Below are 72089 nucleotides of genomic sequence, written 5' to 3'. Positions count from 1 at the left end.
TACTTTCTGAAAAAATTCATATATGTAAATACATATACATATATACATTCGTGTTATATATATAACACATATACATATTATACATACATACATGTGTGTGTGTGTGTGTGGGAGTGTGTGTGGAGAGAGAGAGATTGAGAAAGAGAGAGAATGAGAATACTATGGAAAACAAATATATGACACTCAAAATCAATTAGAAGATATGCTATGGAAGGCATACATATGACAGTTTATCTTACAGCTGGTACTTTTGAGAATAAACACATCGATTCTTCATTTCAAGGAAGTCTTACTGAGTCTAGAGGTAAGATCTAAATGCTATGTGCTGTGTTGAGTGTCAAATAATATTCCAAGCATAATGCATGTCATAAACCAACAATTGCCACAATGTTTTGGAAAGTGGTCAACAAATAACATTACATTTCAGCTTCAGTGCAAGTGAAATCCCTGGGCTCTTGACACTCTCTCACTCTATAGTTTGTCACAAGTCATTAACAAATCATAATCAAACAGAGACCTTAATCATAACTTGGAGCCATAACAATATATTTGTCATAATACCTTGTTATCACACTTACAAAAAAGAAATAGAGAAGTACAGTGTGAGGATAGAGAATGGATGAACAAAGAAGTCTTTTCAAAGGAATTTTATTTTTATTTCTATTTTTTTTAAAGATTTTATTTATTTATTTGACAGAAAAAGACACAGCAAGACAGGGGAGCAGGAGAGGAAGAAACATGTTTCCTGTGAGCGGGGAGCCTGATGCTGGGCTTGATCCTAGGACCCTGGGATCATGACCTGGGCTGAAGGCAGATGCTTAGCGATTGAGCCACCCATTTCTATGTTTAATAATGTTCTCATAAGTTTACTATCTTTTATGGTGGAAAGCAAAGTAGTCTAACTATTTTGAAAACAAAAATAGTAAGACTCCCTGAAAAGGAAAAGAAAATAAAATCTGAGCCCTTTGTACAAATCCAGTCTTCTCTAAATTTTTCTTTCATATATAATTTATTCTCAGATAAAAAACACTCCACAAGTTATTTTATATCATAAATGTAGATAACTTCTGGATGAAAATATTTTGTTTAGGTGAGATAAGAGGACATGAGACTATTTTGAAATTACTGTGTTGAAAGTTAGGCTATTTTTTAGATTTAAGTATCAGATGGCTCAGTGTCGTCTAACTATGCAGGAGAAATCCAAGAATTAAGTTTCTATTTACAAAGTTATTAAAATCTGTTTCAGGTAATCATCATCCTCATTGTCTCATGGTTATCAGTTTATTGTAATTGAATTTCTTATACTTTGTTAGAATGCCACACATCTTGTTTTTGCTGGTATCCATTGTTCTAATTTAACATATTGAAAATGGCCAAAGATGCAGCTGAGTTAGGGAAGGCTACCCTTCTTAAAAGTGTTGTAGGTTGTTTGTATGTAAATTTGTTGCTTTAATTTGGCTGACTTTGAAAACAATTACTATCTTGCCCAATTTCTCATCTGAACATTCCTTTACTCTTTAGGATGTTAAGGAAAATTCTCTGTGCTTTATGAAATTTAGGAAAATCGACCGTAAGTTCAGGATGAGCTTACTGCTCTCCATCTTCCCTGGGCCTGTGACAGAACCTTTCAATTTTTTGAGGAGTCTCGTCCCGTTCCAGAGCCACATACTCTAGTCACGTTGTACCAGAGGTCTTACAGTAACCACACTTCTTCCATTTCTTCCTAACACTCAAAACCATCAGTAAACTCTGGCCATTTAGTCAGCTTTCATGTTGTATGTATCATATTTCTTAACATCAACAAATGGAAGTTTTACTGTCAGAGAAACAGGATACAATGAGATCTATCTTTCTGTCCAAACTTGGCACTGGCTGGAGAAGGCATTATTTAACCTGAATTACTTTTAATCTTAGGAGAAAAAATGTTAGGTTTTCTCCTCAGTGATACAAGGCAAGATTTCTCAATCTGAGAACATAGTACTCCTTCCCTATAGAAAAGAAAATGTTTTCATTTAAAAAGAAAAAACCAAAATTTTAAAGGATGGGTTATAGAAGTGTCGTAAGCATGCTATGAGGCCTACATATGAGCTGTGTCTTTCCACAATGTCAGCTTTATTCAATTGTAAAGCAAAGTTAAATTATAATTATAAAGCAGATTCAGGTCTACAAATTCGATTTTTTTTTTTTAAAGATTTTCATTTATTTATTTGACAGAGATCACAAGTAGGCAGAGAGGCAGAGAGAAGGAAGAAGCAGGCTCCCTGCTGAGCAGAGAACCCGATGCAGGACTCAATCCCAGGGTGCTGGGATCACGATCTGAGCCGAAAGCAGAGGCTTTAACCCACGGAGCCACACAGGCGCCCCGCAAACTCGGTGTTTTACCATGTGATTGAACTTGGCTTCTTACACAGTACACAAAGCAGGACAGCGGAAAAACCCCACAACAAACAAGATAACCGAAGAGTGTAGGAAGTTAATGAACCAAACACAAAGTCAGTCTGTAGGAGAGGAGTTGCGATAAGGCCTCAGGCTGATCCACGTCAGCTCTGGGCACTTACTGCTTCTGATGTTCACGCGGGGAAGGATCTGGGTTCTGTTCAGAGATCGATTAGGCAGAGCCTTCAGCAGCAGTTGCCTTTTTCAAGTGGTCAGACATAGAGGGGTCAGGTCTGAAAAGTCTGACAGTTTGCTGCCAAAATCCTCCCATTTTTAAAGGGATTTAACCAGTTTTGGGTCTCTGCAGAGCTCGTCTGGGTCTGCTTGTTAATGGGTTCTGGGGAGTCAGCTGATATTGGTGCCAGTGATATCTGCTAGCTACAGTCCCTCAACTGCTTGTGTCATTGCTTGACCCAGGCCTCTGCTGGACATGAGAGACCCCATTTTGCTCTCTACAAGAAGTTAAGCAAGTGTCCTTGTTTCAAGGATCTTAGAGTTACTGTTGTTACTGTAACAACAGTCTACTCACTGTACTGAACTCTTCCGGAAGTCCAAGCTTACCCCAGGCTCCAGTGCCCAGAGTTAGTGTTAAAGACAGCTGTCTCGGGGCGCCTGGGTGGCTCAGTGGGTTAGGGCCTCTGCCTTTGGCTGGGGTCATGATCCGAGGGTCCTGGGATCCAGCCCCGCATTGGGCTCTCTGCTCAGCAGGGACCTGCTTCTTCCTTCTCTCTCTGCCTGCCTCTCTGCCTACTTGTGATCTCTGTCAAATAAATAAAAATCGTTAAAAAAAAAAAAAAAAAAAAAAGGACAGCTGTCCCTACCCTGAAAGAGTGCCATACCGACTCAACCATGTTACCTAAGAGGAAAAGTTTCAAAGAAAATCTAAGAGCGTACATAAGCTCTAACTTCTCTCTTCTTACTAGAAAGTTTGTAAAGATTCCTAGAAAGTGTTTACCAATCCTGACTGTGAAAAGCTAATGCAGGGGCGCCTGGGTGTCTCAGTGGGTTAAGCCTCTGCCTTCGGCTCAGGTCATGATCTCAGGGTCCTGGGATGGAGCCCCACATTGGGCTCTCTGCTCAGCAGGGAGCCTGCTTCCCCCTCTCTCTTTCTCTGCCTACTTGTGATCTCTCTTTGTCATATAAATAAATAAAATCTTTAAAAACAACAACAACAACAACAACAAACTATTTTTCCAGTCCAAAAACACATAGCACTGGCAGCTCTAAGAACCAACACCTGAAAATGCCTCCCTCTTACTCTCTGTCTCTGTCAAGAGGCAGAAAAATGTGATTAACTCTGCTGCTTGGTTCTACATTTCATGTGGCCCAAACTAACTTGATGAAATTTTGCATTAGGAGTTCAGAAAACAATCTGGTTAACAAGAATTTGTTTTGTTTTTTCTCCCTCCTGCAAATATCCCTCTGAAAGTCTTCATGAGTAAAATTGTTTTGACTGAGGGCAGATTTAAAGTATCATGGGTACTACTAGCCGAAATCACCTTAATGTTATTTGAAATCACACTTTAAATACATCTCTTCTTCAATATTCTTTAATATATGGCATTTCTAAACTTGCTTACTCATATAGTTGGGTTTTTTTTTCTTTTTTATTTGAACATATGGAACATATCATTTGGTAGGTTTCAAATGTTAGCTTCACTACTTATTAGCTAAGTGGTCTTCATTTATTTTTTAAACCTCTTTGAACCTCAATTTCCTAGAATATAAATAGAATTATTAATACCTACCTCCTAGTGTTATTCAAGCAATTCTGAAACAATATATATAAAGTCATTAAGATAGTACATGGCACATCAGAAATCCTAGATAGATCACAATCACTAAAAAATTGTCCCCCATAATTTCCTTGCTATGCAGCACCAGATCTGTAGCACCCCTCTGCTTAATATCACCCACTGTGTTCCAGTCACCTTTAGAATAAGATTCCAAACTCCTGAAAGCCACATATGATGGTACTTGCTTTTTCATAACTGCTCTTATTTCATGCCATTTTTCACTTTCTGTATCTCTCTGGTTTCATCAGCCTTTTATCTTTTCCTTTACATACCGAGCTTGCTCTACTTACTTGAACTTGCTCTGCTTATTTCCTAGAATTCTCATCCCTAAAATTTTTATTTGGTTGAATCCTTCCTGTGACTCATATCTCAGTCCAAATACCACCTTTCCTGAACATAATAAATATAACGTTGTTTCATTCATTTTAGTGATATTCCCCCTAGTTGAAATTCTCTCATTTTTGTTGTTGTTGTTGTTCACTTCTTTTTACTTATCTTCACCATTAGAATGGTGTAGGGTGTAGAGACTTTCTCTACTGTGTTCAACACCATAGTCAAAATATTTAAAATCATGCTTAAAACAAGATAAATGCTTAATAAAATGTTTGCTTGATAAAATAAATGGAGTAGGCTGTGTCCATGTCCATTGCAAGTGATTCTGCTCTGGGTTTGGCCAGTACCATCAGTTGTGATATTTTGGTATCTGGCCCCAGAGGGAGATGTCTGGGGGATAGCTGAGAGAGTGAGGTATTTAGACAGCAATCTCAGCCCTCCATTCTATCATTCTTACCTTTCATATTCCACATTATGGTTAAGAAAAAGAAGAGGACACCACTGGGATATACACTTGATACACCAATATATATTCATGACTGCCAGTGTCAGGAGATCATAAAGCCGCCATCACACTCTTGCAGATGATCATCTTGTGTTTGCTCAGAGCTGGAAACACCCATCAGAGGGACACTTTGGGGACTTAATCAAAGATAGATGTGGAAAAATGATCCCAAGAGTTTCTGTCTGTAGGATAGATTTTGATATTAAAAATACCCCAGGGTACCTAGCTCTCAGTTCTTGATTTATAATATTATTCATCAATAAAAGAAAAGAGGGTTACTTGGAGAAAAGAGTGAGTCTAGGGGTAGGATAAAGAATATACAAGATGACCTGGAGTATCTCGGTTTCCAAAAAGTAAAAAATGCTCAAATGACCCACCCCCACAAAAAAAAAAAAAAAAAAAGAAAGAAAGAAAGAAAGAAAGAAAGAAAGAAAGAAAGAAAGAGAAGAAAAAGAAAAAAGAAAAATAAAGAAAACAACAACAACAGGAAACATAAACCTCTCACCTCACAATGCTGGGCATATATCGAAGTCACACAGATGGCAAATGAAAGAGTTCTCAATGGCCAGAGAATAATTCAAGCAACAAAATAAATACAGTAGTACTGAATTATAGCCCAAAGTACAAAATAAATATCTGTGAATCTACTAATGCAAAGAAATAATTGAATAAATAAATAAATGGGGGGAAAGAGACAAATCTCCCTTGAAGGAGAATTCCAAATGATTTATGTAGCTACTTGGGTCTCAGGGAGGTAAAGCCTTAATGACTACCTCTGAAGTATGGGATGCTCTTAGTGACTTGCTTTTAATGAGAACAGTATGGAAATGAGAAGAAAAGAATAACTTCACGTAGAAAAAGAAAATGAAAACTGGCAGCTACTACTTGTGTCCATGATGAAGATTAACACAAATGGTGATAAACTGTATTATGACATGTAACCTAACTATGATGTAATGAAAATGTCTTTGTGGTCTTCCACCCCAAAACCTATGAGACCCCAGTCTCATCATGAGAAGAAAACATCAGACAAATCCCCACTGGTGAACATTTTACAAGTTACCCAACTGATGTTTCCTAAACACATCAAAGTGAAGTGTAAGGAAACTGGTGACCAAAGTGTGTTCTGGATGAGATCTTTGAACAGAACAAGGACACTAGGTAAAAACTGAATAAATATAAATAAAAATGAACTTAGTGGTTACAAATTTTGATTTATTCATCGTTTTAAATATACCATACTAATGCAAATTGTTAACAATAAGGGAAGCTGGATATTCAGTACGTGAGAACTGTCTGTGTTACTTTTGCAACTTTTCTGTCAATCTAAAATGATTCTAAAGCAAAAAATGAATTAAAAAAAATCCAGGATAACCATCCATGCTTGAGTTTACAGAAACAAATGATAAGTTTACTGACCGGGACATTACCTATTTTATTACAAAAATTACTCTTTAAATATTTTATGATTTTGAGAGAAAAAACAAATGAAAAAAATTCAGACTTATTAGGTTTAAATTGAGCAAAGAAACAAGTCCTTAGGTAATAATTTTATTTTAACTAAATTTAAAACAAAATAATAACAGCATACTTCTCTGTGACCATTCCTACCATACAAATAAAGAGCTTTTTAAAGACATTATCTCATTCATTCAAACGTCATTGCATAGATGAAGGTTTTTAAAAAATCAAGCAAACCATATATATATATATATACACACACACACATGTATGTGTGTGTATATATGCATATATATGTATATATGTAAATATATATGTATGTAAGGACAATTTTTAGAAATTGAGGTTGTGGAAAACATTGTTTAATTTAGTCATTTCTAAGCCTGAACTGACCAACTTCCTTTGAGAAGCATAACTATTTTTAGTGTAGGGCAGATATTTATATAAAATTCCCTGAGGAAAGCATTTAGTCTTGTCTCTATTTTCAGAATTCTGATTAGAAAAAGAAATGAAAATAAGACTAAAAAGCAGGAACTTCTCTCATATAAGGTTTACCATATTTAAATAAAGACACTTTTTTTTCAGAAGTGACAAAACTTCAAAAAATTACAATGGTATATTGCTAAGATAGAATGAAATTGATATTCTCCTACATCACTGGTGAAAATGGTGATTGATTTCTTTTTGGAAAACAACTGGAAAGTCTTTCTCATTCCACTTGGAGCAAGTTATCTTGTGTCTTAAAAAGTATCATAAGCAAAGAATATAAAATATTAAACGAGAGAAGAAAAATTCAATGCCTGAAAATGAGATTTACTATAATCTACATTTTAGAATAAAAAAAAAAAAAGTTGTCAACTAAAATGCACTATAGTAAGGAACTCGGTAAGAAAATAATATTAGATTATTGGAGAAATTTATGTGGTCATTAAAATACCTGCAAAGAATATAAAACAATTTAATGCCTTAATTAAAAAGCCAGTACAAAAAATGGATACTCTTAAGAACATTAGCTGATTACATATTAATTTTGACAACCATTTCTCAAAGTTGAATCAATCTCCATCTTATATAAAGTAGATCATTAGTCTTATTTATACACATCATATTGTAACTAGTTCAATTTGGTGGAAGTACAAAAGGCATGTTGCTCAAATCGACTATTCTTGAAAGCATCAATGAGGCATTTCTAGGGTTGAATTGGTTAACTAGTAATATGACATTAAAATTTTTTTAGGCCCAAAACATCTGTCATGCACCATTGAGTAAAATTTAAAGAATTCAAGTGATTCATTCATATGTTGAGTTGTTGAATTGGACCAAAAAAACAGAAAAAAGAAGAAGAAGAAGAAGAAGAAAAAGTCTTGGTAAAGAAACACCGCTTTGCTTTTAGGTATTCTGTTAGTTGCAGAAATGTGAGACCAAATTAAGTTTCTGATTTTCCATGAAGGTTGACAATTCTCTTACCTATTTGGTTCCTGAAACGTAGGCTCTATCATTAAGCCAACAATATAAAAGTATGCTGGGAAGGATTTTGATCCCTATGATCTTCATCTCCTGGTGTTATATCTGTGAATATGTTACCTAAATGACAAAAAGGACTTTGCATATGGAAGGAATTAAGTTTGCTGATCAGTTGACTTTACGAAGATTATCCTAGGCTACCTGTTGGGCCCAATGTAATCAGATGTGCCTTTAAGTAATTACATCGATTACTTTTTTTCCTTACAGCAGTCATTTGAAGGGGATAGACAGATAGTATTGTATGCTAGTTATCTTCCATTTTCTCCTCCAGACTCATCTTCCACCCTTTCACCCACCTTCCACCCTGTGGGGGGAAAAGGGTGAAACAGGAAAGCAGAAGAGTCAATGAGAGAGATGTGACAGAAGAGGCAGGAGAATAGAAGCATGAGAAGGACTTTACCCACCATTGAAGTCTTTGAAGACAAAGATCACCAAGAACCAAGGAACATGTGGCAGACTCTAGAAGAAAAAAACAAGCCACACTGACATGCAGTCCTACAACTGTATGGAACTGGGTTTTGCCAACAACCTCTGGAAGCTAGGAAATTGATTTTCATCTACAGCCTCCAGAAGGTAACACAATCCTACTGTCACCTAGATTTTGGCTTGTGAGACTAAACAGGAATTAGCCAAGCCCACTTGACTTCTGAGGCTGAAACACTCATGCCCATAGAAACCTATGACCCTCATATCAGGGAGATCATATGATAGTTGTCTTTCTCTGATATGAGAGAGTGGTGATGCAACATGAGGGCTTAAGTGGGTAGAAGAAGAATCAATGAAGCAAGATGGAATTGGGAGGGAGACAAACCATAAGTGACTCTTAATCTCACAAAACAAACTGAGGGTTGCTGGGGGGAGGGGGGTTGGGAGAAGGGGGTGGGATTATGGACATTGGGTAGGGTATGTGCTTTGGTGAGTGCTGTGAAGTGTGTAAACCTGGTGATTCACAGACCTGTACTCCTGGGGATAAAAATATATGTTTATAAAAAAGTAAAAAATTAAAAAAATAATAATAATAAAATAAAAAATAAAAAGGATAAAAAAAAAAAAAGAAACCTATGACCCATAGAAACCATAAGATGATGGATCTGGACTGTTTTAAGGCACTAAGCCTACTGTCAAAGGCCAAACAAATGAATAGTCTTTTATTAATGAGTCAAAAAGATATAAAGCACATATTCTCTCCTAGAAGCTTAGAACCGAATTGGATTAAGTCTGACAAAATTATGTTGGTTCTGTTTAGATTCATCATCTTTCTCTTAGTTGGATTTTAACACTGCTTTTTTGTTTTATAAACTTACTTTGGAAGAACTGCCATGTGAACACTATTACTATATTCATTTTTAAAATTTTGAAAAATTTACTCTGTGCCTCTCTATATTGAGTTTCCATTTAATCAATCACTTATGATGATTCATCATTACATGATGAGTCACTATGTGATGGGGTAAAAAAAACCTTTTATTCCTGAAAACTAGTATTTTCTTCTATATATTGAAAATTTCAATAATCACTGCTGATTCTCTATTCTTATTTTTCCTTCCTTCCTTCTTTTCTTCTTTCCTTCCCCCCTTCCATGTTTTCTCTCTTTCTCTTTCTTTCTTCCAACGCCAGAAATCAGAGAGCCAATTTAACATTCCAATATGAATGTATAGTGCTTATGATCATAAATAAGACCAAACATATGTATTGTCAGTATATTATTTCCCCCATTTATTATTATTTATATTCAAATATCCCATGTTCTGGGTTTTGATTTTCTTTATTTATGCTTATTGTATGACTTTATTTTTATAAGTCCTTTCAAATTCTTGGAAGATTAAGATAGAAATATATAAGGAACAAATACAGTTTCTTTCTGATTATTTATCCATGCACGTTTTATTTCTGAGATTTCTTTTTTAAAGACAGAAAAACTTTATTTTTTTAACATCTTAATTTACTTTTTTTTTCAGTGTTCCAAGATTCATGTTTATGCACCATACCCAGTGCTCCATGCAATACGTGCCCTCCTTAATACCCTGCACTGGGCTCACCCATCCCTTCACCCCCCTACCTTCCAAAACCCTCAGTTAGTTTTTCAGAGTCCATAGTCTTTCATGCTTCATCTCCCTCTCCAATTTCCCCTAATTCACTTTTACTTTCCTTCTCCTAATGTCCTCCATGTTATTCCTTTTGCTCCACAAATAAGCAAAACCATATGATAATTGACTTGCTCTGCCTGACTTCTTTCACTCAGCATGATCTCTTCCAGTCCCATCCATATTGATACAAAAGTTGGGTATTCATCCTTTCTGATGGAGGCATAATATTCCATTGTATACATGGATATATTCTTCACCCACTTGTCTGTTGAAGGGGTTGAAGGGGATCTTTACTCTTTCCACAGTTTGAAAACTGTGGACATTGCTGTTCTGAACATTGAGGTACATATAGATCTTCTTTTCACTACCTCTATATCTTTGGGGTATATACCCAGTAATGCAATTGCAGGTCATAGGGTAGCTTTATTTTTAATTTTTTGAGGAATCTCCACACTGTTTTCCAAAGGGGCTACACCAACTTGCATTCCCACCAGAAGTGTTAGAGGGTTCCCCTTTCTCCACATCCTCTCCAACACTTGCTGTTTCCTGTCCTATTGATTTTGGCCATTCTAACTGGTATAAAGTGGTATCACAATATGGTTTTGATTTGAATTTCCCTAATGGCTAATGATGATGAACATTTTTTCATGTGTCCATTAGCTATTTGTATGTCTTCTTTGGAGAAGAGTCTTTTCATGTCTTCTGACTATTTTTCGACATGATTATTTATTTTTTGGGAGAAATCAGTTACTTTTTTATACACTATCAATGAAAATATAGAAAAGTAAATTAGAGAATAGATTCCATTTACTAAAGCACCAAGAACCATAAGATACCTTGGAATAAACCTAACCAAAGAGGTAAAGGATCTGTACTCACGGGACTACAGAACACTCCTGAAAGAAATTGAAGAAGACAAAAAGATGGAAAAACTTTCCATCCTCATGGATCAAAAGAAAAAACATTGTTAAAATGTCTACTGCACAGGACAATATATTTCTGAGATTTTTAAGATTTTATCCATTTATACTCTATCAGTGGCTAAGAAGAGCATCTAAGTTTTGGGGTCTTGCTTTCCCTGTTCTACCTACTTTTTTTCTCCTTGAACTTGTATATGAAGTAAGTCCAAAGTGCATTTTTATGTCAGGTTCTATTAATGTAGCTACTGGTGTTTGAGATTTGAGAACAGTTTGAGGAGAAAATAAAAACATAACTAGTAAGACAGTATTTAGAAAAAAAATAGATCTATGAATATCAGTTCACAGAATATTTTGCCATCTCTGTTTTGTGTTGGATTGTGTTTTTCTCCTCATCTCCCACCCCCAAGAGAAAATATATGTAGAAGTCCTAACCCCCAGTATCTGTGAATGGGATCTCATTTAGAAATAAGGTCTTTGCATATATAAGTTGAGGATCTCAAGATGGCATCATCCTTGATTTAGAGGGGATATTAGTCCAATGCCTGGTGCTCTCATAAGAAAAAAGACACAGTAACAAACACACAGTAACATCGATACATGAAGGACATGCAGAGATGGAGATAGTTATTAGAGTTATGCTTCTATCAGCCAAGGAATGCTTGGAACCATAAGAAGCTAGAAAAGGTTATACTGATTCTATGGTCTCTCTCATATCCATTTATCCATTGGTATTCAAAAAGAACGAGGAAAAGTAGGAGCAGGTACAGAAAAAGGATAAAGGAGAACTATAGGAGGAGGAGTAAGGGAAGAAAGGAAGAAGAAAAGGAATCAGCAATGTATAAAAAAGGGAATGAAAAGGAGCTCATAGATAGTTTTAAGACATTGCTTAACTACGGAGTCAAGATTTTTGACCTGAGTTGTTAAGTCCAGGTGATAGGAATTATTTCTTCTCTATTTATAAAATTAAAGCTTTCTAAAGCACATGTTGACCAGAACACATTTTCACTTTACCGTCTCAATATTGTTTCACTAGAATGAGCAGAAAAGACCACTCTCTTCAAATTAACAGGTATGAGATTGTACCTGTGGTACAATTGTCTTAGATAACAGGATCATGGTTTTATAGTGGAGGAAAACTCTAGTATCAACTACCTAGAATCTAGTATCACATCATTTGCTATCACTTAAACCAAAGGGCCTATTATTCTGCTCCTAGACTCTACTAGAAGCAGAGTTATTCTTTCTTCTCTTCTTCTCCTTAGAATTAGCTTCATTATTAAGGTAACTCTAGACCTGCAAAGCAGTAGCTAAGAGTAGACTCCCCAGCCCCAACTCTGAAAATCCTGAATTGAATTTAAGCATATTTTCCTATATTAAAAACTAACAATCCATCCTGGGATTGGTTCAGGAGCCAGTTAGTTCCTATTAATGAATTTTCATTCTAAGAGAAAATTCCCTTAAAAACTCCCCTGGTATAGCTTTTTTTGGAGTTGCCCCAAGGAAGGAAATTACCTAGAATGATATTGTTTTTGCACAAGGGAAATGTTTAAATGTAACTGTTGATTCTACTCCCAATTAACAGAGATCAAAGTTATAAAAAAAAAAAACAAAAACAAAAACAAAAACAAAAACAAAAACACAAAACTGTTCTGGGGCTTCCAGGTGGTTCAGTGGGTTAAACAGCTGCCTTCAGCTCGGGTCATGATTCCAGGGTCTTGGGATCGAGCCCTACATCAGGCTCCCTGCTCAGCAGAGAGCCTGCTTCTCTCTCTCCCTCTCTCCCCGACACTCTGCTTACTTGTACTCTCTCTCTAACTCTCTGTCAAATGAATAAGATATTAAAAAAAAACAACTGTTGTAAGAGTCTTAATATAACAGTCCACTTTTCTTTTCTTTTTTTTTTTTAAAGATTTTATTTATTTATTTGACAGACTGAGATCCAAGTAGGCAGAGAGGCAGGCAGAGAGAGAGGAGGAAGCAGGCTCCCCACTGAGCAGAGAACCCGATGCAGGGCTCGATCCCAGGACCCTGAGATCACGACCCGAGCTGAAGGCAGAGGCATTAACCCACTGAGCCACTCAGGCGCCCCATAGTCCACTTTTCTATACTGGATGCTATAAATACTACCATATTCTGAGAGTCTATTCCAATGTTCTCCATCCTCAGTCTCAACCCTCTACATTTCCTCTAAGTATACATGATTCTTTCAGTTGTACTCCAAAGGCTCCTTTCCTCCAACAATCAGCCTACAGAGAATAGCATGTGTCCCAACATGGAAAGAAAAATAAGTGTGTGAATATAGCACAGAATAGATTCAAATACATGTTCAGAGGAAGACAAGAAAAATAATCCTCATGGACATTCACTCGAGCACCAAACTGTCCTTGCTGCTTTCTAAGAAGACTCTCTAACTACCAGGTGCTAACTCTGAGAATCTTACACTGAAGGTAGGCTAGCAAAGCTTCTAGCACTCTCCCAATCCAACCAGTCTCAAGAAGAGAATTTATTCACCTGAATAATGGTTCAGTTCACTAATGAGCACCCAAAACATGTTGTGATGACTTGGGTGAAACTAAAAAAGGTGGATAGATAACATCAACATCCATTTGCTCTCTGATATTGGAGAGGTGAAATGGATGTTCCATTATGCTTTCTGAATTTCTGCTTCATGCTATTCTTTATGGTTCATCTTTAAATCATTTTCAGAAAATAAATAAATAATTAAATAATTAAATAAATAACTTAAGGAAATACACACACACAGAAAGAACTCCTCCTCCATGAGTTTTATATGAAATATTAAAGTTTTTTATAATACTATCACTTTTCCTTGCTACTACTGACATTTTACCTCTTTATTTCTCTTCCATCAATGCTTTGAAGTTATATATTGAAAAATCACCTAATGTTTCCTAAGGCATACAGTGAACTAATCATTTTTATTTTTTTGTGTATGGAGAAGATGAAGAGAATTCAAGTGTCAATTGGGTAAACCAATATGTTTTCAAATTTGAGAGTCTCTTTAATCCTGACAATAACATGAACTTTTTCATGTGCTGCCAACAATGTAATCCTTTGCATCTTTAATCACCTTTATTTACATTTCATTATTAGCATTCTTTGGTTTTGCAATGTCATAATAATTTATAGAACTGTACGTTTGGAAGATGTGCAGGGCATTTATTTCTCCTCTATCTGATGAGGAAAAGGAGGAAGGACCACCCAGATAATTATTTGTTCAGTCATAACAGGATGGAAATTAACCAGACCAAAGTGATGAACATCAGCACTACATAGATTCTGTAATTCAATAATTCTAATGTGGATTTATCTTTTACCAAAAATAGCAATTATCTTTTTTATATTGTAAGCATGGGGGCGCCTAAGCGGCACAGTCAGTTAAGCGTCCGACTTTTGGTTTCAGCTTAGGTCATGATCTCAGGGCCCTGAGATTGCTCTATGTGGAGATCCATGCTGGGCATAGAACCTGCTTAAGATTCTCTTTCTCTCTCCCTTTTCCTCCCCCTTACCCTTCTTGTGTTCTCTTGTTCTCTCTCTCTTAAAAAAAGGAAACGAAGAAAAAGGATATAAACATAAATAGCCTTCACTTTATAGTGAAATACAATGACACCACGGAATTGTAGAGAGGCTGAAGATGTTCTCTGTGTTCTATCTTCATCAACATGAGAGGGTCCTTGCCTTAATATTCAGGAGGAAGGGCAAGAGTTAGTCAAATTTCTTCCCCCCGCTTCCTAGATTTACAGCTACAGCTACAAGTTGTAGCTTCCCCTCTCTCCCTTTAGGATATAAGTAGTTAAGTCTCTGTTTGAAATATAGTACAGACAAGAAATAGAAAACTTTAAAATAAGAAATGTAGAAGAGAATAGTGATGGTGAAAAAGAAAAACTGTATCTTTTCTGCGAATCTTGGTTACCCTATTAAGATGCTTATTGATTACACTGAAAGACTTCTCAGCATGAACAGATTTGAAAAGAGCAATAATAAATGTGCAGGTCACCCCATCTATCAGTATTTGACATCTGTATAAGAAACCATTCATTGATATTTGACAGTTATTTATAACTTTCAAGTGAAGCACTGTTGTTTATTTGGATTTTGATTTATAATTTGAAATAATCTTCCCAGGAGAATATTAAATATTGTGCTTGACACATTAGATGAAGTTAGTCATCATCTATTACTAAAATATACCAGTATGAAATATTAGGAGCTTTTCTATCAACCTGAAATATTTCTAACAGTGAATTTTAAATAGATCATTAATGTTCACACTTCTGGTGCATGATGAAAGCTTCAGTAGATGATTGTAGGGCCTTTTCAATGTTCAGAGCTGTTGAGTTTTACAGACCATAGAATCATATAGCTGGAGGAATCCTAGCTACTATTTAGGTTTAGAAGGCTGAAAGTTCAAAGAGGTTAATTGATTGTTAATAACCTACAATGCTAAATGCATATTAGGTAGGATCTCTCTTTATTTACGAAAACTAAACAACAATTGAATATATCCAAGAAATATGCAGAAAACATTTCTAGCCTTGTGAATGGTATCTTGTCTGATACTTCCTAACGAATCAGTGCTCTTGATATTGAAGTTATTAAATTATGTTCCATCAGAAGGCCAGAACATGGTGCAACTGGATGGTTGAGACCCTTTTAAATAGAATTCCTAGAACAGTTTAGTACTATTTGAACAACTAATTTTCTGTTCTGTCAATAGTGAAAGGTTAGTGAAATGTTCTAATAAAATAGTGGGACTTTGATAAATATTCTTCATCCAGTTTAACAAAGTTTCATACAAAAAGTAAGCATATTAATATATTCTATTATGCTGATTGAAACTGTGTAAATGGAAAAAGCTCAAACTACACAATTGGGAGTCCATTTGCCTTCCAGTAATTTATTTTCACTTCCTGGCTGCCAAATTAATAGTTACTAAAATATGCCTGGAAACAAGGCCTGATTATTACATTTCCCCATTTCCAGACTATGCAAACTAATAAATGATAATTAACATTGGGGACACTTTAAACAGTATCCATCTACCACTATTTCTATAAAATATGCATGCAGCTACAAATTTATGCCCATGAACACCTAGTCAAATACTTTTTTTTTTTCAGATAAACACATTATTTCAATAGTAAATACTTATAAGACAGGAGGATTCTGAGTTTTAACCTATATAAACATACTTTCTTCTTTTATTCACATTTGTTTAATTTGATAGGCATTCTATTTTCAATGCAACATATAATTTCACATTTACTTATCCATAATATCATTTAGTTGAACAGAAGTTACATTTTATAATTGTTTTGTCACTAACTTAAGGAGGTGATGCATACTCCTAAACTGAATAAATTGTTATATTTTCACTTTTAAAAGATAAGGGATATTCAGGGTGCCTGAGTGGTTTAGCAGGTTTAGTGCCCAACTCTCGGTTTTGGCTCAAGGCATGATCTCATGGTCTTGGAACTGAGCACCATGTTGTGCCCCAGGCTCAGTGGGGAGTCTGCTTGGGATTCTCTCTCTCTCCTGTCCCTCTATCCTACCCTAACTTGCATGTGTTCTCTCTCTCTCTCTCCCTTCGTCACTCTCTCTTTCTCTCTCAAATAAATAAATAAATCTGAAAAAAAAAGATAAGGCATGTTCATTTGAAATACCTATTAGAGAATAAGCTTCAATGTTAGTAAATGCCTCCTTAACAATGCTAGCTACATTTCACTAATTACTGCAGATAATACAAACAGACTTAACCATACTGGTTCCAACAAGGCTAAGAACTCAAATTAATTAAGACAACTCTATTATTAAAAACCTACCTTGAAGAATATGAAAACATGATTTTCAACCTCAGATGGGTATTAAAAAGGTCAATTCAGCATGTGTATTTGTTATCTCTAGTTCAGTATGATATATTTAATAGACAACCTATGATTTGATAAAGGTCACTGGAGTCAGAAATGCCAAATCTCATTAGTCTTACTCAGCTGATATTAAAGTTACCTATCTATATGCTTAATGAAAGGTTGCTTAATTTAATCATTAAATGATTATTTTCAGATTGCACATTTCTTGAAACATGTTTTGTTCCAGGAAATGCACTTTTAAAATACAGTTTCATTGTATGTTAATTTAAAGTTAAAAAGATTTCTGTTCTTCCACTTAGTGTCTAATCCGAATTGCTTTAATCCATATATTTGACTGTAACTAGAAGGTTAAATTTAGGCCAAAGAAATGTATGTACAGACCACAAAATTTCTCAAATTTTTATAAGGAATTAGCTATTTAATTCATTTTTTTTTAAACAGAAAGCTGAACACTTGTGCATATGGTCATACTGTAGTGTAATTGTAGGGTAATTGAAACCAGCTGTTACACTTTGTAGTTTCTGGAAGCCTGTGTATTGCCTTCTAGCTACAGTGACTTTGTGCAGGCCTTAATAAAAGAAATTAAAGAATGTACAAGCTTGAATGACTTTCACATTCTTCTTTAGAAGAGCTTTAATTCAGACCAGGCAGAAGAGGCATAGCATTTCTATTGCCACTTGTCCATAGCGCACATGCAGATGAAATAATGATTTTTATTGCTATGATTTAGTGATTTGTAAACTTCAGCCACTCTTCTTGCTTTATTTAAATATATCTATTTATCACAAAGCAACTTGTCAGGTTATATTCAAGGATTTTTAAAGATACACTGACACACACTGACGCACACACACACACACACACATGCTCACTCACTCCAACACTATCTAGCATCTTATTCTTCTTATTCCTATTTAACATACTACCTGGCATAATATACAATCAAATAAAGTAACTTATATTTAGCCAGGTAAAATTTTTGCTTAAGGGAGGTATGATGGAATTATTCCAAATTCATCATCTTTCAAAATCTTAGGCTTATGGCAGTATTTAGTTGTGGTGAAAAAAAAAAAAAAAAAAAATATATATATATATATATATATATATATATGTGATAGTTCAGGGGAGGATTTGGGAAAGATGGTAGCAGAATTCTTTTTAATCTCACTGGCCAACCACCATGGTATCCAGAATAATAATGGCTCTTTCAATCAAAGATATCCAAATCCCCAGAACCTGTGAAAATGTTGCCTTATATGGCACAAGGGATTTTGTGTATGTGATTAAATTAAGAGTGCTAAAATGGGAGATTATCCCAGATTATCCAGTGGGTCCAATGTAATCACAAACATAGATAGGTGTGTCAGAGCTAGAGATATGAAACATGAAGATGCTAAGTGCTGGCTTTGAAAATGAAGAAAGGACCAGGTCTCAAGGAGTGCAGGCAGCCTCTGGCAGTTGGAAAAGGAAAGGAAATTGAACCCTAGAGCCTCACAGGGGACAGAGCCTTGCTGGTACCTCCTTTTTAGTCCAGGGAAACTGATTTTGGACTTCTGACCCCCTCAAAATTGAAGCTAATAAATTTATGCTGTTTGAACCCACCATGTTTGCTGTAATTTGTTACAGCAACAATAGGAAACTAATAAAATGTTATAAAGGAGAAAAAACTACTAAAGAGCAAAATCTAAATCACATAGGAAACATTAACAACAAAATTAGGTGGCAAGAAATTCCCATGATCACTAAAACCTTAGATGAGTGAAAACCTACATAGTGTCAGAATCTCTATGAAAAGAAAAGAAGGAAAAGAAGGAAATGATGTGGTAGCATCCCATACACCAGAAAACAGGAGAACATCAGCTTAGTAGACAACTAGCAGGGCTGAAATGAGCATGAGTAAGGGCGTCCCTTTAGCAACAGGTGAGTGCAATTGGCTAATGGTGAAAAGGACCTATGAACCATAAATATGGACCTATCAGGACTTCCTTCTAAGTAAGAGAGATTCTGTGAGTGAAATCAAATGGAACAAGGCAGGAGTATCAGAAATGAAATAAAAAGATTTTGCCAATGTGTTGGGAGGGAGCAGAACCAAGATATTACAGAAAAAAAGCTACCATATATATGTATTTTTTAAGATTTTATTTATTTGACAGAGATCACAAGTAGGCAGAGAGGCAGGTAGAGAGAGAGAAGAAGAGAAGCAGGCTCCCCGCTGAGCGGTGAGCCTGATGTGGGGCTCGATCCCAGGACCCTAAGATCATGACCTGAGCCAAAGGCAGAGGCTTTAATCCACTGAGCCACCCAGGTGCCCCTATATTTTTCAATCACTACCAAAAAAGGTAGTGGGGAGTAGAAAGAAAAAAAAAAAAGAAGCTCTCTGAGGTAGAATTCTATCTAATTTTAAAAGTCCAGGAAATAAACTTCACATAAAAATGAATAACAAAAAATTATTGAATCTTATTCCATACAAAATCACAATAAGAAAAAAGATAATAGTAAGTTCTCTAAAGGCAATGAAAGAATACTTTCAAGATGGACTCTGAAAAACAGATCATAATATAAAAAAATCAAAAGATATTATGAGTGTGATAATAAAAGTTGTCCACATAAGGACAGGAGTCCCTGAGTATAATACTAAAACAAGAGAAGAGGCAATTGCTAAAATCATAAGTCAAGTAACTTTCCAGAAATAAAAATTTTTCTGAAATAAAAGATTTGAATTTACATGTTGACAGAGCATGCTGAGTGCCAACAATAAGATCTAATGAAATTGTTGGTCTTTCAGAAAAAGAAAAAAAGAAAATATCCTTTGGACCTCAAGAAACTCCCCAATTTTCCATCAAACTCTTTTAACGTAACGTTTTATGCCATAAGAAAGTGAGGACCATATTAAAGAAAACCAAGGAAAGAAGGGGTGAGCCAAAAATTTTATATCCAGCAAACCTATCTCATCTGAAGGACACAGAACTACTAATAGACAAGATGGGAAATTTAGTCGCTTATACACTTCCTCAGAAGTTGACTAGAAAATATATTTTAGATCACTAAAATGACTGGAGAAGCATCAACACAGGAACTGGTACTGAGCTGTAGAATGAAAAGCAAATGAAGCTTAAGAAGGAGTGCGTGTAGTATGCAGTGGTTATGTACTCTGATAATGTAGAGATAAATCATATTAGTGATACTATTACTATTATCATTCTGCTACTTCTGTAATATGTAATATGGGGATTAAACAAGCAAGCATTTATGCATATCTTTGAGAACAAGCATTCTTGATAAGGAAGGAAAGACATACAAAGGTCATTGGGAAGCGGCAAAATAAAGCCTCCTTAGTTTTGATTTTGAATTGGAAATATCAGTACAATCTCACAGAGTATTTAGTCTTTGCATATATACTTATATATATTTCTTTGCATATACATATTATATTATTATGTTTTATGTTATATTAAAATATATATGTGCATATACATATATATTTTTTTTTCCATGCTTGGTTCACTAAAAGACCTAGAAACAATGACCAATGATCAGTGTGATAACAATAAATATCTCTAGCATCCAGTTCAAAAGTCTAGAAGTGGCATTTCTCACAAAAATAAAGGTTTCCTTAAAAAATGGCTACTTCCAGTTCTGAGCCAGGACATGTTTGCTATGAGCCACATCTTAGCAAAGCTTACTAGTGCTATGCCAAAAGGACTCCGGGCTCAATCTCAAGAGGCTTCACTGACTGAAAATGAGACAATCTGAGCTTCTATGATGATAACTATTATAAAGGACTTAAGCCCACCAAATGTGTTTAAATCCATGTTTTCATAATTTTAGTTAAAGAATAGCTGGTCAACTTTAGAGGACGAAAGGAACTGATTCATGAAGTGAAAGAGTCAAATATTCATACTGCTTTTCCCATATGAACTATGTCCCTGGACTACCAAATAAATGATGCTGGCTTTAGGGTTTACCAAATAAATGTGTGTCTTTATAACAGCACCAGAGTAACAAACAGAAAAGGGAAGTGAAGGAATGAAAATACCATTATTTTGCAAAATTTCATAAAATAATAGATATGGGCATTAACATCAATGGGCAGTAACACCACAAAAATAGAGATAACTAGAATATATGTTTTCTATAGACTTTGCCAAACATCATGTAGGATCTTGCCAAAAGGATCCAAATTTCTGGACCTAGCAGTCATTTTGCAGAAAGCACAGAGAAAAAGGATCATGTTGAACTAGACCATGATCATGCAATCAACAAAATCCAGCTTCTTCAACATATAAACTATGACAAAAGGGAATGTTAGAGGTATTACCTAAAATATAACTTTACATATTTATAACCTGAGTGGCATTATTAAATTTAACTAATAAAAAATTAATTCCTGCTACATATCTGAGGCTAGCTTATTTTTAAGTTACTCTTTAATGTTCACAACAATCCTATGAGTTACCATGTTGGGGTTTTTTTTTTAACCAGTTAACAGAGAAGAAAAGATTTATAAAGTTAAATAATTTGTTTAAAGTAAAAAGCTTACAACTTTTAATTCTGAGATTCCAATCTATACAATTGGAAAAAAAGCCTACAATTTGAATTCTATGCTACATTTAGTGCTCTATTATATATTATATAATTACAATGAATTCATGTCTTTAAGAAATCAGAAACAGTGGACAGATTTGGAAATTTAAACAAAATACTACAATACAATCATTAAAATCTTTTTACACTCAAAGAAAAGTGACCTGTATTTCATAAATGTGTTACAGTTAAGAAGTTGAATCATTTTGTAAAAGCAAAATAATACTTTGCCAGTGAGATCATTTGATTTACAGATGAGATGAGTTTGTAAAACCTCAAGAACTAGAAATTTATTAGATGGTTGGGTATAGCTGGAAGTAAGAGAGGTCCAGGCAATCCACAGAGCATGTGTAAAGGCACAGAAGTATGGTATGATCTCAAAACATATTCATTTGGAGGAATAAGAATAAAGGTTGTTTCAGCAAGGGAGATGTAGTATATAAGAATGAAGTCTGATTATATAGAGTCTTGTAGTCCAGGAAGGCTGTTGATGTTTTAAACCAGAAGATGACTTACTCAGAATTGTAATGTAGTAAGTTAACTCGGGATACTATCTATAAGAAAGGAGTTCTTAATTGGCTGTGTGAATACTAAGAGCTCCTTAGACAGACCTTGACGGTTCTGGAAACTTGTAAAATTATATGTGAAATTTTGAATTGTATGTTTGTGCATCTCTTTTGGAAGGTGTTCTATAGCTTTCAACTGATTATCAAAGCATTCCATAAAGAATCCTGATATTAGAAGTTATGGATGCCACTTGGGAAATGTTATTAGATTCCTAGGGCTGCTGTAATAAAGTAACAAGAACAGAGTGGCTTAAAAGCACAGAATTGTATTCTTCTACATTCCTGGAGGCTAAGAGTCTGAAAGCAAGGTGTCAGGAGGACCATCCACCCTCTGAAAACCCTAGGGGAAAAGCTCTCCTTTCCTCTTCCAGCTTAAGGTGGCCCCAAACATTCCTTTGCTTATATATATAAAACTCTGAACTCTGCCTGTCTTACAGGGGACCTTCAGTGTGTCTCTGTGTCCTCTTCTCTTCTTCTTTTTTTTTTTTTTAATATTTTTTATTTATTTCACACACAGAGAGACATCAAAAGTAGTCAGAGAGGCAGACAGAGAGAGAGGTGGAAGCAGGCTCCCAGCTGAGAGAAAGCTGGATGTGGAACTCGATCCCCAGGACCCTGGGATCAATCCCAGGACCCTGGGATCATGACCTGAGCCAAAGGCAGAGGCTTTAACCCACTGAGCCACCCAGGCGTCCCTCCTCTTCTCTTCTTCACAAAGATACCAGTCCTTGAATTTAGGGCTTACCCTAAATCCAGGATGAGTTCATCTTGAGATCCTTAACCAATAACATCTGCAGATCCTATATCTGAATAAAATCATATTCTAACGTCCAGGTGGAAGTGAATTTTGGTTGCTGATATTCAGCTACAAAAAAAAAAAAAAAAAAAAAAAAGATTGTTTTAGTCCAAGAGAGCTATCATGCTGTAAAGGGAGTAGGAAACAAAAGGGCTAGTGTTTAGAATATAAAATTTTTGAGTATTATTGGATTTAATGATCAAGGGGAAGAAAAAATAAAAGATGAATCCCAGATCTCTAACTTAGTAGATGAAGAAATTATTATGTAATTAGCTGAGATAAGAAACAAGGATATAGGGTTTTGAGTGGGTATTTCTGGTGAGTTTGGTTTGTGATTTAGATATGCTCTCTAGAGAGAGATGTCTCAGAAGCTTTGAGAAATAAACCTTAAACTCAGCCTGAGTTGAAAGAAAAGTTTTGATAGCAAGACAAAATTGAAGAGGAGGGAATTCAGAAGGTGAAATTCTTACATGTGAAAATCTTTAAAAATAAAGCACCTCTGGATAATTTGTTTCACTTATGATTTCAGGAGAAAATCCATACTGCAGGGGAATCAAAATTCGGTGGGAAGAGAGGAAGGCATGACAGAAAATGTTGACAGATTTCCAGAAAAGTCTGGAAAGAAAATGTTTACAGACTTTCCAGAAAAGTCTGGAAAGTGAGCAGTAGAGACATGCAGAGGAGACTACAAGATGAAATTTGTTGAAGTAGAAGAAATACCATTATGTTCTAAAAGGAATAATCAGTGAAAAGGAAAGCAATGGAGAAAAAAATAGGGAGACATTTGATGGGCAAGTTATAAGATAATAGAAAGGAATGAAATCCATAGCACATAACCACATTAAATCTGTTCATAAACTATGAACAGAGAAAGCACTAAGTTGATTTTATGAAAAAACACCAAACACTAACTTGGTGACAGAGGCAGGAAATGGAATGAGGTCACCGTCAGTGTGGGAAGAAGTTGAGGATGTTGCTTGCTGAGGTGAGGTTGCTAATAATGGCTTGAAGAGTGTGGGGTTGGTTTAGAAGAGTCTGCAAAGTGAAGAACACCAGCAGAAAACAGGGGGTTGCTGCTGAGCCTCTCACTACACTTATTGATAACATAGTCAGGGAGAAATCTCCCAGAAGGATAAGCTTTCTTACCAGGTCCTGGAGTGGTGCTCAAAGATTCTTTGGGGTTATTTATCTCTGAGTTGGTAGGTGATGTTGACTTCAGTGCTTGTCTACAAGTACTGAAGAAAAGTCAGTTTTGTAGTTCATTATTTTCTAAAAGGCTGTTGGAAATTTATTCAGGATATCAGCTTTCACAGAGCCTACAGATTGTATTTATGGCCCACTGACATCAAGCAATTTATGAAGCTAAATAGATCAGTCTTGGAAACAGGGTCGTAATATCTCCCATAGCTATCACCTAAATAAAGTGAAATGTATTAAAGAACTCATTATAAAGAAACTTATCATACATCAGGGCCTGGAAATGAACTCCCAAAACTTGCCAACTACTTTTGAAATTCAAACAATTTCTTAGAGAGCACTTGGTCTTAAATTTACTATGTACCAAAAAGAGAAAGTAGAATCTAATTCATCATCCCACTTTCCAGAGTAAACCACTCGATCAAACAGTGGTTGGTGATTAAGAGAACGGGCACTGGAGCCAGAAGCCTAAGTTTGACTTTGCCCCCTATTACTTCTGTAACCTTAAAGTTACTTACCCTTTCTGTGTCTCAGTTGTGCCATACATAAAATGAAGATGAGAATAGAAACTACTTCATGTCTTGTTATGAAAATGAAATGAATTTGTATCTATAAACTCAAAGCTAACACCTAGAAAATAGCATTAACCTTTAAACCATCCCAGCTCCTTCAAAGACAAAGAAATTTCTTAGGATAAAAATAAGTTTATAGGGACACCTGGATAGCTCAGTTAAGCATCTGCCTTCGGCTCAAGTCATGATCTTGAAGTCCTGTGATCAAGTCCTGCTTGGGGCTCCCTGCTCAGCATTGTCTGCTTTTCCCTCTACTCTGTTCCCTGCTTGTGCACTCTCTCTCTGACTCATAAATAAATAAGTAAGTAAATAAATTGTTCACACATATGCACATGTATATATACACTTGCACACACACATACACACATTCACACATACTCTTGTTTTTTATTTTTGGGTAGTTAGGGAAGAACAATATTTCTTTAAGGTCATTAAGATGCAATTTAACCCTATTACAAAATAAGACAAATAGATTTCCAAATTATTTTTGGTAAATATATAAATGAGTCTCTGGACATTTATAAGAAATGCATTCTTACATCTTATGTCTTTTCTTCCTCCCAAAGGCATTTAACAAATAATTGATTATTAGTAAATATAATAGTTTAGGTTCACAGCTTGTGCTGCTTAAAATCTTTTAATTCCTTCTAAATTGGTTACATACATTATTTAATATATAAAATAATTTCAGATGAATATTATATATTATAAAACATCATAAGCCTTTTAAAGTCACTTATGAAACTGTGAATTTTGCATTTAAATATGCCCAGAATCTACTCTTTCTGTATAAATTATACTTGTATGTGTGCACAGAATTGCACAGAATTGCACAGAATATATATATATGTATATACATACATATACAGTATGTATATACAGTATGTATATGTATATACATACATATACAGTATACATATACATACTTATATATGTATAAGTACATATACATATATATGTACTTATATATGTGTAGTAAAAGCCTGTGTGCAATCTGAACAAGTCTCCAAGATTTTCATTGGCTTCATGACATTTTGCTTTGTTCAAATTGGGCATCTTTCACTTTACAGCTGATTTGTAGGATTTTCACACTGTATTTTAAGCAGTGTACAATAGCCTGCTGTCAGTGAGGTTAGATCCACAAATACGTTGAGAGCATTGGGAGGATTAATTTTAATCAAAAGGTAATTAATGAATATGTTTGTCGTATGGGCATTTATGCCTCATTTGTAGTCTCATAACTTTGGGGACCAAAATATAAACTCTTGCTATTTAAATCCATGTCAGGGTTGCTATGACTCCCCGAACTAAAAGCTGACCTTAAGAAGTACAACACTGCACAGAAGTATGTTCCCATTTAAGATAAAGAAGAGCACAACATATATCATTAATGCCTGATTTTAAAGGAACCCTACTTTTACTGAAACCCTCACTTGGTTTAATGGTTTATAATCTCATACTCTGCTCTTCATTTGGTTTGGCTGTTTTTCTTACTTTCAAACGTAAGAGATACTCTAAAAAATTCTCTGGAGTTCCTAACAAGAGATACTCCATGATACCCTAGCATGGACTGCTGCCTCATTCTCTCTTGTCTGCCTAGACACATTCTGCATATAGAGTAGAACTCAAATTCCCCATCATTCATTAGTGTCCATATTAATCTCTCCCTCTCCTGATTTCGGCAACACTCTATGTAGAGTAGTTTGAAAATATTTTTCAAATATTCATATCCTAACATGTGCTCTTATTTGGAAATGCCATGTATATATGATTTATTTCCCCAGTTCAACTGTAAGCACTTTGGCATGCTTCATGTTTCTCTTGGATGGGCTACAGAGCTCCCTTCAGTAATTTGCATATAGCGTGAAACAATAAACACTCGGGAAACCAAAATTAATACAACTTATGCATATGAATAATATGGCACTCGTGTCTCACTTTTCTTGTCTTCTATATTATCTAAAATAACTGAGAGACCATTGTACATTTCCCAGAAATAAGTGCATGGTGACTTTTATCTAAGTGATAGCCCCATAGAAAATCTGTCAAAACATTCAGCTGGCTTTAAAGAAATGTGGCAGAGCATAGGAAAAGCAAATTATTAACTTCAAAAACATGGTAAAATTCCCTTTAGTGATACATAGATGGTATGTATTTATGAGGAAAGGTATGCATTTATAGGAAAAGGCAGCTGTCATGTTGAAGAATAAACATGAAATTTAAAGTCTGATTGTAGTTTTATTCCTGGACCTGTTTTAATAGCTGTGTGATTTCAGACAAGTTTCTTTTCTTTTCTTTTCTTTTTTTTTTAAATGTTCTGCACTTCATTTCTTACGTAAGATAATGGAAATTGTTTCATAGAGTTTTGTTCTAAATAAAAATGTGAAAATAACAAAAGTGCTTTTAACTGTGTGAAGTTAAGACTTTTAGAATTACTTTGATATCTGTTATTTCAAGATAATTCATATTCTAGTTATTAAAAATTTAGTCACTGTCTTACCTAAATAACATAGAACCACATACAAATATTATTCACCAATAAAAATACATAAAGAATTGATAATAAAAGTAAATAAAAGTCATCTTGTGTTTCTAGAATATTTTCCTTTTTTAAATTTTTTAAAGATTTTATTTATTTATTTGGCACAGAGAAAGAGAGAGTGAGCGCACAAGTAGGCAGAGTAACAAGTAGAGGGAGAGAAAGTAGCAGACTCCCCACTGAACACAGAGCCCAGTGCAGGACTCCATCCCAGGACTCTGGGTTCGTGGCCTGAGCCAAAGGCAGACGCTCAACAGACTGAGCCACCAAGATGCCCCTAGACTATATTCTTTGTGACTATCTGTAATTCAGCTAGGATTTACTGAGTGCTTACTGACTACACGACACATGGTTATCTATAAAGAACAGGAAGACCTCAAGAAATGAAATACCAAGTCATCCTCATATGCTATCTTGCATTTTTATTAATACTTTTAAAATCAGCACCTGAAATGAAAATGAAGACACTGCAAAACATTTATTATATTCCTCATCCATCTCTCCAAGTCCAAGAACCATCAAAAGAAATGAAAAGTTTGATAAATTCTTAAGGAAATCAGATCCTAACCTATTTTCTGTTTTCCATTCATTTATGCATTCATATATTCATCCAGTAAATATTTACTGAATATTTATTTTTTGCCAGACATGATGATAAATTCTAGGTATATAGTTGTAAATTACACACACATGGACTCTCCCTTTATGAAGTTTATAGTGTATGTGTGTGTGTGAACAAAATATATATAGGTAAATAATTTAAATTTATATAAATTCAATTTGTGATAAATGAAAAAGGAAATAAAAACAGTTCAGCTTTTGAGATCAGCAACATAGAACCTACTTTAAAAAGAGGGGGAAAAAGTTTTCTCCAGTTAATTGATCTCTCTGTTCAGTGTTGAAGGATCAGAAGTCAGTATTAGGAAGAGCAGAGGAAGACCTTTCACAAAGCGCCTAAGGAAGGGAATGTCTTGGTTTATTTGAAGGTATGTCAAGAAGCTTGTGTGGTTGGAGCAGTGAGAGAGACAGAGATGGGAGTAAGAGATGACAGTGGAGAGGTAGTCAGGATTGGGATCAAGGAAGAGCTCCTTAGCTATGATAAGGAGTTTGTGTTTTAAGCAACATGCAAAAGATAGTGAAGATCTTGGAGGGTAAATAAACTGATTTATGCCCTTAAAAAATTGTACCTTATTTTAAATTGGAGAAGAGGAAATAGGGGAAGCAGAATAATAATAAGAAACCTACTATAGAAGACTGTGTTGCCTAGGTGACAGGTGATAGTGGCTTAGACTGGTACGGTAGCAAAAAGTAATAGCATCTGTCTTTGGCACATTTTATATTTAAAGTGGAACTGGCAGTAGAAGAAATTGAACTGGGGGTTCACTTAAAATTCTTGACTTATTTTGGGGAAAGGAGGGCACAGATTTTTATTAGCTTCACTTCTACTGGTACAAATATATTCATAGAAATCATATCTCTGGTCTGCCTGGTTCTAAAATACTTTATCTTGGAACATTCTATTACTTAAAGGAGTTATGGTCTACAGATTGTCAAACATTATTTTTTACACATATATTTAGCACTTTTTATATGCCAAATACAGTGATGGGTATTTTCTGTGTATATTTTCATCTAATTTCCATAATAACAATACTACCTCCATTTTTTGAACTAAAGAAAGAAAACAAAAACAAAAACAAAAAACTTCTCCAAGTTCATACCACTCACTACATCCACTCTAAATCTAAATTTGCCTCTACCTAACTTTGACCTCATGCTTTTTGTCCTAATTTAGCAGTTACTTTTCCCACTCCTTCCTCCATTTTCCTTCCTTCCTTCCTTCTTTCTATCCTTCCTTCCTTCCTCCTCTTCCTTCCTCCCTTTCTTTCTCTCTCTCCTTTCTTTCTTCTTTCTAAAGAAACTATTAACTTATTCACATTTCTATTTTTTGACATTGATTTATTTGTATTATTTATATGATTTATTTTCTGTATTCTACAAATAATTTCTTAATTTCTTCTTACCATTCTGAAACTATAAAACACAGAAAGAAGGTATTCACTGATAATTCATCCTGAAATAATTCTTTTTTGTTGTTGTTCAGTTTTTTTTTAATTTTTTATTTTTTATAAACATATATTTTTATCCCCAGGGGTACAGGTCTGTGAATCACCAGGTTTACACATTTCACAGCACTCACCAAAGCACATACCCTCCCCAATGTCCATAATCCCACCCTCTTCTCCCAAACCCCCTCCCCCCAGCAACCCTCAGTTTGTTTTGTGAGATTAAGAGTCACTTATGGTTTGTCTCCTTCCCAATCCCATCTTGTTTCATTGATTTTTCTCCTACCCACTTAAGCCCCATGTTACATCACCACTTCCTCATATCAGGGAGATCATATGATAGTTGTCTTTCTCCGCTTGACTTATTTCGTTAAGCATGAAGAAATGAACATTATTTACTGTTTAGTGTAGGAAAGAAGTTTGGTGACCTACTATTGATTCAATATAAAAAGGAAGGTTATGTCATATTCTGGAGCTAAAAAAAAGTTATTAAAGGTTGCAAGCAAGGATTCTGTTAAATACTTATAGAAATGGATAGATGAGTAAGTAGGTAAGAAAATTAGAACATTTGGGAGTCTATATTAAGGGTCAGCAAACTACAACCTGTAGGCAAAATCCAGCTCACTGCCTCATTTTTGTGAGTAGAGTTTTACTGGAACACAACCATACTCATTCATGGTACAATGGCAGAACTGGATAGCTATAATAGAGACCATGAGGCTCTAGGGTTTAAAAAAATTTCTACCTGCCCCTTTACCAAAAAAGTTAGCTCACTTGTATGGACTAAACTGCCCCCTATCCCCCAACCCCCACCAATTAATGTGTTAAAGACCTAATTTCCAATGTGGTTATAATTGGAGATAGGCTTCTAAGGAGGTAATTAAGGTTAAATGATTCATAAGGATAGAGACCTAATCTGATATACTTCCCTTATAAGAAGAGGAAGAGGGATGCCTGGGTGGCTCAGTTGGTTAAGTGGCTGCCTTTGGCTCAGGTCATGATCCCAGGGTTCTGGGATCCAGTCCCGCATCGGGCTCCTTGCTCGGCAGGGAGCCTGCTTCTCCCTCTGACTCTGCCTCTGCCTGCCACTCTGTCTGTGCTCACTCTCTCTGACAAATAAAGAAAGAAAATCTTTACAAAAAAAGAAGAAGAGGAAGAGACAACAGAGCTCTTGCTCTCTTTCTGTGCATGCACAGAAGAAGAGTCATGTGAGGACGTAGTGAAATAGTGGACATTTACAACCTAAAGAGAAAAGCCTGATCAGAAATCAACCTTGCTGTCACCTTGATCTTGGACTTCCAGTTCCCAGAACTGTGAGAAAATGTCCAATTCCTGTTGTTTAAGCTACTCAGTCTGTGGCTTTTTGTTATGGCAGCTCAAATAGACTTATACACTGTCCCTTGACCTAGATCATTTATTTACTCAGGAACATTACATACTTACAATGTGACAGGAATTTTATATAAGTTTAGAGTTACAAAGATGAGAAAATCATCTTTTCTACCCTATTAAACCTTATAGTCCAGAGAAGGAGACAGATGTATATTTGGCAGAATATTCTACATATACAGTTTTCAAATAGTTTTAAAGTTTAGAGTCACTTGACTCTTCTAACCTAGTATAGAAGAAAATGAAAGGCAAATATTTTTTCTCACCCACTGGGAGAGTTTGATGACTTGGTGTTCTTTTGCTTTAAAAAAGAGATAAATAATTTTTGTACAAATACTTTTGTGTCTCAATTTCATGAATTATCAAATGACGTCATTGGAAAATGAGATGATTTAAAGGAACAGGAAAGTGGTTTAAAGGTTACAGGAAGATGCTTACATTACACCAAAAAGAAATTGTCCAGGCTGAAGATCGGTTGGAGAAGATACATCTTGTTCTAGGACTTTATCTAGGTGATATTTCCTGGTGCTTTTCCCTTCACGTGACAAAACTCCAGGAAAAAATGGCTGCCTAGAAGGTTGGAGCATGCATTAATAATAAGAGTGATATTATTCTGAAAGAAGGTCAATTATTTGTTGAATGGCAAAACCAAAACCAAAACAAAACAAAAAAACCTTAGAAATTGTGATAATTTGTACCCTCCCAAAAGTTCACAACAGAATATAACCACTTAGCTGGATTAAAAAAAAAAACAGGAAATTATGATGAATAAGAAGGTGAGAAACTGGTCTACTGAGGTAAACCATTTCTAGGAATCCCTTTGAGACTGCTACTCTCTCTTTGATATTCAGATGCTAACTTTAGCAGAGAAGTAGCAAAAGAACCACACCTAAGAAAAATATGAACATGAGAAAAGAAAATTTCAGTGATAAAACAACAGGAGACTGAAGGATATGACCACAGCTTGGTACTACATGAGAGCCCTGTAGAACCTTGGCAACAGCCTTGGACAAAAGAATTCCTTTTGAGTGCCTGGGTGGCTCAGTTGGTTAAGCGTCTGCCCTCAGCTCAGCTCATGATCCCAAGGTCCTCGGATCGAGTTCCACATTGGGCTCCCCACTCAGTGGGGGGCCTGCTTCTTCCTCTCTCTCTCTGCTGCATTGCCTGCTTTTGCTCTATCACTCTCTCTGTCAAATAAATAAATAAAATCTGTAAAAATTTAAAAAATTTAAAAAAGAGTTCTAAGAATAATTGAAGTTGATTTCCTTACCACAGTGGAAGCCTCAAGTTGAAAACTTAGGAAACAGATGACTATGGATTTCTTGTACTGAATTTGTAGAATAAGATTTAGACCTGCTGTTATGGAAACAATAATGAGGAATGGAAGATTAATAGATAGAATCAGATTCTGGAAGAGACAGTGCTAAGAAGACAAAGGAATTATAAATTCTACTTAAGATAGGAAGTAGGGGGAGGGGTATAATATTATTAGAAAAAAATCTATAGATGAGATTCCAATTATGGGATGATGATAGCGCAGCCAAAAACAATGATAATTGAAGTAGAGAGGGCAGTAAAGATGTAAGAGAGAACTGGAAGGTATGATTGATGAGATTAAGCTACCCACTGAATCTTGAGGGAGAAGGGGTATGTGTAAAAGGTATTTAGGATACCTCCTAGAAAGAATGAGTGCGGAGAATTCAAGGTCATGGGAGAGAAAATGTTCCATCTCTTTAGGACAAATCCAAGTTTCCAAATGCTTTGTACAAAGCAATTCTGGTAAAAGCAAAGTTTATAAATTGATGTTCATTAGGCTAAAAGTGTTGGTCAATGCTTTGTTTACAGCAACATATGTATAATACTCTCTAAAATAAAAAATAAAAATTTGCCAACATTTGTAAAAGCTTACACATCTTCACAATAAATCAGATTTCTGAATCCTCAGGCCTGCATTCTCACCTAAGAACAACAAAAAACAACTGGAGCTGAATAGTGGGAACTTCCATCAGAGGGGGCACAGGTCTCCACGTCACCATTAAGTAGAATTTCTAATTCTGGCCCCAGAATATAAACTTTAAAGCAATCATTTGTTATTATTACAAGTTATAGACTCCAACATTTGCCTTCACCAAATAATTATATAATCTTTACCTCTTCACAAGTTTTATCTCTTCTTCCTACCTATCTTGCTACATCCATGCTTATTTGAAAGTTATTCTTTTGAGCTGACTTCCTCCAGTACTAGAAAGAAAAGTGCTAAAGAGCAAGTCCATTTTATCACAGGAAGTTCACTGTGATGACATTCTTCTCCGATCTCTGAAAGTATTAAACTGTTTTGCACCCAGTTTGACCCAACAGCTGTAGCTCTTTTACTCTCACTCCCTAATTTGTTTGCATTTGGCTTATATTCCTAGCTCTTTGGAGTGCTGATAATTATGCTTGTCTGGGAGGCTTAGAAGCTGTAAAAAATCTGGACCTCCTCACATTTCAGCACAAGTAGACAAGACTCAGGCTCCAATTTGGAACTGCACAAACTTAAATGGGGCATGTGAGCCCAGAGACATCCACAACAGCCTGCCAGCTTGAAGACGCTTCTCCAAAGCCACTCACCATATGTTTGGCTACAAATTGTGGACCAAGCTGGCCAAGATGTTACACAGGACTCAAATGGACCTCTGGTAACATATGTGGTTGGCATGGGACAGGTGAAGTGTTGATAGTTAAAACCTCATAATCTCAGTTACAATGTACCGGGGATATTTTCCTTCTCTTAGAAACACCTTCACAGCCTAATTAAAAAGCATCATAAAACATAATGATCATAGAGTGCTTTGAAGAGAAGGAAATGTAGGAATAATAAAATTTTACAATGGAGTTCATTTTTAAGAGATATGGACCAGAAACAATGTTAGATATATTTAAAGGACAGTGATCATATTAGTTTGAAAAATTGTTTAAGTTATAGAAAAAATTATTCAGGTATATCAGGAAAATTAATTTTTACTTATCACTTAACCAGTAGATAATAATAAATTCAGTACTATTACCAAGTACCCAGAGAAGTTTAAAACCTAGCTCTTCTTAGATTTATAATCTAAATTGAAAACCTGAACTGTGGTTTAAGTTCATGTTAAAATGTTAAAAATTTTAAGCTGGCAACCTATGGGTTCAGGGATTTGGAAATGTGTTATAAAACATTCAAACTTCGTTTCTTCTGTGTCACAATGACCTAGTCAACAAGGAATGAAAGATGACCTTAAGAGGGGACTTGCTTATCAGTATTAGGTTATTTCTGTTCAGTTTTTGGAGAAGAAGCAGTCATATTGCTGACAAACGCATCTTAAATTATTATACTTGTTGAAAGATAAACTAAAACCTTTTAAAAATCGCCAAGAATTTGAGACTTAAAAACACTTTCCTAAGTGGAGACTTCTACCTAGATTTGAAATTGACTGACTAGACAATTAGGAAAAAAAGAGATTACTTCTCCCTATTTTTCAATCCCTTCTGTGAACACAACTACTACCTTATACTTCAGAAATGTTAAAATGGCTTCAAAGAGCCATTACAGTTACTTTTTTAAAAGGGGATTTGTTGTTGTTGTTGTTGTTTTCCAAAGATTATAAAAATAACCCACCTAAGAGCTGTTAATTTTCATTCAACAGTGAACACAGACATTTTTAGAGTGTTTCTCAAAATCATGTCATGATTCCCAGGAATAAGGGGAATTAGAGTTACATCAAGCATGAAACATGTGTTTTGAACAGTGACTTGACTCACAGGACTAGAACTTCACATGGGAGTTTGAAAGACATTTTGTTTAGTTTTAGCACTTAATGAGATAAAGTTCACGGTTTTGAAATGTGGCTGCCTTGGAAAATAACATTTGGAGAATGTATGAATCTATAAAAGCAAACACACACTATAGAGAGCTTTTCAACATGGCTGGAACTGACGGAAATCCAGATGTTCTTTTTTTATGTTCTTGGATCACCACCAAAGAGCAAAAAATAGCATCAATCAGTGCTGACCTATAACACTTGAAGAGGAAGCACTAGCTGTAGGACAGCAGGAATTATTTAACATTATTCAACAGCGGGCTGGAGATCCTCACAACTTGACACTACCATTTGCACATGTGAGTCCCAGTTACACTTGCTGTAATGAAAATATTCACTTGGTTATATACCATCTACAATCTAAATTTACTCACATGAGCTAAATTACCAGCTTTATTGAAGCTTCAGCTTTTAAAACAAACACTGAAAAGATAAGGGCTCTGGCTCTTCTAAATCAATGACAACAACAACAACAAAAAACCCAGAACCTAAGATAAGCCAATGCTTGCTCATCAAGAGTGACATTCGTCAGTGTGAAGTTTGAAGAAAAATTCTTATTTTTGCATTGACCACCCTCCTTTTCTGTATCCTTCAAGGCAAACATTCTGACAAAAATGCGGTCTTTTTTTGGGGGGGGGGGATAATTTCCTTTCTCCTCTCATTTTTTTAGAAAAGTAGAATTAAATGAAGCCTTAACTAAAAGAGAAACATGTATTGCTAGTAGTTGAAAACTACAAGAAGATGTTTCTCATTAGTTGAGTGAGTGTGTGTATAGGTTATTCATACATAATTTTCTGGAGTCTGTGGAGACAAAGGCAGACCAAGTATGGAGTGTGTTGGGGGTGGGAAGGATAGGCAGAGGATCAGAAAAAAAACAGAGAGTGGGAGGAAAATAAACAGAGTCTGAAAGCTATGGGAAATCTGCTACCTTTCTCTTCACAGAGGAATGAAATGTCTATGGGAAGATAAAAGACAAAAAAATTGAAAACTATTTTCAAAGTAAAAATAAAACATCTGGGGATTAAAAGGATCAGTAAAGTTTAAATCAGTGAAAAGACAAACTTTTGAGAAGAACACTAGTGACTCCCCCAAAATTTAAAGTTAAATGAATAGTAAATTTTCATTACATATTTTGTCTTAAAATGTAAAAAAGTATTTATTTAACATAAAATTTCATAATAACAATTTAGAGTTACTAATTTTATACACATATTCCAAAAGATTGAAGATAAAGTTAATAAAAAGGATATGGTCAGATTTTGTGATACTCCTTTCACTTGAAATGTACGATTGTTTATCCTATTGTTAATATATATGGAGAAGAGTTTGAAAGTCACATACCTAATGAAACACAAGTATTTTGGAAGACATAGTACTACAACAATTTTATTTAAGCCAGTTTGCTATGTGGATATTTATATTAACAAGAAATGTCATTGTCCCAATAAGCTTACTTTTTTTTTTTTTTTTTAGTTTCCCTAAAAATCATTCTACTTCTGCATTATGTAGAAAATGGTTTGGGCTAAAGTAATGTGTTTTTCTTTTTTAAACTTTTTAAAACTAAACTAAGATGACAACTGTAGAAAAAAGTGACAATTTTTAGTACCTTTAAAAAGCAATGTTATTTCTAGATAAATAATAAATATAGTGTGAATACAAAAGAATGAGTCAAACTTAATGTATTTCATCATAATCCACAAAAAGAATTCTTAGTAGGTGGCAGTCCCTTTCCAGTTAATGAGTTGTCTGACTCTCAGGACTTCCATCTGCATCAGCTTTTGGCAGGTTGATAGGCAGGCATTTAACTGGATCTCTAGAACTTGATCCTGTCAGCTAATGACAAAAACAACCTGATGGTATGCAATTATTTCAATCAATCAATCAACAAGAATTTTGGGCACACATCATTTCTTCATCATTGTGCTAGATGTAACAAAAGTGTGTAAAAGATAAAGGGAGTATAAGACACAAACCCACACTTAAAAAGCATGCAGATTGGCCTAAAGAGGTAAAAGCAATACACATATATAATTAGCAAAGTTAACAGAATATTTATAAAGGGCAATTTATGTTGAAGAGGCAAAAATGTTATAGAATATTAGGGATGGTAAAATAAATAAACATCGGGAAAATCAGTGGCAATTTCAATGGGACAAAATTTGGAAAGGAGTAGGATTTAGGTGAGTAAAAAAAGGAAGAAACTGTTTTCTTCCTAATGAATGGACATGCATAGCATAAACATTGGGAGGAGAAGGGAACTAAGTCTAAATTTGAAAGCTTGTAATATGAGATGAGCACCTTGATCAATGCAGTAGCATGTATCAGAAAGCAAAGCTAGGTATAGACTGACATATGGGACATACATGGAGAGCCTTGAAAATCAGCTAGAATTTAGGCTTGATATAATAAGAAACTGGGAGTCAGTAGTAATATCAAGGCAGGGGGAAATCTGACAGGGTAAGCCTGACAGAGAATGCAGATGAAATCCAGAGGAGAGGCAATTAAAAGGGCCATAGTATTCTTAATGAAGGCAGAATATAAACTATATTACCCAGAATTTTCTAAGTAAACCTGGTTTTCAGCAATTAACTATGCAATGGTATATATAAGAAGTCAATCAACTATGGACTTAATATCAGAGACCATTATGTGCTCATTTGCAGTATTAGATGTTACCAGGACTCAGAGAATGGTGATTAAAAGCATCAGTTCAAAGAAACGCTAATATATTAGAAAATGAACAGTATAAGGACACACCTTCAGACCCCAATAATTTTTCTGCTGACTTTAAGTGGGTGTTGGTTTTTTTTTTTTATTTTTTATTTTTTATAAACATATATTTTTATCCCCAGGGGTACAGGTCTGTGAATCACCAGGTTTACACACTTCACAGCACTCACCAAAGCACATACCCTCCCCAATGTCCATAATCCACCCCCTTCTCCCAAACCCCCTCCCCCCAGCAACCCTCAGTTTGTTTTGTGAGATTAAGAGTCACTTATGGTTTGTCTCCCTGTGTTGGTTTTTTTATGCGTTTTTGTTTGTTTTTTTGTGTGTGTTTTGTTTTTATTTTTGTTTTTGTAAACTATCTTCCAATGCCAAAAGTGAGAGAATACAATTTTCTCCATCTGTCCAATAAATTCTACCAATTTGGGAAGAAACTTTCACTATTCTATGATAATATAACAAAGATCTTTTCATGAAAATATGGGATACAATTTTTCAGTCAATTATATTAGATTATTCATTAGGGCCCATATTAATTAGGTATAACACTATTTGAAAAGTTACAGAATATTCAAGTTCATTGTTGCTTTAACTGTTTTTACCTTTTCATTCCTTTAAATGTTCCTGGCCAATTAAGACACTAAGAAATGACCATTAAGAAGAAATTATATATATGGTTCTCTGTTGACACCAAAGGGCCACATGAAAACAAATATTTGTGGGTGTGTAGATGTAACTGGTTGCTCTTTCATGATACCCACTTCTATGACCACCTTGGGAAGCAATTACACTGCAGCACATGTTCATAACCTCCTAAAAGCTTTCAGGATGCCAGAATGACAGTAATCTGGTGAAAGCTCATTAGTAACACATCAGTTTGTCATGTAGCCTTAATAAGAAAAGAATTTATCAGTTTGACTCTCTTTTCTCCCAAACGGATGAAATGAAGAATTAGACATCCAAATAATCAGTTTATGAGTACCTAGAGAAACTTGGTAATATAAAAGAATAGTAATTGTTTCATTGCTATATATTATGAATGTATGTTGTATAGGCTTATTTCTTCAATTCAAATATAGATGAATAACATGCTAGTAAAATTAGTATCTCAATGCATCAAGACAAAATATATTCAAATATGTGTCAAAATGGTGCAAGAGGCAATGAGAGTATGGGAATAAGGACATTTGTTTCTAATATTGACTATATTACTAAATATATACATATACATATATATACATATATACACATACATATATACATACACACACACACATATATATATATATGCACACATATAATATATTGGCTATATTACAAAATACATATATCTGTGTATACATATAGGGATATATTCAAGATATATACACACATACAGGAATATATCTTAGATAGATCAATCGATCGATCTTGGAAATTATTTGACTTCCAATGATCACGTAATTTTCATCTTCCAATTGATGTGATTTGGCTAGGTCATGTCATATTTGTATTGCAGCAAATAAACTTTATTTGATGAATATTTATGTTTTTTTTAATAGCATTAGTTTTATAAACAATTTTGTAAAAAAAAAGAAATCAGGAGAATTAAATAGGCTTCTTTGCTGCAGAAATTCCCAGGGACTTTAATATACTCAGATGTCTTTTTTTTTTTTTTTACTTTATTTATTTATTTATTTATTTGACAGAGAGAGAGAGAGAGAGCGAGTGAGCACACAAGCAGGGGGAGCAGCAGACAGAGGGAGAAGCAGGCTTCCCATGGAGCAGGGAGCCCAATGTGGGGCTTGATCTTGACCCTTGGATTATAACCTGAACCAAAGGCAGACACTTAACTGACTGAGCCACCCAGGCACCCCCACTCAGATGTCTTAATGAGTGTTTGCTATTGTGTGTTCCAAACAGAATGATTCGAGAGTTGGGTATAAAATCAACATGACTTTCTGAACTCATTTTGTATGGTATAATATTTTATGGCGACATTTAAGAAATATCAAACTAGACCCTACTCTTACATTGTACACAATAGTGAAAAATCTTTTTTTAACCTTTATACATTTTTTTAACTGTATTAATTTGATAGAAAGAGACATACTGAGAGAGGGGACACAAGCACGGGGAGGGGAGAGGGAGAAGCAGGCTTCCTGCGGAGCAGGACAGTGGGATCATGACCTGAGCCAAAGGCAGTTGCTTAACGACTGAGCCACCCAGATGCCCCCTGAAAAATCTTATGATACTATCTTTTGTCTGCCTAATAAAAATGACTTTTCTAGTGATCTGCATTTTTCAAGGAAGTCGGGGGGCAGGGTTCCTCTTGTCTCCAGGCCACTAGGTCACCTCTTTCTATTTGTTCAAGCAGGTTATGACACAGAATCAGCTGGACTAATCAAAGCTGATTATATTTAAACAACAAAATGAAACAAAAATCTGGCACATTATTCAAAATAAAGATTCCCAAATCAGTATATTATATGGTTTACAATAATGATACTACATTTTAAAGCCTCTCAAACTATTTTAAGAGTGAAGTGTTCATTATATTGCTCTCATTTGACTTGGTTACTATTTCTCTTTTTATTTGGCAAGTTTATTTTTTCAAGTGACTTTATTTTACATTAATCTAAATATCATATAGATAAGAATAGCTTTATGGTTTAATATTGTGACCATCTAATCCTACAAATTTAGGTGATACTTTTGACAGATACACTCCTTGCCCTACCAGACTAAGTTAAGACCTGTGCTTATATGATTCCATATAACCCTCCATCTATCTCGTCACTGAGGGCAGTTTGCAAACATATACATTCATACCTGTGCTTCTGTGTGTGTGGGTATGTGTATTGGTGATTATTTCATTAATTTTGGTTATTTGATTAATTTATGTCCCTGCTTGTTCCCAGATTATAAACTGTGAGGACAGAACCTAGTCTGATTTGCTTGCTATTATTTTTGCCAGCTCTAGTACCATACCCCTCTCAGAACGATTCCTAAACAAATGTTGAATGTTGAACTTCAAAGGCAGTTTTATAAATAGACTTCAACACATGTATTTGTTGTTATGTACAACTGCTCAAATTTAGCAAATAGATATAAGCTATTTATATACTACTTTAATTTACTAATGTTGATCCTGGTGCCTGGGTGGCTCAGTCACAGTTATGAGATAGGGCCCTGTGTGGGACTCGATGTTGGGCATGGAGCCTACTGAAGATTCTCTCTCTCCCTTTCCCCTACCCTCTCTCTAAAAAATATAAAAAAACAAATAAAATAATAATATGATTAATAAAAATAACAAAAATGCTGATGCTTATGAAAACAAGATATTTCTTTCCAGGGGTACTATTTTAAAACATCATTAACTATTCTTACCTTAGCTGAGAATAAAGTATTTGGAAACAGTATGAAATGAGAGAGAGACAGGACAGGAGACAAGATATAGGAAAATAATAAATAATAGATAGATTTCCTTAAATGAACTTTACCACCAAATCATTATGTTGAAATTTGGCTCCAGATGCATGGTTATCTAACATTCTCTATTGAAAAAGAAACCTCAAATATACTTTCTTGTTATGGTATTTTAAAAACAGGGATATCATCATTATTTGTAATGACAGTATGTTTTCTAAGAGTAGCTAAAACATTTCTTGATGCTATAGCGAGTCAATAGAGAAATAGAAAGTGACCAAGGTCTCAGAATACCTCCATAAAACTGATGGGAATTCTGCCCATATTCAGTGTAAAATTATAAGATTATTTGTAAAATGGCCAAAAGATACATGGGGAAATTTTATCCCCATCTGTATAAAACATATTTTGTTTTTGAAGTGTAAGAGTTATTTTTTATGAAAAAAAAAGATAATAATTATGTAATAAAAACCCTGTCTCATAGCAATATAAATGTTTAACTATTAAATATGTATTATGCTTTTGAAATTATAGTCCCCACAGTGACCATAACCCAGCTGTCTGGTAAATATGTAGGAGTTTGTGATATTTTATACAAGACAATGTTGTGTGCTGTAAAATAAAATAATGTTGCTTACTAGTGGCTTTTGGAGTTATTTTAGTTTGAAAGTTTAAAGTTTGTGCCACCACAGTCTGAGCTGATTCATTTTCAATAATAAATTCACATAATCATAATCTTTTATTAATTTGTTACATAATCATAATTCTTTGCATTAAACTTTTGTCCAACAAAAAGGATAAGACAAAGAAATAGAAGAGGTCATGTGTTCCCACTAATTTTGTTATTAAAATTAATACTTTTGTTACTCTCTAGAATACTATTAAAGCAAAATCCAAATTTAATTTCATAAAAGCATATTTATACTTTCCAAGCTATTTTACTCTCTACTATAGGAAATGAAAAAAATAAATAAATGACAGGTGCTGCTTTAGGGATTAATGCCCCAGGAATTAATAATCAAGTGGCTAAATAAGGTGGTTGCATGAATGAAACCAGGGATCCTTAGGAAAAAGCTCCAGGAGAAATACAAAAGACAGTTACTATATCTACTTAGGGGCTCAGAAAAGCTAGATTTAAGATGGTGAGTTGATCTGGGTTTATAGAACTTAGTGAAATTTCAACATGAGTCTTCTATAGATAGATTGTACTTCAGTGTATCATAATTGCATTAGTTACTAGGACATAGGGACATAGTTTCAAAATAGCTGTTCTCTACAATAAGCTCTTTTTTTTTTTTTAAGATTTTATTTATTTGTCAGCGAGAGAGGGAGAGAGAGCGAGCACAGGCAGACAGAATGGCAGGCAGAGGCAGAGGGAGAAGCAGGCTCCCTGCCGAGTAAGGAGCCCGATGTGGGACTCAATCCCAGGACGCTGGGAACATGACCTGAGCCGAAGGCAGCTGCTTAACCAACTGAACCACCCAGGTGTCCCCAATAAGCTCTTTTTTTTTTTTTTTTTTACATCCACATAGTACTCTCTAACAATGATGTTTGTAAAAATTTAAAAGAAACTAACTTCTTTTTTTCCCTATTTTTATTTTTTTAACTTTTTATTTAAATTTCAGTTAATTAATACACAATTTAATATTAGTCTTAAGTGTACAATCCAGTGACAACATTTACACACAACACTGGTAAGGGAGCTAACTTCTTAACATCGGTGTTTGAATTTAGAATCATAAGGAACCATGAATAAACTCATATTCCAAATATATATTATGATCTGTGTATATACATACACATACAAACATAGACACACACACACATAAAAGGCAGTAGGCTGCAAGCTTTTCTTTCTTTCTTTTTTTTTTTTTAAAGATTTTATTTATTTACTTGAGAGAGAGATTGGACCAAAGAGAAGGAAGCACAAGTTGGGGGCAGGAGGAAGAGTCAGAGAAAGAGGGAGAGGCACACTCCCCACTGAGCAGGAAACCCTATTATGTGACTTGATCCCAGGACCCCAAGATCATGACCTGAGTCCTCAGGACCCCAAGATCATGACCTGAGCCTAAGAAGGCAGATGCTTAACCCACTAAACCACCCAGATGCCCCCGGACTGTAAGCACTCTCAAAAACAGAAACAAGCCCACGTCATTTCATCTCTTCACTCTTTACAAAGTTCCTTCTATAGGGAAAAGTGCTAAGTGTAGGAATTCAAAGGTTAAAAAGACAGGAACCTTCAAGAGATTAACTTTAAGTGCTCTTTTATTCAAAGTACAGGCAGTTCTAGGAGACACCAGCAGTGTTTCTACTCTGGTGGGATTTAGAGGGGAGAATGACTCTCTTAATTGAGATCCAAAGGATGGTTAAATAGTAACCAGACAATATGTAAATAGTGATGGTGAGATAGGTTCTAAGCTACATAAAAGGGAAAGAATTTTCAAAAGTATGTAAGTCTGAGAAACTGACATTAGTTATATATGCTGGTAAATACATTATGAGTTGTAAGAGGCAAGAGATGAAGCTAGAAAGAGAAAACCTAAGAGTAAATCATCAAAGGACTTATAATTTATTTTAAGGATATCAGGTATTGGACGGAAAAATTCTAAGTGCTCAAAAAGAGCAATTAATTATGTAAAGCAGACTTGAAGAAAATATAAGGAGAAATTTATAAACAATGACATCTAGGAAGTATTAATTTTATTCTTACAGAAACTGATATATCAAAAGGGATATAATTAATACAAATACAGAAATTTTGAACACAACACAGCACAAGGTTGATCTAATGGTTGTATGTAGATCACATATCACATATCCACAAATAGGAATATACATTATTTTCAAGCCCACATAAAACCTTTAATTATGATAAAATTAAAAAATAAAACACTGATTTTATAAAGCATGTTGTTGAAGAGCAGATAGAAAGTTAAAGAAATGGGATCAAAGTCAGGTACATGAGAGTTCAAGTGTATATGTATGTTTTCATTTTTTTTTTTTAAGAAATAAAATGTTGAAGGTTGACAAGATTTGTAGTAAGTATATGATTTTTTATTATTCTTAAAAATAATTGCCTATAAACATTGAATATTTAATAATTAGAAGAAAAAAAGGTTAGATATAAAGGGAAAAGCTTATAAGAAGACAAAGATATCAGAACTAGAGACAGGTAGATTTCCAGAAGAACATGGCTGTGGAAACTAAGGGAAGGAAAAAAGTGTTCCAAAGATGAAATCATCAGTAATATAATAATAGTAAATATATGTGAAATAGAAGATAAGATAATTGCATGCATGCATGTATACACACACACACACACATAATTAATCTATAGATGAAGATGTTCTTGTTGAGAGATGGATATTATATTGATGGAGCACATGCCAGATTTCAATGCACTGCAGAGTGAATAGGGACATACAATATTTTATTAGTTTCAAGTACACAACATGGTGATTTGACATTTGTATACACTGAAGAATGATCAACTAGACAATGTCATTACCATCTATCACCAAACAAAGTTAACACAGTGTTATTGACTATATTCCCCATGTTGTACTTATATCCACATGACTTACTTATTTTACAACTGTAAGATTGTAGTTCCTGATCCCCCTCACCCATTTCACTTCCTTCAATCCTCTAGTCTCTGGCAACCACCAATTGGCTCTCTGTATTTATGAGTCTGGGTTTTGTTTTATTTTGTTTGTTTATTTGTATTGTCCTTTAGATTTTACAAGTGAAACCAGGCAGTGTTTGTCTTTTTGTGACTGATTTTAACTTATCATAATACGCTCAAAGTCCATCTATGTTGTTACAAATGGCAAGATTTCATTTTTTTATTGATAAATGGTAATCAATTTTTTGAATCCATCAATGAACACTTAGGTTATTTGTATAACTTGGCTACTGTAAATAATATTGAAATGAACATAGGGGAGTATCTATCTTCTCAAATTACTATTTTTATTATCTTTAGATAGATATCCAATATTAGAATTCCAGATCATATGGTAGTTCTATTTTTTTTTTTTTTTGAGAAGCCTCCATAGTTTTTTCACAGTGGATGCACCAATTTACATTCCCATCAATAGTGCAAGAAGATAACCTTTTCTCCACATCCTCACCAACCTGTTATTTCTTGTCTTTTTGAGAATAGCCATTCTGACAGGTGTGAGGGATTTATTTGTTGATTAATGATTTTGAGCACCTTTTTACATGCTTTAATCTATGTATTTTCTTGGGGGAAAACTTCCGTTCAGATCCCCTGTGCATTTATTAATGACTTCTATGTTGTTACTGTTGTTACTGAGTTGTATGAGTTATTTGTATATTTTGGATACTAACCTCTTATTGGATATATAAGTTACAAATATATTCTCCCACTTAGTAGGTTGTTTCTTTGTTTTGTTGACAGTTTTCTTAGCTATCCAGAAGCTTTTTAATTTGATGTTTCCCATGTTTATTTTTCTTTTGTTGCCCTTGTCTTTGGAATGAGATGCCAAAAAAAAAAAAAATCACTAAAACTGGTGTCAAGGAGCTCACTGCCTATGTTTTCTTCCAGGAGTTTTGTGGTTTCAGGTTTTACATTCAAGTCTTTAGTCTTTTCTTTTTTTTTTTCTTTTAAGATTTTATTTATTTGTCAGAAAGAGAGTGAGCATGAGAGAGAAGAGAGAGCATGAGCAGAGGGAGGAACAGAAGGAGAAGCAGCACCCCTCCAACCAAGCAGGGAGCCCGACAAGGCTCTCAGTCCCAGAGCCTATGGATCATGACCTGAGCCAAAGGCAGATGCTTAACCAACTGAGCTTCCCAGGCACCCCACATCTTTAATCTTTTTAAGTTAGTATTTGTGTATGGTATAAAATAGTGGTCCAATTTATTCTTTTGCATGTTGCTGTCCAGTTTCCCCAGCACCATTCATTGAAGAGAATGTCTTATCCCAAGTGTATATTCTTGAGTCTTTTGTGGGAAATTATTTGCCTATATATGCATGGTCTTATTTCTAAGCCCTCTTTTGCTCCACTGATCTATCTGTTTTTATTGCAATACCATACTGTTTTGATTATTATAGCTCTGTTCTTTCTCCAGATTGTTTTGGGTATTTAGGTTCTTTTTGTTTCCACATAAGTTTTAGAATTATTTGTTCTAGTTCTGTGAAAAATGCCATTGTAATTTTGATAGGGATCACACTGAAACTGCATATTTCTTTGGGTAATATGGACATTTTAACAATATTTACTTTTCCCACCCATGAGCATAAAATATCTTTCCTTTTTTTTTTTTTTTTTTATTCCAGCATACTTAGCATACAGTGTTGAATTAGTTTTAGGTGTACAATATAGTGATTCAGCAATTCTATACATTACTCAGTGCTCATCACCATAAGTATACTCTTAATCCCTTTTGCCTATTTTATCCATGCTCCCACTCATCTACCCTCTGATATTCACCAGTGTGTTCTCTCTATTTAAGAGTGTGTTTTGTTTTTTTTTTTTAAGATTTTATTTATTTATTTGACAGACAGAGATCACAAGTAGGCAGAGAGGCAGGCTGAAAGAGAGAGAGAGGAAGAAGCAGGCTCCCTGCCCAGCAGAAAGCCCGATGTGGGACTCGATCCCAGGATCCTGGGATCATGACCTGAGCTGAAGGCAGCGGCTTAACCCACTGAGCCACCCAGGCGCCCAGGAGTGTAGTTTTTTGGTTGGTCTCTTTTTCCTTTGGTCCATTTTTTCTGTTTCTGAAATTCCACATATGAGTGAAATCATATGGTATTTGTCTTTCTCTTATTGATTTTATTCCATTTAGCATTATACCCTCTATATCCATCCATGTTGTTGCAAATGGCAAGACTTCATTATTTTTTTATGGATGAGTAATATTCCACTGTATATAAATTTCACATCTTCTCCTTTCATCTATCTGTGGATATTTGTCTTGCTTCCATAATTTGGCTATTATAATTAACACTGCAATAAACATTGGGATAAAGATATCTTTTTTGAATTAGTGTTTTCATATTCTTTGGGTAAATCCCTGGTAGTGGAATTATTGGCTCATATGGTAATTCTATTTTTAACTTTTTGAGACTCCTCCATACTGTATTCCATAGTGACTGCATTAGTTTGCATTCCCACAAATAGTGCACAAAGGTTCCATTTTCTCTACATCCTTGGCAACACTTGTTTTTTCTTGTGTTTTTTATTTTATCCATCCTAACAGGTATGAGGTGATATATCATTGTAGTTTTAATTTGCATTTCCTTAGATTAGTGATGTTGATCATCTTTTCCTGTGTCTGTTCACTATTTGTATGTCTTCTTTGAAGAAATGTCCATGTCACTGCCCACTTCTAAGTGATTTTTTTTTTTGGTGTTAAGTTATGAAAGCTCTTTATATATTTTGGATACTAACCTTTTATCAGATTCAGATATCATTTACAAATTTCTTTTCACATTCAGTAGGTTGTCTTTTGATATTATTAATTATTTCCTTTGGTATGCAGTTGTTTAATTTTGTTTTGATTTCCCTTGCCTTAGGAAACATATGTAGAAAAATGTTGTTATGGCTTATGTCAGAGAAATTGCCACCTGTTCTCTTCTAGGATTTTTATGGTTTTAGGTAATTAATCCATTTGAGTTTACTTTTGTGTATGCTGTGAGAAATTAGTCCAATTTCATTCTTCTGCATGTAGATGTTCAGTATTCCCAGCACCACTTGCTGAAGAAACTCTTTTCTTATTACGTATTGTTGCTTCTTTGTTGTAGATTAATTGATCACGAATAGTGAGTATATTTCTGGGCTCCCTATCCTGTTCACCTATGTGCCTATTTTTGTGCCAGTGCCATAAACTGGAATACAACAGCTTGGTAACTATTTCTTGAAATTTGGGATTATGATACCGCCAATTTGTTTTTTTGTTTTTTTTTTTTTTCCCCAAACTGCCTGCCTTATTTGGACTTTTTCTTTTCCCTGTGGTTCAACACAAATTTTAGGATTATTAGTTCCAGTTCTGTGAAAAATGCTCCTGATATTTTGATAGGGATTGCTCTGAATCTATAGATTGCTTTGGGTAGTATGTATACTTTAACAATATAGGTTCTCCCATTCCAGGAACATGGAATACCTTTCCATTTACTTGTCTCATTTTTAATTTCTTTAATCAATGTTTTATAGTTTTCAGAGTACAGGTCTTTCATTTCCTTTGTTAAGTTTATTCCTAGGTTTCTTTGTTTGTTTGGGTGGAATAGTAAATGCGATTTTTTTCTTAATTTCTCTTTCTGGTACTTCCTTTTTAGAGTATAGAAATGCAGTGGAGATCTGTACATTGATTTTGCATCCTGCAACATTTCTGAATTAATTTATTAGTTCAGGCAGTTTTGTGGAAGAATTTTTAGAATTTTCTATATATAGTATCATGTCATCAACAAATAGTGAAAATTTTCCTTCTTCTTTACCAATTCAGAAGGTTTTTATTTCTTTTTGTTTTCTGGTTGCTGTGGCTAGGACTCCTGGTACTATGTTGAATAAAGGTGGTGAGATCAGACATCCTTATTCTTTTCCTGTTCTTTTAGGGGAAGAGCTCTTAGTTATTCAAAATTGAGTATGATTTTAGCAATGGGTTTTTCTTTATTTTTTTTTAAGATTTTATTTATTTATTTGACAGACCGAGAACACAAGTAGGCAGAGATGCAGACAGAGAGAGAGGAGGAAACAGGCCCCCTGCTGAGTAGAAAGCCTAATTCAGGGTTGATCCCAGGACCCTGGGATCATGACCTGAGGTGAAGGCAGAGACTTTAACCCACTGAGCCACCCTGGCACCCCAGCAATGGGTTTTTCAAATATAAACTTTATTATGTTGAGGTATATTCCCTCTATATTTACTTTGTTGAGGGTTTTTATCATGAGTGGATGTTGTACTTCGTCAAAGCCTTTTCTGCATCTATTGATAGGATCATGTGGTTTTTATACTTTCTTTTGTTTATGTGATGTGTCATGTATGCTTATTCGTGAATACTGAATCACACTTGTATCCTAAGAGTAAATCCCACTTGATCATGGTGAATGATTTTTTTTTAAAATACATTGTTAGATTTGATTTGCTAGTATTTTGCTGAAGATTTTTATGTCTATGGTCCTCAGAGACATTGGCCTGTAATTTTTGTTTGTTTGTTTGTTTGTTATCTTCCTATTGGTTTTGGTATCAGGGTAATGCTGGCTTCATAGGATGAATTTAGAAGGTTTCCTTCTGCTTCTATTTAATTCTTCTTCAAGGGTTTGGTAGAATTCACCTGTGAAGCCATCTGTTAATGGTCCTTTGTTTTGTTGGGAGTTTTTTGAATACTGATTTAATTTCATTGCTGTAATCACTCTATTCAAATTTTCTATTTCTTGGGGCACCTGGGTGGTTCAGTGGGTTAAGCCTCTGACTTCGGCTCAGGTCATGATTCCAGGATCCTGGAATTGAGCCCTGCATCGGGCTCTGCTCAGTGGGGACCCTGCTTCTCCCTCTCTCTCTGTCTGCCTCTCTGCCTACTTGTGATCTCTATCTGTCAAATAAATAAATAAAATCTTTTTAAAAATTTTCTATTTCTTCCCAATTCAGTTTCAAGAGGTTATATGTTTTTAGGAATTTGTCCATTTCTTCTAGTTTTCCATTTGTTGGCATATAATTTTTCACAGTGAAATCTTACAATTTTTTGTATTTCTACAGTGTCAGTTGATATTTCTCCTCTTTCATTTTTTACTTTGTTTTTTTGAATCCTTTTTTTTTTTTTTTAGGCCTGGATAAAGGTTTATGAATTTGTTGATCTTTTCAAAGAAACAGTTCCTAATATCATTGATCTGTTCTATTGTTTTTTATTTCTGTTTTGTTTATTTCTGCTCTAATTTTTTTATTATTTCCTTCCTTCTACTAGCCTCAGGTTTTGGTTGTTCTTCTAATTCTAGCTCTTTTAAGTGTAAAGTTAGGTTGTTTATTTGAGACTTTTCTTATCTCTTGATTGTCCTGTATGACTATGAAATTCCCTCTTAGAACAACTTTTGCTCTAACCCCCAAATTTTGGACTGTTGTGTTTTCATTTTCATTCGTTTCCATGTATATTTTGATTCCCTTTTTGATTTCTTAATTGACCCATTCTTTATTTATAAGCATTTTATTTAACCTCACATTTGTGCCATTTCCAGATTTGTGCCATTTCCAGATTTTTTCTATTGGTTGATTTCTAGTTTCATAGCATTATGGTCAGAAAAGATGCATGCTATGACTTTGATCTTTTTTAATTTCTTGAGACTTGTTTTGTGGCTTAGAATTCTAGAGAGTGTTCTGTGTGGACTTGAAAAGAATGTGTATTCTGCTTTTTTTTTTTTTTTTTTTAGGATGGAATATTCTGAATATATGTCATACAAAGCCACTGTTTCCTTGTTGATTTTATGGTTGGATGATCTGTCTCTTACATGTAAGATATACATAGATTATTAATGTCCCCACTATTATTGTATTGTCATTGATTACTTATTTTATGTTTATTATCAGTTGCTTTATGTACTTAGATGCTCCCATGTTGGGTACATAAATATTTATAATCATTATAGCTTCTTGTTGTGTTGTTCCTTTTATGATTATGTAGCTTCTTTCTTTGTTTCTTTTCATAGTCTTTGTTTTAAAGTCTATTTTGTATGATGTAAGTATTGCTTCCCCAGCCTTCCTTTGCTTCTATTTGCATGATAAATACTTTTTCATCCTTTCACTTTCAATGTGCATGTGTCTTTAGGTCTGAAATGAGTCTCTTGGAGGCAGTATATAGTTGGGCCTTGCTTTTTTTATCCATTCCATCACCCTTTGTCTTTTCACTGGAGTATTTAGTACATTTATATTCAAAGTAATTATTGATAAGTATGCACTTACTGACATTTTGTTACCTGTTTTGTGGTTGTTTTTATAGTTCTTTTCTGTTCCTCTTTTCTCTTGCTCTCTTCTCTCAGGTTTTGCCAGCTTTGTTTAGTGATATACTTGGATTCTTTTTCTCTACTTTTCTCTACTCTCTAATAATGGGCTTTAGTTTGTGGTTCTTATTAGGTTTCTATATAATATCTTATGAATATAGCAATCTGTATTAAATTGTTGGTCACTTAAGTTGGAACCCATTCTATAAGAACTAAATTTTTACTCCTTACCCCCAAGATGTTTTACCTATACAAAGCCATACTCTATATCCTTTTATTTTGTGAATCCTTAGCTTTTATATAGATATACTTAATTCTATAGATATACTTAATTTTACTGATTTTTGTGCTTCCTATTTTCTTATTCTTCCCTTTCTAGTCAGAGAATCCTTTTTACTATTTCTTGTAAGCCTGGCTTTGTGTTGATGAATTTCTTTAGGTTTGCTTGTCTGAGAAGCTCTTTTTCTCTCCTTGTTCTGAATGATAGCCTTGCTGAATAGAGTATTCTTGGCTGCATTTTTCTTTTTTCAAAATTTTGAATATATCACACTACTTTCTTCTAGTCTGTAAAGTTTTTGCTGAAAACCAACTGATAGCCTTATCAGGTTTCCCTTATATGTAACTATTTTCTTTCCTCTCACTGATTTTAATATTTCTCTTTATCAGTAGCTTTTGTCATTTTAATTACTATGTGTCTTGGTGTGGACCTCCTTGGATTGATATTTGGGTGGGCTGTCTTTGTCTCCTGGATCTGGATTTCTGTTTCATTCCTCATATTCAAGATTTTTTTCAGCTATTATTTCTTCAAATATAGAAATTTCTGCCCTCTTTCCTCTCTCTTCTTTTTTTTAATTTGCCTATAATGCCAATGTTATTATGCTTGATAGAGACACTTAGTTCTCCACATCTATTTTTATTTATGATTATTATTTTTCCTTTCTGTTCTGTTTGGCTTTGTTAGCTTTCCAATACTGTCTTCTAGGTCACTCATTAATTCTTCTGTTTCCTCAGTCTATTATTTATTCCCTTAATTTTACTTATTGAGTTCTTCATCTCTGATTAGCTCTTCTTTTTGTTTTCTATCTCTGTTGAGGTTCTCACTGAAGTCCTCCACTATTTTCTCTATTTCAGTGAATATCTTTATGACCACTACCTGAAATTCTTTATCAGGCATAATACATATCTCTGTTATATTTTTCTTGCTGTAATTTTGATCTGTTCTTATATTTGGGACACGTCCTTCTGTCTCCTCATTTTAACTTTGTGTCCATTTCTGTGTATTAGGAATGTCAGTTATGCCTCCCACTCTTGAAAGCTGTTGTCTAATGAAAAAGAGGTCCTGTACAGCCCTGCAGTGCAATGTCCCCAATTCATGAGAAATTGGTGTTCCTGAGGTATCTTCATTGTATATTGCATGTACCTTACCGTGGCTGAGGTACATTTGCCTTCAACCCAATCATCTACAATGGTTCTTTCTCCCTGTTGTAGGTAGAATTTTGTCCCTGTGTTGTTAATGAACTAGTCTGGGGTTGAGTTGTGTCAAACTAGGTATTTGCCAGATATGCAGCAGCACCAAGCTGCAGGGTACTCTCTCTGTGTCATTTACTGAGAAGCTGTTATTGGTGAGGAGGGCCTATAGTCAGATCAGATGTCTGCTCCCATCCTAGTGCTGGGATCACAGTCTGAACTTTTGTGTGTAACTATTTTCCCCTCTTTCTGGGGTAGGGGTCACCCTGGAATGGTGTTTACCCCTCTTGGGGTTGGTTGTCTGCTCATGACCATGCTTGTGACACAACTTTGGATAAACTCCAACCAAGGGTGTGTTGGATGGGGTTGATACTCAGGAAAAGGTAAGAATGGCACATGAGGTTTTAGCAGGGTTTGCATAACCCAGCTGTGGAAGGGAAACTGGAGGCACTTTGGAGAACTCCTGCTAAGGTTGATTTTGAAATGACTGGTCTGCAGAAGACCATGAGGGCAGGGTGCATTATTAGCAATCTAAGTACAAAGTATTCTGGTTGTGCAATTCCTACAGGTGTCTGTGTATCTAGGGTGTGGGGCAAAGGAAGAAAATGGCACTTGCCAGCTCTTTTGTTCTTGGAGAAGATTCCTAGAGATTGCAGTTCCTCCAGCATAAGTTCTGAGATTAGTAATATATCTCCTTCTGATATAACTCAGATGTTTTTCAAACTGCTATTTCTATACTGTACCTCAGTGGGGCTTTTGTTTTGTTTCCTATCACCCTCCAGCTCTTCTGGAGCAGAGCTAACTGATTTTTAAAGGTACAGTGGTTGAGCCCCATTGATTATAATAACTCATGAAGCTAAACCCTTCTGGCTTTCAAAGCCAGATGTTATGGGGATTTGCCTTCCCAATGACAGTCTCCCAAGCCTGGCATGCCTGATATGGAATATGCTCTTTTCCCTTTTCTGTACCTGTAGTATCTTTCCCTCCTGCAGTCTTCTGAGTCAGTGTGGTTCCTGACCATGTCTCTGCCCTTCCAACCTTTTTGATGTAACCTCTTCTCTATATTTAGCTGTGGAGAGTCTATTCTGCCAGTCCTCAGATTGTTTTCTTGTTTATTTACCCTGATGTATCTATATGTATCTATGGGATGGGGTGAGCTAAGGTATTCCTACTCCACTGTCTTCCCCAGAAACAAAATATCTTTTTTCTTTTTTAAATTTGTGTCTTCTTCAATTTCTTAAATCATTTTCTTATAGTTTTCAGACTATAGGTTTTTTACCTCCTTAGTTAAATTTATTCTTAGATATTTTATTCTTTTGGCATACTTGTAAATGGGATTATTTTATTAATTTCTCTTTCTTATAATGTTATTAGTGTTTAAAAACAAAACATATTTTTATATATTAATTTTGCATCCTGCTACTTTATTGAATTTATTTATTAATTCCAACTTTTTTTGGTGCAATCTTCAGGATTCTCTATATATGGTGTCATGCCATTTGCAAACAGTGACAGTTTTAGCATCTATAATATTTTGTTACACATACATAATAAAAATATATACATATATATTATACACATATACACATATATGCACACACATACATGTATATTGTATAGTTTATATGTGTATGTATTTGATATATTTATATGTAGTATCTAGTTTATACTGTATGTTTTATATATGATATATTTTACATATGATTAAAATTACATTTATAGATTAAAATATGTACAAAGCCCACCCCCCCATATTTCAATTATTTTTAGATCTGTTTTATAAAGCAAACTGTTGTCAAGTAAATTGCACCTTCTTCCTACAGAAACTTTACTAAAATTAGAGGCTTATACCAAAGTTATAAATTATTAATATAAAAATCTAGTTACTAAAAGAAAATTTTAAAAAGAATATCTTTATAAAATTGACGGTAATGAAATGATGCCTTAAGTTCCAAAATATTAGCATAAATGTCCCTTTATAAGGAAGGAATATGATTAGAATTGTTTTAGACAGCCTGAAGGACAATGGTCTCCAAAGTGCAAAACCTATGCAATAGAGAGATTGTGGATTTGGGCAATAAAGAGTAGATTTCTTCCTTAAGTATCAAGACAGTCTCTAAAAGTTCTGTAGTGTTATAAAATTAGAAAGATTCACCTTATTGGAAAACTTGGGCATCTAAGAATAAAAGTAAAGAATTCTTCCAGAGTTTAGAGCAAAAATCAGAATGACTGCTCTTTCCCAGGCATTGGCCTTAAAAATCAGAATCTCACCTAAAGCCTGTTTTTCAACTCCCCTGACCTGATATAAAAATCTATACATTTTACATTAAAAAATAATTATTATTATCCCTGCAGTTGATTGCTGCAAGCTATTTGGAGAAACTTAACATCAAACTAAGATTCTACCTGAGAAAAACTCTAAAAACTAGATTTTTTTTTAAAGGGGCACTGGAAAACAACCAAAGCATCCAAGAAGGGAGGATTTGAGGGACCGGGATTCTTGAGAAATAGGAATCAAAGTGGAGTGAGTCTAATATAATGCATGCAATTATCCCTTCAAGCACTTGCCAAATGTTATAAATGTGGAAGACAAGCACAAAGCACTTTCAAAAGTGTTGAGAAAGCTAAACAGAGTTGTGTGGGTTTTGTTTTTTTTTTTTTTTTTTTTGGTTTTTGGTTTGTTTGTTTGTTTGTTTGTTTAATAATCTCATTTTCTTGGGGCGCCTGGGTGGCTCAGTGGGTTAAGCCGCTGCCTTCGGCTCAGGTCATGATCTCGGGGTCCTGGGATCGAGTCCCGCATCGGGCTCTCTGCTCGGCAGGGAGCCTGCTTCCTCCTCTCTCTCTCTGCCTGCCTCTCTGCCTGCTTGTGATCTCTGTCTGTCAAATAAATAAATAAAATCTTTAAAAAAAAAACACCTGATTTTAGGGGCTCAAGAACAAAGAGGGGTCCTTATAGACCACCAGTTCTCAATTTATATGCTTGAAATATCTGTGGCTTGCACATATATCATTTAGAAAGAAACCTTATGAAAGTGTTTTCCATGTTTTATTTCCTATTATGTGTAGATAGAGTACATTGGAGCACCAACAGGCCAATTCAAATTGCGCTAACATGATAATCATTTAAATCCTTATCATTTAAATCCTTTTTCTAACAAATTAATTATTAGAACTGTATTTACAGAAGTTCTACTGGTTCAGAACCAACTTATACTTAACATAATTTATCACAACCATGTATATGTCACTGCCAGGGTAATCATAATAATCTGAGTAGAGTATTATTTTGTCAAAATACTTTAGTTTATTAAATATTTGTTTAAAAAATACTCATGGCTGGGGCACCTGGATGGCTCAGTCAGTTACCTGTCTACCTTCAGCTCAGGTCATGATCTCAGGATCCTGGGATCAAGCCTGCATTGGGGTCCCTGCTCAATGTGGAGTCTGCTTCTTCCTCTCCCTCTTCCCCACCCCCTTCTTGTGCTCTCTCTCTCTCTCACTCAAGTAAATAAATAAAATCTTTTAAAAAAATACTCATAGCTGACATAGAAATGGCTATCAGACACATGAAAAAATATTCATCATCACTAGCCATCAAGGAGATTCAAATCAAAACCACATTGAGATACCACCTTACACCAGTTAGAATGGCCAAAATTAACAAGACAGGAAACAATGTGTGTTTGAGAGGATGTGGAGAAAAGGGAAACTCTTACACTGTTGGTGAGAATGCAAGCTGGTGCAACCACTCTGGAAAACAACATGGAGGTTCCTCAAAATGTTGAAAATAGAACTACCTGATGACTCAGCAATTGCACTACTGGGTATTTACCCTAAAGATACAAACGTAGTGATCCAAAGGGGCAGGTGCAGCCAAATGTTTATAGCAGCAATGTCTACAATAGCCAAGCTATGGAAAGAACCTAGATGTCCATCAATAGATGAATGGATAAAGAAGAGGTGGTATATATATACAATGGAATACTATGCAGCCATCAAAAGAAATGAAATCTTGCCATTTACGACAGCATGGATGGAACTAAAGGGTATCATGCTTAGAGAAATAAGTCAATCAGAGAAAGACAACTATCATATGAGCTCCCTGATATGAGGAACTGGAGATGCAATGTGGGAGGTTAGAGGGGTAGGGGAAGAATAAATGAAACAAGATGGGATAGGGAGGGAGACAAACCATAAGTGACTCTTAATCTCACAAAACAAACTGAGGGTTGATGGGGGGGAGGGGGCTTGGCATAGAGGGGTGGGATTATGGACATTAGGAGGGTATATGCTATGCTGAGTGCTGTGAAGTGTGTAAACCTGGTGATTCACAGACCTGTACCCCTGGGGATAAAAATACATTATATGTTTATAAAAAAATAAAAAATAAAAAAATAAACATGATAAAAAAAGGAAGTTAAAAACAGAGTTTTCCTATGACCCTGCAATTTCACTACTGGGTATTTATCCCAAATATACAGATGTAGTGAAAAGAAGGGTCATCTGTACCCCAATGTTCATATTTTCCAAGAGACTTTTAGATATCTTTTGTCTATATGCACTCAGCAAATATAGAACAATACTTTTTGTAAATACAAGTTTTTAAATCTTTGAACTAACAAATAGAATAACTGTATAATAGTTATCTTTTAGACAGTATTTATCCTGGAAAAACAATCGGTCAATGGTAAGACAGTGGTTACTCAGTACATTTAATAAAAATAGCTTCTTTTTGTTAAATGTTGGTATTTGTTCCTAGAATCACCATGACCAGATCCATGCTAATGTGAGCTCTTCCTTAGAGAATGTAAGTCTTTCTAATTCTAGTACTAAATTCTAGTTGACTTAAAGCAATTTTGGGACTATTATTCATTTGCCCAAATGTGTATTAAATGTGTATAATGTGCCAAAAACATGCTTGGCATTATTTGGGTACAGAATGTACACATGTTAATACTCCTCTTTCAGAATTATAAATTCTTATAAAATACTAAAATTATAAATTTATAATCATAAATTTATAATTATAAATTATAAATATAAATTCCTAAAATTATTTGAGAGTTTTGAAAGCCATTATAAGCCATTATAATCACAACAAGAAGCTATTGTAAAAATGTTAATAACTTTTGGGATGCCTGGGTGGCTCAGTTGGTTAAGCAGCTGCCTTCAGCTCAGGTCATGATCCCAGCATCCTGGGATGGAGTCCCACATCCGGCTCCTTGCTCAGCAGGGAGCCTGCCTCTCCCTCTGCCTCTGCCTGCCACTCTGTCTGCCTGTGCTCACTCTCTCTCTCTCTCTCTGACAAATAAATAAAATCTTAAAAAAAAATGTTAATAACTTGTATCGTGTATTATTTTTAACTATGTGTTAAGAGGTAGGCTAAATCGTTTATTTAATCATCACAATTATGAGGTAGATACCTTGTAGCTCAGTTTAAAAACTATAGATCCTGAGACAGTATATGTAATTAATTTAGAAAAATTCACAAAGCTGTTTAGTTGGAACATTCCTAACCATTACACTGGGATCTGAAAAAGTAAAAACAAAAGTACTGAAAGTAAGATGACGATTTCATTAGACTGGATATTTTTATTCGGTGCCTGGATTTATGTTAATATCTGCTAGATTAATGCAACTTCCTCCTCCAAAATCAACCATATTCAGTCAATTCAGATTACACAAATATTTTTTAAGATTTTATTTATTTATTTGACAGAGAGAGAAAGAGAGCATGAGAGAAGGAAAAATCAAGGGGAGCATCAGAGGAAGAGGGAGAAGCACACTCCCCACTGAGCAAGGAGCCTGATGCAAAGCTCAATCCCAGGACCTGAGCTGAAAGCAGATGCTTAAGGACTGAGCTACCCAGGCTCTCCAGATTATACAAAACTTATTATCGATGTGATCACCTTGATTAAGCAAACCAAACAACAACAACAACAAAAACAGTTGATCTGTGCCCATGACTGTCTTCATGGACTTGGATATAATCAGTAATGTATTTGTTAATTTAAAGATAAAGATGTTTCCACTGAATTACAATAATTCAGTAACACACACATTCCTATGCCATTGTGAAATCTAGTTAGCCATTACATTAGATTTGAGATTCAAATTCAAATATTTAATCAGAGGTTGTTTTTACTTTTATGTTTTTTATCTTTATGATAACATAAAAACCATGTAAAAATAGTCATAATGCAATGTTGTATGAGAACAGCCTTTCTTTTAAAACTCATGCTATTTAGCTCTCTCTTTTGAGAGTAAGATGCAGTTGACAAGAGTAAGATACATAACACAACCATTTATTGGACTTTTTATTGACATAACTAGGCATGTTAATTCAGGGAGAGATGACTCCAACTTAAAATTATATCTAAACTATAGGGAACATTTAGAAAAAAACTATATCTGGGTGTTTGTTGTTGCTGTTGTTTGGTCTCTTGTTAAAATCTTCAGTTAAGCTTTTCAAACTACTTACTGTTTTATTTTTTAATTATTTCCCATGAGGAAAAAATTCCAAGTGTTTTCAAACATGTAAGGTGGTAGAAATACGAAATGAGATATTTAATATGAATAATCTGAAACCAGAGTAGATTTTTGTAGGCATCTGACTAAAAAGGTTGACAGAAAGTCTACTATATTTGACATTCAAACAAAACAGTCAATATTTAGGGAAGCTGTTCTTGTTTTTGAAATATTGATTTGGGCAGGAAATTGTTAGCATGAACTCCAGCTACTTGAAGCTCAAATCTATGTACATTTCAAAGCTATCTCAAGTAACACAGGTATCAGTTGCCCTCATATAGTTAAAAAGCATAAATACATTAAAAACAAGAAATAATTGTCATGAATATCAGGCCCAATATAAACATGTAAAATTTCATTGATATGGATAATTCAGAAGGCATATGATGCCAATGTGCCTAGAACTGTAGAAATATCTAGGTATAAGCACACAAAAAAAATACAAAATATTGATTTTTTTCTCATTAATCAAATAAATATTCCTAATTGTGCATTATTCAATATGGTGTATATATAATTAGATACTATGAACAATTTCTCAACTTAAAAAAAAAGACCATTGTTTTAGAATCCATAACAAGGGGAAAACCATAGTCTATTTTTTAATTTAATTTTAATGCTCAAAATTCATACGATTTTCAAAGTAAAGGCAAAAGAACCTGTAAAATAATTAAAAGAAGAGTCTTTCCCTTCAAGAACCTGAGTAAGTTTTGGGGCTTTTACAATATTATAAATGACTTAAGTAATGATGACCTAATCTGTAAGAACTCTGTACTCGAAAATTCACCTATTTTTCATAGTATGGTTGCTACACCTGTCTGCAATCAGAAGTTTTCCTGTTTCCTTTGAGAAGTTCTTGCTATCTTTCCTCAGATATGCAAGTTCACCAGGTGTGCAGGATGTTAGTTTGGTAGTAGAGTTATGAAATCTTAATGGTGCTTTTTCCCCCTGTCGCTTTGAACTAACTTCTTCATGTGCTGTAACAGACTTGTGGGTAGCGGTGCATTTGTTATGTTTGCAGTAAAACATCTTCAATCTACTTTAGACATTTCTCTCTTTGAGCAAAAAAGAATGAAAAGAAATAATTGTCCTTCAGCCACATGGTTTTAGTTTTCCATTTCTTTAAAAACTATAGTGTTTTGTTGTATTTTTTTTTCTATCGTTGGCTTTCCCTCATTTTCATTTCTAAAGTTCAGTAGGGACTTTTAAAAAGTATGTTAAGAAACAACATATAAAAACTTGCTGAGAAACTTACCAAGTTTGCAAACCAAAATTGGAATGCACTTTTAAAAGTGGTCCTAAAAAGAAAAGTAAAATAATCGATAAAAAATAGTTTTTTAAATACCATTTTCCCATGTCTCTTCAACAACCAGCTAGAAATTGTAATTAAAAATGATGAATGGTGTGGATAGTAAGGAAGATGATCTACATATTTTACCGAGTAATGGAAAAGATAGAGATGAAACAAAAGGTAACTCAATGGTACACAGAAGTTAACCTGATTAAATTGTAGAGATATCTGTGGCCAAGTAAAATTTTATATAGAATTCAATAAGAGCATGATACTAGTTGTTACATGTCAGGTTGTCTCATTTTTAATGTGTAATTTTGGATATTTCTTATTTTTTTTCTTTTATAAACTTATATTTAAGTATGTGTCATGATGTTAAAATATTTGAAGGCGAGTAGGAAAGTTGGGGACATTGGCAATGGTAGTTTACAAGAGAGAACCATGAAGAAAAAGTTAGTGTGGCAATGTAGGAACATGAACAATCTTGGTGAGGAATTATTATTTTACAAAACAATGAGCCAAAATACTTATTTAAGAAGATGTTAACTGAGTATCTGTCAAGGTATGGTGTATGTTGAGTGTTCAAGGGAATACAAGCAAAAGGTTCAATCCTGACTCTTAAAAGACATGTAATACATTTGGAATACAAGATAACAATAGCTTTAGAAAGTCATGATCATGTAGATAAATACAGAGGGAACTTGAATGATAACAATCACAATAACTATAATAATGATTGTAGTAATACTGACAGTTATAGTAATAATTGGTAGTAGTAGTTGATAGACACAGATTAAGGCATTTTATTTAAACTAATATAATTCTTATAATAACTCTCTGATATAGGTATCTTATTAAATTTATTTTGAAGTTTTAAAAATTGAGACAGAGTGAACTAACTCACTTAAGTAAAATAGGGAGACCAAATTATAATAATAACATGTAATTAAAAGAATAATGATAAAGGCTGTGAGGTTATACAAGATAGGATGAGGACCTAGAATGGTCATACAGCTATGTTTATACCTTAAGTAGCAGTCGAACTAGTCTGACCAGGAACTGAGACAGGGTAGGCATTGGCTTTAACTATACACTAGAAGCTGGAGCCTGGTGCTCCTACCACCCTTGGCTGAGGTTTGTCCTGGGGACATGGGGAGCTAAAATGTGCTCAGGTAGAGAAAATGAAGACAGGTGCTTCATGTAGGATGCTTTGAGGATATGGGAGATTGTTCACATCTCCAGGTTAACTCAGGTGGATGCAGGGATTCAGGTGGATTATCAAAAGGGTATCTGCTATCGCTGTTCTGAAAAACCACTTTTCCTGAGAAATCCCAACACACAATCTGTCCCACAACATCAGATCTGTCAGTGCTGAGAAATTAAGTCTGAAAACTTAGAAATTCTATAAACTTGAAAAAATAAACTGAGGCCACAACTGCCTCTGGAGAGGCAAGATCACAAGATGCTCTAGAGAACTACTGGTTTGAAAAACCCAACAACTTAAAAGTGACTTGGGTCTGGCCTGTTTCACCCAAATCCTATCTGTACCTCATCATTCTTCCAAAATCCATCTCCCCAAATCACTCAAGTTCCAACCTTAGCCTTATCTAGGTGAGCAGCAATGACAAAGCACAATACAAGACAAAACTTTGTAAAGTCTCCTTTTTCAGATGTTTGCAACTCTGTTCTTAGTATTTTCCCTTGCCTGGCAACAATATGAATAAATCCAGGGTGTGTGTTTGACACAAACTTTCCATATAATATTTGTTGGGGTGAGGAGTAAATGAGACTATTCCTTTCTTTCCCTCTTTAAAATATATTCTATTTCTTGGGATGCCTGGGTGGCTCAGTGGGTTAAAGCCTCTGCCTTTGGCTCAGGTCATGATCCCAGGGTCCTAGAATCGGCCCGCATCAGGTTCTCTGCTTAGCAGGGAGCCTGCTTCCCTTCCTCTCTCTCTGCCTGCCTCTCTGCCTACCTGTGATCTCTGTCTGTCAAATAAATAAATAAAATCTTTATAAAAAATAAATAAAATAAAATATGTTCTATTTCTTAAAATTGCATATTTCTCATATGACTTTTTGGCCACTGATATTTTTCATATCATCTTTCTCTTTATGATTTTCATTTACTTGCCCGTTGGATCTACATATTATCTTTTTTTCTGTACAAATTCTTACTTTAAAGAATGTTACCCCTTATTTTAATGTATTTGGCTCAAGCATACTTTTAGCTTATTATTTGCTTTTTAATTTTTTGTTACTGAATACACAAAATCAATTAATTTAATTTTGTTCCATCCATCATTATTTTCCTTTGTTGTTTTGTTATTTTCTAAAATTTTTATAAAACTTAGAAAGCTCTCTTGTTTTTTAAAAAAGACTTATGTATTTATTTGAGAAAGAGAGACAAAGAGAAAGAAAGGGAATGAGCATGAGTAAGAGGAGGAGCAGAGGGAAAGAACCTCAAGCAGACTTCTCGCTGAGCTTGGAGCCTGACATGGGGGTGGATCCCATCCCATAATCCTGGGATCATGACCAGAGCTGAAACCAAGAGTTGGAGGCTTTACCTGATGATCCACGTACTCTGAAAGTTCTCTTTCTTTAGTTTTGTCACATTTATGTATAATTGGCTGTAGATTTTATGATTTTATCACAGTTTTTCCATCAAACTTCTAATTTTTGATTTACAAAAATCTTATTTGGTACTTAAGTGCCTTTTTATTTCAAACAATAGGTAAGTATAGTTAGTTAGCTGTTCAATTTTACCAATACCATTCTCCTTAACGTTTCTCAGGTACCACTGTTTCCAGAGACACCATAGTTAAAAGTTTCATGTTTATTCTTTCCTAACATGTTTCATGTTTTAAAAACATACATAGAGTATGTTTTTTAAGTTTGTTTTAATTAACGTAAATGAACATATGTTTTATATATTGTTCTTCAATTTGTTTTTTTACTTTAGAGTTTATTCTAAGTGTACATAGAAATCAACCTTGTTCTGTTGGCTTTCTGCTATTGTGTGGATACACTAGGATTTACTTAAGTACACACTGATGAATGAAATACAGTTTCTTTGCAATTATTTTCTTACATATCAAGAATTAAAATTATGCTATATATATACACACACATTTTTATGTTTAGGTACAAAACAGAAATTTTACAAGATAACTAGAATGGAGTTGTTAGGTCAATGTATTTGAACTAATTAAATTTATTAGGCACTGCTAAATTGTTCACTAAAAGGACTATTTCAATTTCTAATATTAGCAATGCAGTAGCATATTTATTTCCCTTGAATAATATTTTAATATCTGAGTGAAAAAAATTGGCATTTCAGTGTTGCTTTCTTGAACCCTGAATTATTGTGCTAGGTCATACTTACATAAATATATTGACCTATGTCATATTTTATTCTGGAAGTAGGTTTTTTTACATTTTTTTGTTGATTTGTAGAAGACTTTTCAACATATAATAGTGCCTTCAATAGATATTTATTTATGTCACCACATCTATTATCTTTTCTGATTTTTAGGTTTAATGTTTACTCATAAAGCCCTCTCCACCCCAAAATTGTTTTTCAAATTATATCCCTCTGAAAAAATATTCATATATATATTCTTAATATTTTTAAACATTTATATATATTAAACTATACATGGATTTATGTATATTATGTATATTTAAAGTATATTATGTATGCATAAAATATATTATGTATATTTAAACTATAAATGGATTTAAATCTAATTTTCAACACATCTGTAATTTTCTGTATGATTTAATAGTTAGAAGAACATTTATTGAATACCTTACAAGCTTTTTTGTTTGTTTGTTTTTTTCTGGTCTGGTTTGCAAGTTTACCTTTTTCATTAAGTAATTTTCAAAAAAAGACCAGTCAATTTGTAGGATTATTTTATGGTTTCTCTTATTTGTTTATTGCAATTACTTGCTCTTTTAATTCCTATCATTTCAGTAATCTAGGTCTCCTTCACTGTTTACTTTTTGAAAACTGTTTAGGATATTTACCTTGACTTTCTTTGTCAAATATAATTATCTTTATAGAAATTCCTATTGTGGTACTGTTAAGAAGTACATTGAAGGGTGGGAGGTTGGGGTACCAGGTGGTGGGTATTAGAGAGGGCACGGATTGCATGGGGCACTGGGTGTGGTGCAAAAACAATGAATAATGTTATGTTGAAAATAAATAAAAAATTTAAAAAAAAAAGAAGTACATTGAATATATGGATTTATATGGGTGAATTGGCATCTTTAGAATTGTTAGTCTTTTGATTGAGGGTCTTGGCATGTCTGTCCATCTCTTAGCTCTTTTAGGTTCTTTAGTAGAGTATTATTATTTTATCTAATAAAGCTTTACTTATTTTTGCTAGTTTTATTCTTAAATATGTTATATATTTTCATGCAAGACTAAAGTCAATTTTCTAATTTCATATAATTTTAAATTAGTTAATAGTGACCTAGAGGAAATACAGTGTACTTCTTTTAACATAACTTAGTAAAAAAATAAAATTAAATGTCTAAACAAAGAGTGCTAATAACATCAATCATTAATTATTTATTTCCTAATTAACACTTTGCTTTCTTAATCATATGTCTATTCAGTCCTCTTCCCATTTTTTAGTCAGATTTTTTTTATATTGAGTTGTATAGGTTCTTTGTATATTTTGGATATTAATTCCTTATTATTATTTTTTTTTGTCATTTTTAGAATACAGGCCATTTCTCCCTTGTAAGTTTTTCCTAGGTATTTTATTCTTTTTGGTGCAATTGTAAATGGTGCTTTTTTAAAGTTTCTCTTTGTACTACTTTATTATTAGTGTATAGAAATGTTAGTGATTTTCAGGTATTAATTTTGTATCCTGTTACTTTACTGAATTTGTTTATTACTTCCAGTAATTTTTTGGTGAAGTCTAGCATTTTCTAGTTATAGTATTACATCATCTGCAAATAGTGACAGTTTAACTTCTTTTCATTAAATTTCTATGGCTAGGACTTCCATTACTATGTCAAATAATAGTGGTGAAAGTGGACATCCTTGTCTTGTTCCTGGCCTTTTTGTTTCATTTTCTTAATGATTTTTTAAAAAAGAAATTAAGATAACTTTTCAAAATTTTAAAACAAAATTAAGGATTAGGGTTATAATTGCATAATTGTTCAAGAATTTATATTGCAAATGTTCAGACTTTCTCTTCTTAATGTGCTAAGCCTCTCGTTTTCTTTTTCCATTTTATATAGTTTAGTATTTGATAGCTTTATTGCTTTCTTCACATATGACCAATTCTTTTATTCTTAAGTTTATTCCAACTACTTTTTGACTATATATTGTGAATGAAGGTTTTTTCCATTATATATTTATGACTAATCTTTGCAGTGTATGAAAACTCTTTATTTTCATATTAGGATTTTTCTTATACCTACCTGTTGCACTAATTTTTTTTTCCAAATCTAACCATTTATCATTTATTTATTATGTAGAATGCTATGCTTTATATAAATAAAGAAAATTCCTTCATCATTTAGTGTTTTTTTGTTTTATGTCTTCATACATAAACTATAATATTTAGAGAAATATAGATAATACAGTTGATATTCAGGATCATCTACTTATTCCTGAATTGAATAGAAATGCCTCTAATGTTGTAGTAGTAATACACGAAGGTCACAATATCCTTTGAAGATCTCAAATTTTCAATGAGTCTTAAATCTTACTATTATGAACAAATAATTATGGCCGCATTCACAAATTTTAAATGCTTATTGAAGACCCTTAAAGATTATTTACCTTAGTTTATTAGAACAGACATTTTTCATACTTGATAGTCTTATAATGCTATTTTTATTTGGATTTACAAATTTGTAAAATAACAAAGTAGAGTCACTGCATTATTATCAGTGTACATATATAATCTGTTAAGAGTTTTTATAAAGAAAATAGCATCCTTAATATTAAAAGAGCAAAAAATATACTATGGATGTTCTTGAATTAGAAACTGGTTATGCATCTATTAAGGCAGCCTTTATTTTACGTCATTGTTCATTGTTTTGTTTGCCAGTTTTAATGTAGAATTCAAGTTTGATCAATTAATGTTGAAATGACACTATTCAAACTGCATGAAAAAGATAAACATATTCTTAACTAGAAATTATTTGAGAACACACTTTACCCCAAATAGCACTATTTTTAGTACTGTAAACAAGCATAATCATATTGATAATTCTACCCCAAGAAAAACCAAACCAATAGTCACCTTTACCTAGAAATGCATTTTAAACTTCCTGAATTGCAGGAAGATACTAAATTGGCATAAAGCAAATGTGGGAAGTTGGCTGGTCAACTTTCTGAATTCTATGGAACTTAAGATCATGATATTAGGCAGACTCCTTTAGCTCTCTCATGGTTCTTTATCTGCAGAGGCCCTAGATTTTGTGACTATCATCCTTATTTTTCTACCAGAGATAAAGCAATTATTATATTGATAGTAACATCCTGAAAAGCAGTGCCTTTGCCTTTTGGATATTTATAATCTGGTGCAAATACAGCTGTGAAAGCAGAACAAATGACAATTAAGTGATGCTCTGTTTCCATATTTATGATTCCTGACTTGGGAGCATGTTTGTTATGCTTGTCTGAAAAATGTACTTCATCTCTTTCATCTCTCCCATCTAGCTGTGCTTCCTATCTCCAAATCAATAAACCTTAAAAGTGCCTTGTAATAGTTATAGTATGTTTCTCCAGGGAGAAATTGTTGTGTTAGGGTTTTGATGGTTTTTGACACTATACCAATTTCATTTGACAATGAATTGAAAATTGAACAATGCACTGAGCCATGCTGGTAATTTAATACTATCCTTGGAATACTGTCTTTCAGTCTCAGACAGGAAGCCATTATTTGTGAAAACTGGCCTAAGCTTATTCTCATATCATCAGTTTGAATCCTACACGAGAGAGATTAAGAAGTAATACCTTATTCTAAACATGTTAAGGTCTTATCATTATTACTACTGATAATGTTTTTGAGACTGAATTTCTAAGACAATGTAGTAGATAATAACTCTTCATTAACACCATTCACCATACTTCTACCTCTCTCAGAAATGCTTTAATTTTCTGGTATTAAACATAGCCAGAAGACATTGCCCCAAATCTCAGCTCATCCCCAGTATCTATAGGGCCATAAATATGTCATTTCAATGATCTAAGATGCAGTTCCTTCAACCATAAAAGGAAATGAGGATGAAACAAATTTTGTCAAATTGAAATTGTTATACAAATCCCATTGCCTTGATTTCATTGCCCCAGTATAAGAATCCTGTACTTTAGCATATCATAAGTATAGCTTATTAGACTCCTTCCCGACCTGTAAAACTCTCATTTCTAAAAGACAACATTTCTATATCAAGAAGTCTAATATAGTAAACCTATACCAAAAGAAGTTTAAGATCAATATAGCACAGAGCTAAGATAGAGCGATATAGTATATAGGCAATCAAAGGAGCTGATGAAAAATTTGTAACTTCTAAAAATAAATTTCCCATAATCATTATAGAAATAAGAACAGAAGCCCAAGGATGCCAGGATTGCTCCCAGAACTGAGTGATATTCTAGGGAATGTAAAATGTCATCTGATAGAAGTAGAAAGGACAATCTACAGGGATATTTTTCTTCAGAGCTTTCTTATAGATCTTGGAACTCTGCTGAAGAGGCAAGAATGCAGGAAATACATTGTCAACCCTGATGGTCCTCTACAGTGCCATAGCTTTTCATGATCAATTTATTGATGAGAACTGATCGAATAAAAAATGTAAAGTGTTAATTTAAAATTACGGATATTTTCTGGAGACTAGAGGTGCTTTGGGGAAGTTTTAATTTGGATTGAACTCCTACTGATGTTATATGCATTCAGAGACTTACCAGAAAATAATTTATATGATTCTAGATCTGGTGCCCCTCTGATAAATTTGTATCTGTTTCACTTTACTAATATAAGAAGAAAATAGTGATAAAACACAAACCAAACAAGCAACAAATGTTTATTTATATTGTGCTCTCAGTTTATATTTGTTTACATTATACTCTTTGTTTATATTATACTCTTAGCATACTTGAAACTTTATTTTTTTCACCTTTGTGTAACTGTGTTTTGGCTAATAGTGGAAATGATTAAACACCTTAAATAACTTTGCTCACTGTTAGGAATTAATTTTTGGAAATTTGATATGCAAAAAAAAAGAAAGAAAGGTCTTGAAATAATTATTTCAGCAGGCTAAGCTCTTAAGCCCTGATGGAAGTTTAAAAGATTAAATATATTTTCTTATTTATTTCAAAATATAATAAGATAGGGGTGCCTGGGGTGGCTCAGTGGGTTAAGCCTCTGCCTTCAGCTCAGGTCATGATCTCAGGGTCCTGGGATCGAGTCCCGCATCAGGCTCTCTGCTCAGCAGGGAGCCTGCTTCCTTCTCTCTCTGCCTGCCTCTCTGTCTAGTTGTGATCTCTCTCTGTCAAATAAATAAATAAATAAAATCTTTAAAAATATATATATATAATAAGATGAAATATTTCCATTAGTAAACATCTGGAGAGATATATTCAGTATGTGAATAATTGCCTAGTGTGAAAAATTGAGAAAATAGAATAAGAAAATATTTAAGCGAGATGAATACTTCACGAGCCACCATAATAATAAAAGCCTTATTTAGAAAATTGTAAATTTCTAAATAAAGTCAAGCAGAAAATTGTTACTCTTCTCAGGGGAGTGGTTAAGGAGCCTAAATCTGCCATTTTAATGAGACTAACTGGAATGAAAAGCAGACTAGCTGAATTCTTTTTTTTTTTTTTAAGATTTTATTTATTTATTTGACAGACAGAGATCACAAGTAGGCAGAGAAGCAGGCAGAGAAGCAGCGTCCCTGCTGAGCAGAGAGCCCTATGCAGACCTTGATCCAGGACCCTGAGACCATGACCTGAGATGAAGGCAGAGGCTTTAACCCACTGAGGCACCCAGGTGCCCCATAGTTGAATTCTTTATAGAAGAAAATTCTTTGTAAAAAAGTGTGCAAACACACATGCATATGAACACACATGGTTTTAAGTAGTTGGGAAGTTTAAAATATTTATTATTTTATTCTGCCAAGGAAATGAGAGGAAATCAGCCTTCCAATACTCAGATCTAGAGAGACACAGGCTTTTCTAAACATGCAGAATTTATTTCTCAAAGTAACTGTGAATTCTACTGGCTTATACAATGTACAATGTAAAATAGATAAATGCCTGTCAAAGAATTCTATACTTACCAATGTATAATCAACATAAAATATGATCACTCTAATATATAGAATTCCATGATGATCATGCTTAATGTCTTCAAATGGAGTGGGAAAAAATAAATGAGTTTCTTAGAATGTAAAGATAAGAAATGATGTTTTAATAAATTCCCTGGAAGAATCCTTGGTGTATCTCTTTGTTGGTAGATATTAACATCATTTATGGGTTGAATTGCATTCCATTAAAGTTTGTAATTAGAAACTCTGCCCCGCCCCGTCCCTCAGAATGTGACTGTGTTTGCATATAAGGATTTAAAAGAAGTAATTAAATTAAAATAGGTCATCAGGGAGGGCTCTCATACAATACAAATGATGCCTTACAAGAAGAAGTAATTCGTACAGAGATATATACAGAGAAAGTTTAGGTGAAGACACACGGAGAAGATGGAAATCTAGAAGCCAAGATTAGAGCCTCAGAAGAAACTCACCCTTCTGATGCTTTGATATTGAATTTTAACCTCCAGAACTGTAAGAAAACAAATTTCTGTTGTTTCAGCCATCTGGTCTATGAAACTTTGTTATAGCAGCTTGAGCCAAATAACATGGCATCCTCAAAAGAAAAGTCTATTCCATTTGGGAATGTTGATTGTCTCCTGTTTTTATCACAGACTGAAAAAGATGTAGTAAGTGGGATAAGAGAGATCTTTCCACACCGAGGTGGTGTGTCATAAGGTAGGACAATTTTATTGGGCTGAAATTTCATATTTAGGGAAGGAGGCAGAGCTTTCAGTGAAGAGCATAGCAAACTTAAAGATGCTAAGGAGCCAGATTTTCAAAAACATTTAATAGTCTTTTATATTTATATAAACATATAATGTTTGAAAGAAACAATTTTGTAAAAATCTAAGGGTTATTGGTTTTTCTTTGAACGTTACTGTCACAAATATTTTATTGATCCATCGTTGTCTATAATCTTATTTATTGAAGTGATGGTTTAACAGAGCATTGAGGATCTAAGCAAGTACTGTCACATGGTGTAGTCGATACATATTTGTGAAATGAATTTGCTCAATGAAAAATACTCTACACACATTTTACTACCCAGATTTTATTGGGAAAAAAATGGTTAATTTCTATGAAAAGGATGACCAAGAAAATTTTATTTTTAAAATTGTTAAAGTTATTCCTCTTTTTCAAGTGTTTAGTAAAAATGAAAATTTAACCCTGGTATTAGTTTTTGTCCTAGAGAGTCTATTAAATTATATGCTTAAAAATTCTTGGCTTTATGTGATTATAGTTGTATAAAGAAGAGAATTCTTCAAACAGAATACTGTATCAGTTATACAAATAAATGATGGCATCGTAAAAATGTAGAACTGAAAATGTAATAATACTTACACACATTGACAGGTGATATGTGTTACCATAAATAGTATCATTTATATAACTTTATGTTCTCTTTTTAATTTCAAAAAAGTATACAAAAACATTTATAGAGGAGGAACTCAGAATTACATTTTATACTTTATTTACTGTAAATAAAAGGATGTACATTTACTTACTATCAATCAAAGACAATAGGTAAATATCTTAGAAATCAAATTTCCACTTTTTTTTGAATAAGGGATATTAAGAATCGATTTAAATTGTAAATATTCCATTTAAGCTATTTCTTCTGACATTAATTGGAAAATATCACATTATTATTTCAAATCATTTTGCACAGTTATTTCAGGTTTCTTAAGATAATAAAGAATTATGTGTGATTTTTTGATAATTACTAGAAAAAGCATAGTGACCTTTCAGCAGTTCTGTTAACCTCTTTCAACCTAAGTCCTGATCTATCAACAGGAATAACTATACTGACTTCCTTAGTTTGTAGGGTTTTGTAAAGGTCAAATAAATTGATGTGTAAGGAAGGAATTTACATTAAAGCACTATATCAGTACCTAGTTATTACTAACCAGTTTACCATGATTTCTGTAAATTGCTGGGTAAAATGAGGGTTTTCATGGGCATAATCTAAACCAAGATCTTTTCAGATGAACTTCATCATCACCAGAATAGAGACTGTCATATGCGAATCAAGGAAATCTTAAGAGTATTCTTTCATAGGTAACTCCATAGTGAAAATTAACAAGAACAACAACAACAAAATAGATGAAAGCCAAAAGGAAAGGGCTGGCAGCAATGGAAGAGTAAATGGTACAAAGGTAAAACTAGGAGCAAGCATTTCAATGAAAGTGTGTCTTTTGCCAGAATCATTCTCAATGTAAGTTTATAATAATCCTGGAAATGACTAAATTGTATGAACCAGACCAGACAATTGAAGCAGGTGTCTGGCATTAGGAGAGATGAAAATGGTGTCTCTTCTCTTTGCTATCAAGATGAGGAAGATATAATAGGAATACATATTGATTCCAAGAAGAGCACCATGCCAGCTCTGTAGTGCAGATGGAATTGTGCAGAGCATCCCAAGTGATTAAGAATGAAAAATAGTCAAAACAAGGACTCATAGTGCACGATAAAATAACTCTTAGCTTTCTTCTTGCATGTCCATTACTTTTCACAGATGTCGAGACCAGAAAGTGACTGTTTCCATTGCTAATGAGCACTAAAACAAAATATTTGGTAAGTTGAGACCTAGTATGAATATTTTTGGATTGATTAAACATAAAATGAATTATAACTAATATGAATAATAACTTTGTACGTGATATTTCCTCCAACAGATGACGGAGATGAAAATCTGGAGCCACTTTCTAATATGATACAAAAAATACTTGAATCAACTTATGATCAGATCTAAAAATTCCCTATTTCTTTCTGGAGTTTTAAAAGGTTACTGAAAATTAAACACATTGACATTTATAACACCATCTTCTAATAGATTTCTAATAAAAGGTATTGTAATAACTATTCAAATTCATCTTGATAT

The sequence above is a fragment of the Mustela nivalis genome, assembly GCF_964662115.1.
Source record: "Mustela nivalis genome assembly, chromosome: 4".
Lineage (NCBI taxonomy): Eukaryota > Metazoa > Chordata > Mammalia > Carnivora > Mustelidae > Mustela > Mustela nivalis.
Note: the sequence above shows the minus strand (reverse complement) of the source record.